Source organism: Nyctereutes procyonoides, unplaced genomic scaffold (genome assembly GCF_905146905.1).
Source record: "Nyctereutes procyonoides isolate TBG_1078 unplaced genomic scaffold, NYPRO_anot_genome, whole genome shotgun sequence".
NCBI lineage: Eukaryota > Metazoa > Chordata > Mammalia > Carnivora > Canidae > Nyctereutes > Nyctereutes procyonoides.
In genome coordinates, this window is record NW_026575145.1 from 11,522,166 (window position 1) to 11,594,254 (window position 72,089).

At 37.6% G+C, this 72,089-nt stretch overlaps 2 pseudogenes; both read right to left on the reverse strand.

Annotated features, from left to right (window-relative positions):
• Positions 1–21,217: 21,217 nt before the first annotated feature.
• LOC129499484 (tubulin alpha-1C chain-like) lies at positions 21,218–22,209 on the reverse strand (annotated as a pseudogene).
• Positions 22,210–67,152: 44,943 nt separating this feature from the next.
• On the reverse strand, positions 67,153–67,674 carry LOC129499380 (60S ribosomal protein L13-like; annotated as a pseudogene).
• Between the last annotated feature and the right edge of the window lie 4,415 nt (positions 67,675–72,089).

Below are 72,089 nucleotides of genomic sequence, written 5' to 3' on the forward strand. Positions count from 1 at the left end.
AACTAAATTTGCAATATAGGTGCATAGTGGAAAAGAAGGACAGACAAGTGGCACTGAGAATCTAAGTGAGACGGCATCAAAGAATGAGACATATTGAGTTTAATGATTGACCTTATCGGAGGCTTTCTGCTCTGACAATGAAGATGTGAATTATCCTATTATTATAAGCAGATGGATCATCTTATTAATGCACCCTAGCCTTTCACATTTTTATTTAACTTTAAATTAAATTGAACAATTTCAGTAACATCCCTTCAAGGAAACAGAAGCTGATTCTAGACATATTTTCTGTGGAGCTTTAATATATTTTTTTCTTTCCAGAGACACACTTTCAGCTCTGCCACACTATAATGCTTTGGCTTTCATTTGGATATAACTGAGGTGTCCTGGAAGTTTCTCTGTAAATTCCTTCAAATCCAGAGGAGCTGTAAGAGATTCTAGGAGCCTGTACTTCTTTTAATGACTCCACATGGAACAGCATCTTTGGAATTCTGATTTTGACATTGTCAGCCACTTGATAGCCCCTGCTACAAGGAGCAGCACATGAGCCATAATCAAATGTTTTCTGAATTCATCCTCAGTACAATTCTCCCCCTTAAACCAAAATTAGGCAGTAAAGTAATATTTGTTTAGAAACACTTATTAGGTACCTGCTTAATACTATAAACGCTATCCTGGCAAAACCTTCACACACAAAAGAAATATTTTACTGGAAGGTCAACATCTGCAACTGCTGAAAGGAAAGGAGCTGTTTCAAACTCACCGACAAAGGCTTCTGTCTTAGCCCCCATTCCACTTTTTTTTTCCCCTTTGGTTTTGTTTCCTTTCAGCATATTTTAAGAACTAATCAGCTTTATAAAAGGTACCACTGTTAATCTACTGTTTGTCTTGGTCTTCACTGCAGCTCCTTAAAAGATAGAGTGCAAACAAAGCAAGAATTAAGGTCATTCCATTTAAATCCTTCAGAGAGGAAGACAAGGGCTAAGTTATTGCTGAGGACTACAGAGAGGAGGGCTGGAGGAATCCAGGATGAAAAACCTCCTCATTGTTTATTATTTGCCAGCCTCAGAGCAGTCCCCATTCCCATATTTGTGAAGGGATTACCCTCCCACCTTCAGAGATTAATGGGAAGCCCAGACAAGCCCCTGGCCCACAGTCTACCCTGCTCCAAAGCACATTCTCCAGGAAGGTAGACCTTGGAGTGCACTCACTGGGGAGACCCAGAGTGAGACACCCTGCAGCCTCATGTGATTCTTCCTCTAGCTGCTAGAGGTACACAAGCAAACATAACCATCAAGGGGATTCCATGCTTGCACAGAGGCAAAACCACATCTTTGCAGGTAGTAGCTATATGTATGTGAAAATCTTAGCATGTATCAGATTTAAAAAGTGGAGGGGAGCAAAAATAATAAAAATCTACATGAAAGTATCGCAGTGGCATGTAATAGTGGGCTGGTATTTCTGCAATCCTGATTGCAACCCTAATACCAATATTTTATTTGAAACAGAAGTCAGTTGAAGTGTACTTTTATTTGTTCCTGCTATAGTTGTTCCTTAAATATCACTAAAATTTTAGTGATAAAATTTTTTTAAAGTTTTAAAAATTAAAAAATTTAATTTAATTAAAAAATTTAGGGATCCCTGGGTGGCGCAGCGGTTTAGCGCCTGCCTTTGGCCCAGGGCGCGATCCTGGAGACCCAGGATCGAATCCCACGTCAAGGCTCCCGGTGCATGGAGCCTGCTTCTCCCTCTGCCTATGTCTCTGCCTCTCTCTCTCTCTCTCTCTGTGACTATCATAAATAAATAAAAATTTAAAAAAACTTAAAAAATTTTAATGTAGTAATGGGTTGATCTGTTTAAGTGAATGATTCACTGTAAGGTTTTGTCTTTAAAGAATTAAGGTCAGGTGGCAGAAAGCACTGTCTGTAACCAACAGAGATGCAGATTCTTAATTTCCAGTATTTAGTAAGGCTTGACACATAGTAAATGCACAATAAGAATTTGTTACATGAGGAAAAGCTGGAGTATTTTTGACTGCTTTAATAATAACAGCAATAAAATTAATACTAATTATTGTTTACTGAATATTTACAATATAAATATGTGCTAAGTACTTCACTTTTGATTACCTTACTTAATTTAACAACAACATCATGTGGTTATTATTCCCATTTTACAGATGAGAAAAATCAAAGCTCAGTCGAGTTAAGTCACTTGCCCAAGGCCACATAAGTAATCAGTAGCAAAGCCAGCATACAGGGCCATACTGTCTTACTCAGGACTCTCTGTTCTTAATGCTATACTGCTGCCCTTTTGGTATTTCTTACCTTGAGTTTAGAAAACACTTAGTGACTGCTGCTGATTCAATGACATTCTATTAGATGAACAAACTACCTTTAGAGAGAATATGGGTTCCATCTTGAACCAAGGTACGAGATGAAAAAAGATTGCTTTCATAGTGACTTCAAATTTTGTCCTCATCTCCCAGAAGAATTTAACTTCTCACAAAATGCAGTGACAATTTTGGTGCTTTGTTAAAAGTCATATGAACAAATTTCCTGAAAGGGGTAATGCTCCTTAAGAGGTATCTTACATCCCCCAGTTACCACACACACACACACACACACACACACACACACACACACACAGTGTGTCAAGTTTTCCCAGACAGGATATCTGTTTGCAAAACCCTTGGCATATGGTGGATCTGCCTGGCTTCCTACAATGTTTGATTATGACTGGCCTAGCTAATTCATTTCATTGTATGTTCACCCCTCTTTGGAAACTGAACAGGATTAAATTGCATTTTTGAAGCTTTAGCAAATCACCATGTGATTTAAATTAGAATAAAGACAAACACTGAGATAATTTTTCCTTCAGAAAATTATGACAGCATATCTGGCCCAGCAGGAATGTTTGTCCAGAGACTCTTACAGTCTCTCTTGGCCATTTGGATGCCCAGTTCTACATATATTAACCATTCAGTAATGCAGAATCTATAAACAAAGACTAAGCAGAATGAAAAGCCATAACACAAAATTAATGTTTCCTCCTGAAAAATCCTAAAACCTCATTTTTAATAACAGTCCAATTTATTCTCCCTCCAAATTTTATTAGCTTACAAACTAGGCCAAAGAGGACTGAGTTATAGCCATGTATTTAATTACTTCTCCCCTTCTGAGGAAAGTGCTAAAAATACGGTTATTTTTTTTTAAAGATTTTATTTATTTATTCATGACACAGACAGAGGCAGAGACATAGGCAGAGGGAGAAGCAAGCTCCCTGCAAGGAGCCTGGGACTGGATCCCAGGACCCCAGGATCACGACCTGAGCCAAAGGTGCTCAACCCCTGAGGCAGCAAGTTGCTGCAAGATATGGTATTTTTAAGTCACTAATAATAAAGTAATAGTTCCTGGAAGTAAAAACTAAGGGATACTTGTTATTGTCTTTGTTTTATTAATTGTATTTATTTATGTAACATTATTTATTGTCTATTTTATTGAGCTATCCAATAATTAATTTCTAGCATGATTATTTACTCAATCTCATCTGCACCACTGGTTGTAATACTACTGGCCCTTCCAAATAAAATGAGTCAATAAAATAAAAAGCAAGAATTAAGACAGCATTCTCATTTGTGGAATCATCTCCAGCAGTTCTGTAACAGAAAGGCTTTAAATTATAGGGGCCACTTAATTTTCCTAATTTAAGGACATGGTGTTTTGCTTAGAATCTTTAGATGTTTGTTTCATGTGACACAATTTTTGTAGCATTTTATTATGATGAGCATCAAGCTTTTGAGGATGAGAAACCAGAGCCCACCATTAAAACAAGCAAGTTTCAATTCCTTTTCATTTTCCAATATAAGTCTACAGATTCTGCCATGAGTTTATGGTGATGCTGACTTGGTCCTATATTCCATAGGCAGCATGGAAGACAGGCTTCATTGTGCAGTGAAATTCATCAGGCTAGTCATTAGATGAGCTTCCAAGGTTTTCCTGCTGGACAGGAAGTCACCCCTAAAGGTGAGCTGAATATAAAATATGTTGCTATGGTAATGTAACAAATTAATGGACATTTCATTTTAAAGAAAACAAGAAAAGATTTTTCTACCCTTTTTCCCTGTCCAAAATAAAGGAAAAGAATAAAAAATACAGCAAATTGAACTTCCGTTCATAATTCCTAGGCATTAGTATTAAATATCACATTTAGGAAATTTTGTATTATCCAAAAATGACTAATTAAAAAAGAAAATTTGTTTCCAAAGAAATTGTCTCCAAGGTAAGAAAAGCACACAGAGTGCCGAAAAACACCAATTTTGGGGGAAAACTGTTTGAGAGATACTAAATTAGTACTTCAGGATATCAATATTCATTTCTTTAAAATAAGGCCTACAAATGAATAGTATTTTTACTACTGAAAAATTTTAAAGGGTGCCTGGGTGGCTTAGTCGGTTAAGTGTCTGCCTTCGGCTCAGGTCATGATTCCAGGGTCCTGAGATCCCATCCTGTGTCAGGCTCTCTGCTCAGTGGGGAGTCAGCTTCTTCCTCTCACCTTCTGTATTCTCCCTCCCTCTCTCAAATGAATAAATAAAATCTTAATTTAAAAAAAAAGATTTCCAGAGGACAGAATGACAATTCATCAATCCACAGCCGTATTTTGTTTGCTTCATGAAGGACAACTAATTGGCCATATGTAAATAATTTTTCAAGTATCCCTCTAAGGGAAATGTGGATCAAGAAGGCAGACCAAACACATGCATGTGCATGTACTCCTACCCACACCCCCCTGAAAACACAGATATTTTAAAAGAATAGATTCATGAGTATACTAAAAAATAAAGGAAATTTTCATCAGCAGAGAAAAAATTCTAAAGAACCTAGAAGACAAACAAAGGGGATGGCACTGACTGAGAACAAAACCAGAGAGAAACACAGCCCAAACCAAGAGGAACAGAGAAGTACAGATTCAAAGAAGTCTTACTCTTAAGAGTAGGTCCTAAAGGGGTCTTGAAGGTTCACTAAAGAGCTGCTGTGGGAACAACAAAGGCTAGTAGGTGTCCCCTTTCCCCTTGTTTATACAGAGCTACTGGCAGGAGCTGCTTTTAACCCCTGGCTAAACCCTCAGAACACTTTCTCAAGAAATATCTTGCCTATGGGCTCCCCATGTGGATGTAAGGCTCTGAAACAAGAGGAAGGTAGAATGTAAGTAACTCTTGACCTTTACAACAGAGAAGGAGGTGTGATAAGGAAGCACCTCTGCCCAGAAAGAAAATGCACTACCTGCCTCAGCATCAGAATTAAGCCTTCCTTTTTTTGGCATTGGGGAGGGGTTGAAGGGACTAGTCTATAACCTGTGGCTCCATGCATGCCCAGGCACCACAAAAAAAGGTTGCCAGTTTCAGTCAGCCCTCCTGGTCAAAACACAGGTTTATTTGTATGACAAATCAATAAACACCGCTTCAGAGGACACCTGTATTGGCTGTCTGCATTAATGAACCTAGTCTTTCATCACTAATTATGTTAAATGAACAAATGAAGTTTACCAGATATTGAAGGAAAACAGCATTTAACAACAACAGGGATAATGATGAAAAGCTTCCTTGAAGATTAAGGATAATTAAAGGAATAAAAGAAAATGGAAAAAAATAAATTCTAGTATCTTCAAAAAGACATAAGAGGCTATTGCCTCCATTAGACAAAAATAGAATGCTACTAGTGCAATAAGACCACAAAAGAAAACTGTTTAAAAAAAGAGAGAGAGAAAGAAATGAAGTGCATCTACCTGAAAGGAAGAGACAGGCTATTATTACTTGTAGACATACAATCTTCTACTTAGATAATACAATGGAGTCAACTGAAACACTACTAAATTAATAAGAGCAAAGTAAGCCAGCTGATACAAGATCAATAAACACAAATCGATATTTTACTATAAGCCAAGTGGGGAGGCACCGTGGTGTGGCTAACCTAACTTTCATTCTCCTTCTTTTCCCTTGCTGCCTCCTTTGCCACTTGAAGGTAGTGACAGTGACACAGTTCTGGTTAGTGAGGAGTGGGCCAACTCTCCTGAGGAACTGCATTCCTGATATAGGAATCACAACTTTCCCATCTCCTTCTCCTTGTTCAAATGCAACCATAAGGCCAGATCTGCACTGAGCATCTTTTGAAGATAAGGCCACAAGAGACAAAAGAAGAGACACATCCCCACTTTAACCAAGTTCCTAAACCAACACGGGCAGCTGCTTACCTTTGGAGTTTTTGTTATGTGAGTAAAATAAGCTCCTGTTTCTTTAAGCCATTTTTGGGTTTTCTGTCGTTTGCTGCCACATTCCTAATACATATGTAATAACCAGCGCAATGGAAAAAGTGTTTCATGCACAAAGAAAGTAAAAACTGCAACACCGGGCAGCCCCCGTGGTGCAGCAGTTTAGCGCCGCCTGCAGCCTGGGGTGTGATCCTGGAGACACTGGATCGAGTCCCACGTCAGGCTCCCTGCGTGGAGCCTGCTTTTCTCTCTGCCTGTGTCTCTGCCTCTCTCTCTCTCTCTATGGATAAATAAATAAAATCTTAAAAAAAAAAAAAAACCTGTAACATTAGAACAAAATACAACAAGAAATATGCAAGACCAGAAGAAGAAAATGAAAACCAAAAAAGGCTTCAGGAAAATGGTTGGACCAGTTTCTGAATGGGAAGACTTCCTATGAGAAAGATTTTAATTTAAAAGCTAATGCAGTATCAATAAAAATGCTAATGGTATCTTTAATGGAGCTTGACCAGCTGATACTAAAATTTACCTGAAAAGGAAAATGAGCAAAAATAAACAAAGTTTTAGAAAAAAAGGAAAAATGACTATTTATTCTATCAGCTATTAAACATACTATGGAATTCCATTATTTAAAACAGTGTAATCTTAGTGCAGAAATATGCAAATATACTAATGGAACAAATAGAAAATCTGAAAACAGACTCTTGAAAATATGGAATTTTGTATATAATAAAGGTGGCATCTCAAACCATCAGGAAAGAATGAATATATAATATGGTGCTGGGAAAGTAAAGTGTCCATTTTATATGGATAAAATTTGTTCACTCTGTCACACACATAAATTCTAGATACAATAAAGACTCATATATAATAAAATTTAAAGTACTGGAATAAAATAAATGAGATTTTTTTATTTTATAAAGGTAAAGCTTGACAAATATGATTCCCCTTATGGCACCACAGACAAAGTTAAAACACAAACTATAGCTTGAAAGAAGTGCTTTCAAATACTTTCAATATGTACAGCAGAAAAAAATATCAGTATCAGTAATTACAAAGAGTTCATACACATCAACAGACTGACAAACTTAATAGGAAAATGGACAAAGATTTTAAACAAGAGTGAATAAATACAGAAAGCTAAAAAGATACAAAATACAAAAAATACATTTAATCTCATTAATAAACATAAAATTGCAAATTAAACAGAGTTTTTGCCATCAGACTAGCAGAAATTAGAAAGCATATTAATATACAGTTTTCAATGGGTAGAAAATTGTATACTCTCATACACAACTGTAGAAGTGAATGGATATAACCATTTTGGGGGAAGGCAATCAAATATTTCTTCCCATGTTGAAAATGCACATGCATTTTGACCCAGCAACACCATGATTCTCTTTTAGCTCTATCACTCACCTTACTATCACTGTCAAGTTCCTGGAGGAATATTCTGTAGGCACTTTGAATAGTATAGCTTTCATCTTTACCCACCTCCAATTCCATTGGAACACTTTTTTTTTTTTTAAGATTTTATTTATTCATGAGAGACACACAGAGAGAGGCAGAGATATAGGCAGAGGGAGAAGCAGTCTCACTGAGGGGAGCCTGATGCGGGAATCAATACCAGGATCCTGGGATCACAACTTGAGCCAAAAGCAGACACTCAACCACTGAGCCACCCAACTGCCCCAAAGAGAAATAGGCTCCCCACTGAGCCTGACGGCAGGGGGGGGGGGTCTCAATCCCAGGACTCTGGGATTATGACCTGAGCCAAAGGCAGATGCCGAGCCCATGCTGGGTGTGGAGCCCAACTGAGACGCGCAGGTGCCCCCTATTGGAACACTTCTGGTGGAAGTCATAAATAACTACATAATTGTCATACACAATGACATTTTTAAGTACTTGTCCTATTCATCCTTGAAATATTTGATGTTGTGGATCATTCTTTCCTTGATATTATTTCTTCCTTAACTTCTAATACTCTTTACTCTTGTTTTTTCCTTCTAACTCTCAATCTCTTTTCCTCACTCCTCTTTCTTTGATCCTTCAAAGTTACTGTTCCCCAAGGACTGTTGCCTGGCTTTCTCTTTCTTATTCTACCTCCTTGGTTGAGCTCAACCTCTGGGTTTAATTTATATTTACAGGTTTGAGATTCTAAAATAACCAATATCTTTAGTCCAAACCCCCTGCTGAACTCTAGATCCTTATTTACACTTCCCTTCCAACATTTCCACCAGGCTATTCCACAGGTATTCCAACAATCTCAATAAGATGTTTCTTTTTATATGTTCTTAGTTTTGGTTGAAGCTCTATTGTCCACCCATTTACAATAGCTAGAATCCTGGGAGTCATCTGAGACACTTTACCATCCCACACTCTCACATTCAGTCTGTCAAACAAGTCCTACAGCATCTTAGTTATACCTCTCATATCCACCTGTTTCTCTCTATCCTCATAGCTACTGCATTAGTTTGTACCCACATCATCTATTCACATTCTTAACATGGAATTTATGGGCTCACATGAACCCATGGATGGACTTCGAGAGATCTGTGAGCCACCTATATTATATGTGAGCCACTTAAGTATTTTTTTAAAAGATTTTATTTATTTATTCATGAAAGACACACACAGAGAGAAGCAGAGACATAGGCAGAGAGGGAGAGGCAGGCTCCATGCAGGAAGCCCAATGTGGGACTCGATCCCAGATCACGTCCTGAGCCACAGGCAGATGCTCAACCACTGAGCCACCCAGGCGTCCCGTCACTTAAGTATTATATGTAAGTCTGTATATTATATGTTTCTAAGAAGGGATCTGAGGTCCCCAACAGGGTAAGAACAATTAGTTTGGTCTAATCATTGTTATAATCTACTAATTATTCCTCCTGCTTCTAGTCTCATCTTTCTGACCTATTCTCCATCCTACAGTCATGAAGTCTTTCCAAAATATAAATCCAACCATGGCCCTCCTATTCAAAACTGACACAATATCTTACCATTTTGGGATCCCTGGGTGGCGCAGCGGTTTAGCGCCTGCCTTTGGCCCAGGGCGCGATCCTGGAGACCCAGGATTGAATCCCACGTCGGGCTCCCGGTGCATAGAGCCTGCTTCTCCCTCTGCCTGTGTCTCTGCCTCTCTCTCTCTCTCTCTCTCTCTCTCTCTGTGTGTGACTATCATAAATAAATAAAAAAAATATATCTTACCATTTTAAGAACCAAACTTATTTGTAAGGCTGTCTGTGATCTGGCTTCTGTTAACTTCTGGAGCTTTGTGTATCTCAAGGTTCTTTCTTCCTTACATCCCAATTCCAACCCAATTTATTAAATTAAAATTTTAATACTTAAACTGTCCCTAATAACCTGGTTGTCCCATACCCCTTTACTTTTGCTCATACTGCTCTCTTTGCCTGGATGCCTATCTTCACAAAGCCCTTCCTATGTTCCCTTTGCATCTAATTCCATCAGACCTTCCATCCCAGGTAGAACCGTCCACTTCTTCCTCTATACCCAGAGTATATTATTACATAGGGTATTATACAAAGTTCTATAATCCCTATATTCCTTCATGCCACCTACTTGAGGTTACAGGTCAACTGAACTGTATACGCTCTGAAGTCAGGGACAATGTCTTGTTTTTGTTCTCTACAGCAAACAACACGGTGTGCCCTGTAAGGCCTACTCTATAAATGTTAATGACTTGAAAGGAGATATCAGATTGGTTGTGTTATTACCATCAATTCCCTTTCATATAAAGAGAAGAAGTAGAAAAGGGATGAAGAGGAAAAAGCATCTTAGATAATAGAATGTGACTGAAAAACTTTGCTAGGTATAAACAGTATCTTATGACTATCATAAGTTCATTGCAAAGACCAAGAATTCTTGAATATGAAAAAAGGAAGGTAGTGGAGAAGTTTTCAACCTTTTTTTCAAGTAGGGTCCATGCTGGGGGTAGAGCCCAATGCAGAGCTTGAACTCACAACCCTCAGATCAAGACCTGAGCTGAGATCAAGAGCCACACAGTTAACTGACTGAGCTCCCCAGGCACCCCAAGACATTTTTAACTTTTACTAGGAGCTCAACATAGCTTTCTATTTCCTTCACTGAAATATTAATTTTTTATTAGATTCATTTCTCATAACTCTTCAGTAACATTAAAAGATGCATAGTCCAAGGTCTATAGTAGAAAGTAGAATTAAGACATCAGTGTTTTGAGTTTACAAATCAACTAGTAAAGTTTAGAGAATAGAAAATACGACCACAACAGGCAGCTTTTCATTTAAGGTATAAAAATAAAACAGCTCATTCTGATTCTAGGATTTTGACATGCTGCATGCAAGATTACAAATATATCAAAATTCCTTTGCATATAAATCTTGAAAAATAATGCAGACTCCTGAAGAATATGTATCATACTGCATTTATGGGTGATCAAATGATAAAGGCAGGAAGGGAAATGGAAAGAGATGAAAGAAAATATGCTACCTCAGGGTGGAGAGGAAGAATTTCTAAAAAAAATTCCAAGTTCTTGAAAAGGAAGTTTCCTACTTGCTTCAGTGAAATAATGATCTAATATAAAGAAGCCATTATCATTGCATCATGCAAATATTGACTGACTTGGCTAATCAGGGCTATATATCCACAGCCTTTTTTCCCTTGGAGTCTGCAGCGACAGCTTTGTGTACTCTGCAGTCTCTTGTGCCTGAGCCAACAACTGATAGAGTATTAGATCAAAGCCTTGATACACAGATGCCAGGCAATTTGGTATTAAACAAGCGATAAGAATACAAAAGAAGTCTCAATGTACTTTCACCACAATTTGAACAGCAAATAGTTAATTAGGTTGATAATAGATGTCAACATTTCATATGATGTCATAGTTCTAGAAGGTATAAACTTTTCCCATCTCAGATGAAAAAACTCATATTTTTTTAAAAGAATCAAAGATGAATGCTATTTCATTATTTATGATTTTTCTCATCTGAAGCATTTAGTTCAACACAGTTTTAATTTTCTTCAAGGTTTTTTTCTATAAAGGGACAGTTACATGCATAATTTAAGTGAGGTATTTAAAAGGTGACATGATGAGCCAGTAAAGTTTGCATTCAATGCAAATAATCAAGGTTTGAATTCATTAAGAATTATGGAGATGCTGCTATTCCCAGGGTTTTTTTGAGATTTCTTTTGTGTGTGATTTATAAAATATCTTACCCACTTGTTCCAAAAAAAAAAACACACAAAAATGATGTCATGTAATAAGAAACACTTCTATCCTCCTGATATTTTTTCTAAATGAAAATAATCAACTATCTAGTTATTTTAAACAACTAAATTAAACATCAGAAAATTGAATGCCTTAAAAAATTTTCTATGCAAGCATAGAATTATATTAAGAGGTCAAAAGTAAGAAATACTCTCAAGTATATTTTTCAGCTAAAAAATATATAAAGGTTATTAGAGAGATCATACATCTTCCCAAATATCCAGTATCAAGCATGGGTAAATAAATGCTTTCCGATACTAAATGAATTACCAAACTCTTGGAGTAAAGTTTACAAACTGTATCAACTGTATATGCCAAAAAAAAAAAAAAACCCAAAACACAAAAACAACCCAAAACTTCCATAGCCAGATCATGTTAGGGGAAATGAAAATAAACATCACAGAGATCAAAGAGTTGATAGGACTTTACCAAGTAAGTGAAGTGTCACTAACTTCAGTTGGAACAACCACATAGTAAATCTTTGGAATACTACTTCCCTTTTCCAGATTTTATGATAAAATCAATGTATATGAACAGTGCCATCTACTGCTTACTAGTAACACTACACTGCCCCAAAGTGGCCCACTGACTCCAAGATGGTTATTTTTATTTTCATGAGGGGCATCATCATGAGAACTAGTCCACAGTGCTATTCTGAGGACCGTATAAAATATGATAAATGTATACAGTCATTGACTAATTGCTTTATTTTTTTTAAAACCAGTTTTGCTTTCAAATCGTGATTCACAGGAACGACAATGTAGGGGAAAAGTACTAGAGTACAAGTCGGATGGGGGCTAGGTTCTTGGTCTTTTTCTGATTCCACCATTGTTTGATCTCATTTTCTGGTTAGCCATTATAATCCTTCCCAGTTAATGCGGTAGTCTTTAGAATTTATTTCTTTCAGGAAAAAAATACATCATGTGGGCTGCAGAAAGAAGGCAATCTAAATCTTCTTCAAAATTCTTTCCAAATACTTTTCAAACTTAACTGAGATTTCTTTAGTTGAGAGAAGGAATAGTTACTTTAAGACTCCCTAACATGCAAATAAAATTACTTAGATCAAAACTAAAATATACAGGCAATCAGTTCATTTAATATAGAGAATTCCAGTATCTGGGTAATTTAGTAAATATTTTTATTTGTTTATAGTCTTGTAGATAAAGCCCAAATCCAGTGAGAATGGAGAAACTTCCTCCTATGAAATTCACATCTTAAAAATGTTCTAACTTTATGGTATCCTGTACCTCTTGCTGTGATGCACTGAGAGGAACACAGTATTACTGAATGTAATATTCCTGCCAAAACTACAGAATCTGAATCGAATCATGAGGAAACATCAGGCCAAATTAAAAAAACTGGCCTATAATCTTTTAAAATGTCAAAGTTATACAGAACATAAGACTGTTCCAGATTCTAGAAGGCTAAAGAGTAATGACAACTACATGCAGTATTTGATCCTGGATCGTGTCCTAGAACAGGGGAAAAAAAACATAGAAAATATTATTGGGACAACTGACAAAATTTAAATATGGACTATTTATTAGATAATAGTATTGAATCAAAGATAATTTTCTGAATTTGATAAATGAATCATGGTTATGTAAGAAAACATCATTAAACTTAGGAAATACATTTTGAACTATATGGAGGTAAAGGGGCAATGTCTATAACTCTCAAATGTTTCAAAGCAATAATTGTATATATATATAAATGATAAAGCAAATGGTAAAGCACATGAGGCAAAATGTTAATAATTGGTGAATCTAAGTGAGGGGTAATCAGGAGTCGTTTTGTACCATTCTTAAAACTTTTCTGTAAGTTTAAAATTATTTCAAAATAAAAAAAGTAAAACAAAATAATGGTAGATACCTTGCCTTCCATTTTAAGACATAAATTTTAAAGCTGGAAGAGACTGAAAAAAAAAAATGTAGCTCAAGCGTTTTATTTTATCCAAGAGGAAATTGTAGCCTAAAGCACTAAAGAAAGGCTTCCTAGGGTTGCAGAAGCAACGAAAAAACTCCTATCTCCTGAGTCCCCACCAAGTATCCTGACAAACCACACTGACTTATAAAAAGATAATACATCACAGATGCCAACATAACATTTCACTGGCTAAGTCATTCCTTCCAAAACCTCCCAAGTTCCCCATAGTACAAGCAATTCATCTGCAAATAGTCTGTGCCAGCAGCTTGCTGGGCATGAGGATAGATAATGGAAGGACCTGGGAACTCAGGGACAGTGGAGGAGGGGCTGTCCCAGTGCACACATAACCCCAGCTGTGGCCTTTGATCTTATTTTAAACCTGAAATTACATGTAAAGGGATCAATTCTTGGGTTAAAAAGGCATTTTCTATAGATAGTACATTTTGTTGGTTTTTATGCCTTTTGTTACATGATAAAAGATGATAGAATCAAAAGTACAAATGCTGGGATTCTTAGAATCCAAAATTAACATGCTTTTCCATACTATAGGTTTTCTTACACTGTACAATCAAAGCTCATTAGAAGGTAGGATGAATGAGCCTATTTTCTACATTAAAGAAACTGTCACCAGTTACAGAGACAGTAAAGAGAGGGGAGAAAGAGGAAAAAGCACATCAAAAAATAAGGGAGGAAGAAGCATTCCTTTAAGTAATCCACATACTTGAATTTTTTTAATTTACTGATTAGTGAATTGTAAAGAAATTAATAAAATATCTCTTTATGTGTAAATCAGCCTTTCTTTTTGTCTGCATCATATGTATTTATGTTAGCTATCACAGCCTCTAGTAAAGTATCAATAATTACTTTTATATTAGTTTATCCACTTAAAAGGCAATAAATTGAGCATTAAAGGAAAATACTGTTTTCATAATGCTCAAATGTCTGACTAGTCAAAATTCTGTCAATCAACCAAAGTTTCATCTGTATTTGCTTCAGCAGTACTGATGTTTGGAGCCACCTAATACCAAAAAATTCTAATAAAACCTCCCTCCCCAAGTAATTTTCTTCCTCCCGAATTGGCTAAATTTTAATCAATATATAAATCAAAGAATGTAAAGTTTGGGACTAGATAAGATCCTCCATTTCAGCCTGCTGGCAGTGAACCTACAACTAAGAAGTAGGTAATGTGTTGTGGACATGTCTGTTGGTGCCTTGCAGGGCCCCCACACCCCAACTTTGTTTCCCATTCATTGAAGACATTCTGTCTTAACTGTATTTAAACCTCTGTAATAACAGAAATAACAGTGCTGGACAGAGTTCCCAGAAGCATCAAGTTCTCACCCTGGAGTACCTACTGAAAGTAGAGTAGTAATGGGAGAGGCACAATAACATGTGGTCAAGAGAATGGACTATGGGTCAAGCCACCCAGTGTTGAGTTCTGGGAGTGCTATCTACTATTCTCTTTACACCTCAGTTTCCTCATCTAGAAAATGGGGTAAAAAGATAACCTAGACCATAAGTCTGGGACACAAAATCTGCTAAATGACTGTTATAACTATGCAGTTTACTAACAATTTAGAACTTTCTTTTGCACATATTTTAGAAGACCTTTTTCATGAACACCAATGCTTTTTATTAAAAAAAAAAAAAAGATTTTATTTTTAAGTAATCTCTACCCCCAACATAGGGCTCAAGTTCACAACCCCAAGATCAAGAGCTGCATGCTTCACTAAGTGAGCCAGCCAGGTGTGCCACCTATCCCCTTCACCCTCTCCCATGCCCCCGCAAATGCTTCTTAAAGTAAGATCTGATGGACCTTCCACATCTGGACCTGAATTTATTAAAATGCAGATTCCAGCCTTAATGGAATTCTACAGGGCTGGAGGGAAGGAATAGGGCCCTAGATACTGCATTTAACATTTCACCTAGGAGTTTGAGAACCCAGATGTTATTCACTTACAGACATCCATTTACTTTGCTCATTTCTAATTTAAATTCACTGTCTCTCAAACCATAATGCATTATGATAAGAAGACAAAATGTAAATAAATCATCCTTGCCAAGAAATAAAAATATTTCTAAAAATACTGCCCTGGCTAGCAAACATCTAGATGGTTGACTGATTAAAAGAACTTCAGTTAAATCTGTTCCCTAGGTTTCTGAGAAGCTCTACATTTGCCTATATTAATAGCTGGTGTTTATTGTCATAAATGGCATGACTCCTCAATTAAGTTATGTTCTGTCCACAAAGTAGCAGAGCTAGTATAAGAAATGCAGGGTTGCCAGTTCCCACCAGAAAGTAACACAGTAACATACGCTACAAAAGTCCAGAAGTCTAGTCTCTGGCTCCTCTAGGGCACTTCTCAACTATCTTGCATTTTAGGGTTCATGCATTCATGCATGCATTCACTCACTCAAAAAGTGTTTAAGCACCCCCTATATGTGAGGCACTAGTATTATGGATGGTGGATGCTCTAAATTTGTTGATCCAGCTCTTTTGCCACCACATTTGTATACTGAACTTCAGTTTTATATGAGAAGTTTACGGGGGGGGGGGGCAGTGGTGAGTAGAAAAGTAGAATATTTAAAAAGAAAGCATTTGCAGAACTAAAATAAACTGACATTAAGATGTGTTGTATCTTCAACAGCATGCAAAAGAATGAAACTGCACCACTTCCTTATATCACACACAAAAAATAATTCAAAATGGACTAAAGAACTAAATGTGAGATAGGAAACCATCAAAATCCTAGAGAACACAAGCAGCAACCTCTGACCTTGGCCACAGCAACTTCTTACTAGACACGTCACCAGAGGCAAGGGAAACAAAAGCAAAAATGAACCACTGGGACTTCAACAAGTTTAAAACCTTCTGCACAGTGAAGGAAACAATCAGCAAAACTAAAAGGCAATCTACAGAATGGGAGAAGATATTTGCAAATGACAAAGTTGATCCAAGGGTTAGTTAGTACCCAAAATCAATAAACAACTTACCAAACTCAACATCCAAAAAACAAACTATCCAGTTAAGAAATGGGCAGAAGATATGAATATACATTTTTCCAAAGACAACATCCAGATGGCTAATAGACACATGAAAAAATGCTCAAAATCACTCATTATCAGGGGACTACAAATCAAAATCACAATATGTCACCTCACACTGGTCAGAATGGCTAAAATTAACAAGCCAGGAAATGACAGATGTTGATGACCATGTGAAGAAAGGGGAACTCTCTTACACTATTGGTGAGGATGCAAAATGGTGGAGCAACTCTGGAAAACAGTATGGAGGTTACTCAACAAGTTAAAATTAGAACTACCCTATGTTCCAGCAACACTACTGGTGTTTACCCAAACACTACTGGGTGTTTACCCAAAGGATACAAAAATACAGATTCAAAGGAGTACATGCACCCCAATGTTTATAGCCGCATTGTCAACAATAGCCAAACTCCAGAAAGAGCCCAAGTGTCCATCAACTGATGAATGGATAAAGAAGATGGGGTATATACATACAATGGAACATTACTCAGCCATCAAAAAGAATGAAACCCTGCCCTTTGCAACAATGTAGATGGAGCTAGAGTGTATTATGCTAAGTCAGTCAGAGAAAGACAAATACCATATGATTTCACTCGTGTAGAATTTAGGAAACAAAATAAATAAACATATGGGAAGGGGGAAAAAGATGGAAACAAACAATAAGAGACTCTTAGAACAAATGGAGGGTTGATGTAAGGAGGTGGATGAGGGGATGTGCTCGATGGGTGATGGGTATTAAGGAGGGCATTTGTTATGATGAACACTGGGCATTATACATAAGTGATGAATCACTAATCTATTCCTGAAACCAATGATACACTGTATGGTAATTAACTACAATTTAAATAAAAATTTAGAAGGAAAAAAAAGATGTGTTGTAATAATATGTACTCTGGTAGATTCTCATCCTTTCTCTCTAATCATAAAACAAACAAAACAGATACCCAGTGCTGTATGGAGGAGTACACACTTATGACTTCAGAGGTCATGGTGGAATTCTGCTAATAGCATGCTTGGGCAGGAAAGAAGAGAGAACTCCAAAGGAAATATGCCATTATGTCTGCCCCTCCCAACTTTCGACCATATTCTGCTTGATTTCCCTCATTCAGAGCAAGAACTCATGAGATCATCCTTATTAGTAAAATCAATCATCTATCCAACCCCAAATTCTGACCCTGACAGTGGCTCCAAGGGATATTTGGAGGGACACCTGATGTTGACCTCAAATGTGAGGAATAGACCTCAATCTAAATATTTTTAAGGGAAGTTTAAGTTGTTTTTAGAGGACAGTTTGCTCAGTCTACAAGAAATAAACATATCAAGCTTTTACTGTTTGGCTGGATTTTCCCTAGGTAAATTCATTTATCTGAGCTTAGAGTGCATTGTGTTTGTTCCTTCAAAAACATGAAATTGTGCTAGTTTTATTGAAAGGACAATTTAGATTCCATTTACCACAAACATTAAGTACTTTTCCTATTTATTTTTTTCAGCTGTATTTTTAGCTGTTACTGCAAACCCCCAGTATCACCAGATAGACTGACCATGCATCGCAATAAAAAACAGAAACCACAGTTCAAATAACATAAGGTCCAATGAATTTCAGAAAACACACTGGAGAGGCCCCATTTCCCTTCTATCTCAATTTCTGAAATCTTTTGACAAATTTATTTTAGAATAGCAAAATCCAGAAGGGTATGTGGGAATTAAAATTACTAACTCTTGTTGGAAATAAAATTATGTAAGAAAAGCCAGTTTCAGGATTTAGTTACCAAATAATGTCAGGTGGTATTTATAATTCAGACCACCCTTGTTCTCTGAATAAGTTTCTTTTAGCCCTTCCAAATTCATAGTCAATTTTTATCTAACATCAATTTCATGCTTTCTTCTATAAAACTTGGCAGTCAGTTCTTACTCTCAGCACCACATGGTGTATCACAAAATCATTCCTCAACATACAAAAGCTTCTGCTGTGTTTGTTTTCCCTGGTTTCTTTATTTTTTTAGGGGCTATATTCCACCTCCATATCATCTCAGTTTGCTCATTTCTTTATTAAGGATACCAAGGTACTTAGCAGCATTTTCATTTGTACATAATAAGTGTACTATCTGGTTTCACGAAAAAAGTAAAGGAAAAAAGTAGAATTTTTATTACATAAAGCCAATAAAATTATGGAATTGTGTAGCCACATTTGAAAAGTTTTTCTCTTCATATTAACAAAATGAGATTTTCTAAAAATTGTATTTGAAAAATAAAAAAAATTGACAATTTAACGTATTAAAGATGACTGGGATCCACTTCACCAACAAACCTAGTGGAGTCTTCTCCTACATAACTGAGAAGACATGAACTGGAGACTGCTTATTTGCTGATCATTGCCACTATAGAGCATATGGTTCTTCTCCAGTAATCACCAGTCAAATCATACCCATTTGCTTACAGCTCAATTCAATCCTTCTTTTCCACGAAACCTTGCTTGATTATCCCAAGCATCCATTCTTTGCACTCAGTTATACTAGCACCTACTTATGAAGGGTTCATATACTTAGGCCGGCCTAAAAAAGACCAACATCAAAGAATGTCTGAGAAATCATGCTAAAAAGAAAGATGGCTATATACAGGTCCTCACTGTCAGCAAAACTGCTTCAAAACTGCCATCACTTTTAGTCTTAGGAGTTAGGTCTCCATTGCGGAAAACAGAAAACTTTGGTAATGTAATGGTAATGGACATGTTTACAATTTCTGAACCCAAAATAATCATCATAGTCTGGCTATGGGTCTACATAGCTTACTTGATGTATTTTCCTCTCCTCTATCCTGTCAAACATAGCTCTTTTGCTGGTTGATCTGGAAATCTTACTTCCTCTCTTATAATATCCTTCATCAGTATTTCATCCCCAAGGAAGAAGACAAAGAAGGGACTACTAGCACCTGTTCTTTCTCTCCTCATCCACAGAGAGTTCAGGATTATTTTGTCATGTCCTCATAGAGCACTGACTGATAGAAAGAACCTGGTCTTTCATAACTTCATGTATTTCTCTGTTAAGGACAAAGTACAACAGAGGTATGCCTCAGAGACTATGAAAGAAATGGGAGGAAAATGTGAAAAGACTTCAAATGGAAACTGATATTTCTTAATCTGGAATATGGAATATCAAAAGGTAATTCAATAATACATTTTAAATATTAAGATTAGGCCCAAAAGAAATAAGTTGAAACAGCAGAATAAGAAATGAAAGTGAAAGAAGTAATTTTCATAGATGGAAGAGAAATAAATTACCCAAGAGGGCAGACTATTCTTCATTGCTGTGTTCAATGAGGGGGGGGGGGTCCATCTGCTAGAAATAGCTTAAACAGAGCAGAATATTGTGCAAGACAAAATTTTAAGATTAAAATCTATGATTCTCTAATGACAGATTAATCAGAACTTTTAGTATCTAGTTTAACACCTCATAATCACAACATGAATTCTAAAGCTAAAATTAGGAATAAAAGCATAATTATTTTCTTCCAAATGGAGTTAGTCTGTATCCCAAGACTACAGCTTTGATGTAACTGGGAGTGTAACTGATTCTGTCTTTAATAAGTTGAACCCTATTACTTTTTATTACCTATTACCTCTATTTTTTTATTCTTTATATAAGATATTAAGCAAAAGAGAATGATTTGAATATATTGATGTGAAATTCTTTTGGACATCAACCAAATACCTATTTTCAAGTAACAATGAAATAAATATATTGTGGCATGGTCTTAGTAATTAGCACATTTTGTGAAATGCAACATGTAAATCAGTACAGAAAATAAATGATGTTTGCTATAAGACTAGTGAACAAAAAGCTCCAAGTGATGGCTTTTGAATAATATTAGCTAGCAATTTGATCTTTTTTTTTTTTCTTTCTTAAAGCCTTTACTTTGAGACATGATGGAATAAGTGACAGGTACACATGGAGAAGACATGATCACAGTTAAAACTGAAGACAATCGGGGATCCCTGGGTGGCGCAGTGGTTTGGCGCCTGCCTTTGGCCCAGGGCGCAATCCTGGAGACCCGGGATCAAATCCCACGTCGGGCTTCCGGTGCATGGAGCCTGCTTCTCCCTCTGCCTGTGTCTCTGCCTCTCTCTCTCTGTGACTATCATAAATAAATAAAAATTAAAAAAAAAAACTGAAGACAATCTAATCAGAAAGCTTTAATGCCTGTCAGCTAACATTGAAAGCTAAAGGTCTGAGTGTGACATGCTGCAGGGCTGAAAGGAATGGTATTTAGTATTCCTCTCCTTCTCTCCTTCTTCTTCACCCTCTCCTTCAACAGAATCCACACCAACCTCTTCATAATCCTTCTCCAGGGCAGCCATGTCCTCACGGGCCTCAGAAAACTCTCCTTCCTCCATGCCCTCACCCACATACCAGTGAACAAAGGCACGCTTGGCATACATCAGGTCAAACTTGTGGTCCAGGCGAGCCCAGGCCTCAGCAATAGCTGTGGTGTTGCTCAGCATGCACACAGCTCGCTGTACTTTGGCCAGGTCTCCACCGGGTACCACAGTGGGAGGCTGGTAGTTAATGCCCACTTTGAAGCCAGTGGGGCACCAGTCCACAAACTGGATGCTGTGCTTGGTCTTGATGGTGGCAATGGCAGCATTGACATCTTTGGGAACCACATCACCACGGTACAACAGGCAGCAAGCCATGTATTTACCATGGCGAGGGTCACATTTCACCATCTGGTTGGCTGGCTCAAGGCATGCATTGGTGATCTCTGCTACAGAAAGCTGTTCATGGTAGGCTTTCTCAGCAGAGATGACAGGGGCATATGTGGCCAGAGGGAAGTGGATGCGGGGATAGGGCACCAGGTTGGTCTGGAACTCCGTCAGATCCACATTCAGGGCTCCATCAAATCTGAGAGAAGCTGTGATGGAGGACACAATCTGGCTAATAAGGCGGTTAAGGTTAGTGTAGGTTGGGCGCTCAATATCGAGGTTTCTACGACAGATGTCATAGATGGCCTCGTTGTCTACCATGAAGGCACAATCAGAGTGCTCCAGGGTGGTGTGGGTGGTGAGGATGGAGTTGTAGGGCTCTACTACAGCTGTGGACACCTGGGGGGCAGGGTAGATGGAGAACTCTAGCTTGGACTTCTTGCCATAATCGACAGAGAGACGTTCCATCAGCAGGGAGGTGAACCCAGAACCGGTTCCCCCTCCAAAGCTGTGGAAAACCAAGAAGCCCTGAAGACCCGTGCACTGGTCGGTCAGCCAGTTTCCGAATTCGGTCCAAGACAAGGTCAATGATCTCCTTGCCAATGGTGTAGTGCCCTCGGGCATAGTTATTGGCAGCATCTTCCTTGCCTGTGATGAGCTGCTCAGGGTGGAAGAGCTGGCGGTAGGTGCCAGTGCGAACTTCATCAATGACTGTGCTCCAGGTCTACAAACACTGCCCTGGGCACATGCTTGCCAGCGCCCGTCTCACTGAAGAAGGTGTTGAAGGAGTCATCTCCTCCCCCAATGGTCTTGTCACTTGGCATCTGGCCATCGGGCTGAATGCCGTGTTCCAGGCAATAGAGCTCCCAGCAGGCATTGCCGATCTGGACACCTGCCTGGCCAATGTGGATCGAGATACACTCACGCATGGTGGCTGCGGGGTAGCAGGCGCAGGCGACAGGAGCAGACACCGGGTGCCGGTTACCGTCCCCGACAAGCTAAGAGTCGAGGTAAGTAACGCACTCTGATCAACTTTTTTAAAGATTTTATTTATTTATTCATGAGAGACAGAGAGAGAGAGAGAGAGGCAGAGACACAGGCAGAGGGAGAAGCAGGCTCCACGCAGGGAGCCCAATGCGGGACTCGATCCTGGGACTCCGGGATCATGTCCTGGGCTGAAGGCAGTGCTAAACTGCTGAGCCACCCAGGGACCCCCAAATTTGATCAACATTTTTAAAAATTTACATTATTATGAGTTAGCAAATAGTTTGTCTAAAAAATCCCTGGCATTTGTTATTTTTATTTCCTTCTGGTCACACAAGTAATAATGTTTACTTTTTAAACATGGAGATTGGGATGCCTGAGTGGCTCAGTGGCTGAGCGTCTCCCTTCGGCTCAGGGTGTGATCCCGGGGTCCTGGGATCGAGTTCTGCATTGCACTCCCTGCATGGAGCCTGCTTCTCCCTCTGCCTATGTCTCTGCCTCTCTCTCTCTTTGTCTGTGTCTCTCGTGAATAAATAAATAAAATCTTTTTAAAAAATTAAAAATAAACATGGAGATTAAAATAAAGTATAGCAAATAAAATAAAAATCATTCATACTCCTACTACCCAAAGGTAATTACAGTTAACATTTTGGACTCCGTATCTTCCCAATCTTTGAGACATGTTTTTTGTTTGTTTTATTAGGTTTTTTTTTCTTTTAAAATTTCTCTCCTCTCTTTTTTCTCCCATGAGATAAACATCTATATCATTACATCTTCCTTCCTTCAGAACATTATTTATGTCTGCAAGATAACCCATCAAGGGGACACACTACAAGTTATTTAACCTTTCATTATTACAGGAGATTTTAGCCAATCCTAATGAAGAGTCAGGAGACAGAAACCTCTCTACCTATCTTAGGCAGAAGTGCATTTAATCCAGAGAATTAGAACCATAGGCTGTGTCCTGGGAATGATCCCTAGAACACCATGACAGAACTGAGGCATCTGGAGACCCCTCTTGGGTTGCTGACTTCAGGAACATACTGCCATAGCTCTGGTCTAAGAAGCTGTGATCTAAGGACCACTGCCACAGCCTATCTTGATATTTCCCAAATGAGTGATGGACACTGGAATGCTTCTTCAGGAAAACTGAGTGTGCCCACCATGTTTGCCAACATAAAAGAAAAAAAATAAGCATCTAAGTTAACAGGAAGATGTCACCTGCTTCATTTACACTCTATGCATCATATGGGTGCATCTACTTAGGGGAACCTAATTTGCATATCAATCCTGTTGGTAAGGGATATTGGGCTGTATAGGTTTTAGCTTTCCAGTCTCTGCAGAGCAGAGGGGTTGACAAGAACAAGATTGGAAAGATGTTAAGCCTTAATCCATGTCTACTACAACTATTGTCAATAAGGCTATAGGAAAACTCTTTAACATGAATCTTTATCGCATTGCTGTTTACTTCCTGAGGGCCAACTCCTAGAAGTGAAGTTACTAAACCAAAGAATAGAAACTGTTTAGACTCTTGATGTATAATTATTGCCAAACTGCTTTCCAGAAAAGCTGTATCACTATATACATATAAAGCAAGACATGAAAGTGCCCATCTCACCATACATTTGCCAGTATTGACTACTGAATCTTTTTTTAAAAATTCTTCAAGATCACCATCAATGGTGGAAATCTGATTCTAATAGTCTGATTATCCTTATATTAATAAAATAAATAAAGAATTTCTCTCGGATATCCAAGGGACTTCTTATATTATATATAATCCTAAAGATCCATTACAAATGAACTCCCCAGGGATCCCTGGGTGGCGTAGTGGTTTAGCGCCTGCCTTTGACCCAGGGTGCGATCCTGGAGACCCGAGATCGAATCCCACGTCAGGCTCCCGGTGTATGGAGCCTGCTTCTCCCTCTGCCTGTGTCTCTGCCTCTCTCTCTCTGTGTGACTATCATAAATAAATAATAATAATAAAAAAATTAAAAAAAAAACAAATGAACTCCCCAACAACATAGCCAACCATATTATTTGCCTTCAGAAAAGGCATTTCACAGAGAGCTGGTGCAGGACCTCTGACAGAAAAGAACTCTGGTACAGGATGCAAGTAGAGACTGCAATAATAGTCATCACTGAGGTAAAAGGCAAGGGATGGGACAGGATATTTGAAGCTGTTTTTCTTACTAGAAACCAAGAGCAGTGTTGAGGTGTTAACTGGGGCTTCTTTATCCACCCATGTGTAATTTTCATCAACATTTCAAGTCACACCTATTAGACAAACAATCTAAGTCAAAACAGTCTCTTGGTAGGCAAATACAACTTCACATCAAGTCCTTCTGGTTGTCTCAGCTCTATTCAGACTAAAGCCCTTCAGTCCTTCCTATATACAAATCCGGTAAATGCATTCCTGGCATCTATATTACCACTTCTACCCCTCTCACAGGAAGAGGAGAGTGTAAAAAATGCTTTGAAGAACCTTTATCTCCACCCTTTGAGTAGGTTCTAATAGCTCCAACGATATACAACACATAGAACTAGTACCACTGTCCTAAAAAATGACCATAATCATCATTGCTCTGTATAGTAGGTTCATTTGTTCCATGAAAGCCCCTCAGGCGTGGTCGCTTCCTCTCACGCCCTGTCTTCTTCTTTCTCAATCTTACTGTATGTTTCTAAACACATCCTCCTCTTGCTAATCACTAGCTAACCTCCTCAGATGTCCTCTGGACCAAGGAGTGACCACTCCTTCCCAAAGAAAGGTCTACCACTGCTTCTGATCTGAGGGCTAGCAGGCTGTTTTGGTAGAACAGTTGTTCTCAAAATGTAGCACTGGACAAGCAGCAGCAGTATCTGGGAACTTTTTAGAAAAGTAAATTTTCAGGCTCTGCAAAACCCTACTGGATCAAAACTAGTTGAGGCCCAGCCATCTGTGTTTAATAAGCCATCTAAGTGGTTCTTATGCACATTAAATTTGAGAACTACTGGGCTAAAGGATATAGGTATAGATGGCAGTATGACAGGTGCACATGGTATGGTATCCTAAGGGAAATAATTTGGCTTGGATTATATGATCAGGGGAGTGGATCCAGGGCAAAGTCATTTTATAAGAGAAGAACAACAGGCAGCAATTTATGTGACTCCGAGTACTTTGGTTAACACATCCTTCTCACAATAGAGAAAAAAGATTTGATGTTCAGTGACAATGCCTGTAGCAGTGCAAAACAGGAAACAGAATTCAGGATAAAATGTTAATGTGGAGTTCCATCTTTAAAATTTGTAAAAGAAAGGATACCTGGGTGGCTCAGCGGTTTCAGCGCCTTCCTTCGGCCCAGGGCAAGATCCTGGGGTCCCGGGATGGAGTCCAACATCAGGTTCCCTGCATGGAGGCTGCCTCTCCCTCTGCCTGTGTCTCTGCCTCTCTGTGTCTCTCTCATAAATAGATAAGTAAAATCTTTAAAAAAAATAAAATAAAATTTGTAAAAGAAGATGGTAGTGGGATTTTTCAAGGGAAGATAGCAGTGGTCTTTAACATTTTAACTACCGTCTGACATGGTACAACCAACCCTAAACTGGAAGTCACAGGGCCTGGGCTCCAGTCTTAGCTCTTCTGTTCATTTTATCATCTTGAGCAAATCAGGACCTCAGTTTCTTCACTTGTAAAATGAGTGTTGACTAAGGTCACATTTAGCTATAGGATTACTTTATGTTCCTGTGGGTCTCTTTTTTTTTTTTTTTAAAGATTTTATTCATCCACTCATGAAAGACACACATACACACACAGAGAGAGACAGAGAGAGAGAGAGAGAGAGAGAGAGGCAGAGACACAGGCAAAGGGAAAGCAGTCTCCATGCAGGGAGCCTGACATGGGACTTGATCCCAGGGGTCCAGGATCATGCCCCGGGCTGAAAGCAGCGCTAAACCACTGAGCTACCTAGGCTGCCCCTCCTATGGGGTCTTTGAGACAGATCTAAAACTTAGCCTGACAGTTGTCTTTACCCTGGAGATTTTGTGGTTCTAGGTAGAGGATGGAGTTCTCCAAGTGTACATCAGGGAGGGCATGGATTGTCAAGAGTTCCTTATGTGTGACGTCATGACTATAAGGAAGGATGCTGAAAGAAGGCAGAACACAGTGGTATCAGGAAAGGAAAGACTGGGTGTAATCTGAGTTATCAGGGAAGTCCAGGCAGGGCCCAGAGAAAAGAGAAAAAAAAGAAATTACAGGCATAAGGAATTCAAGTCTAGGCTTCACAGCTAGAGCTTCAACTCACTAGTAAGTAAGCCTGGTTGAAGATTGCCATGGGCAAAGTCTGAAGGCACCAACAGAAGATGGAAGGAGCAGGAGAGAAGCAACATAATTAAAAGAAAAATACAGAAATAGTCAAGTATTGGTTTTCTACTAAGGAACTCTGAATAATTCATAAGTTCTGTGAGCCTGTGTTTCCTCCTCTCAAAAAACAGAAAGTCAAGTCAAAAAGAAGTAACACAAGTGAAGTTTTTAGCATGTTCTTGGCACAAAGTATCTCTTTTCTCTGCTTCCCATCCAACCCCACAAAAAAATGACTTCTCCAAGGCTACATGGAAGAACCAGAACCCAATGCCAGCTTCACGACTCATAAAACTCCTTTCCAACAGCACCAGTCTACACCCATCTCACATTCCACCCTATTATCTACTTGGCTCAAAACATCAACCTTATTTGATCTCTGTTTTGGTTTAGAAACAAAATGTACACACATAAATTCAACCTTATGGGTACCATACAAAGCTGTAATGCATACACTGATTTCTCCCAGCACCAACCTGATTTCCTAAGGAAAAAAAAAATCATATGTCTATCCCATTTTCACCATTGCCCATTGTAGGAGAAAGTAAATTTTATTAGTGTTTATTATTTGTGTCAAGGTTTGAGATGACTTTTTCAAAGGCTAAATTTTCTCAGAGAAGTTTGCCTGGATTAGCAATTCTAAAAAGTTGTTATACATTATTTTAATCTCTTGCCTGACAGAATAATTTCTGCACAGATAAAAGCATAAGTGAAAGGCAGCTATTGTGTATGCACAGTAGCATATTTTTAAACCCTATCCTATTAAGAAAGACAGAATAACAACAAAATGTGCTCTAAGAATCAAGGTCCATACTTTACATTCCTGGGAGTTATGCCGTTAAATCAATGCATGCTGGGTGGAAACTTTTCCCCTAATGTGTGTACAATTTTATAGGTTCTTCAACTACAGAAAAAAATGCACAGGTACTGTGAGCCTTCTTAAGTCTATAATTCTTTAATAGCTTTTGCTTTTAGAGTTTCCCTCCCCATCTGTTCAGCAAATGGTTCGTTTTATATTGAAAGTCAAAGATAATTGAGCACGGAAGTGTTGATTTGGTATTCTTCCTTAATAGGCAACAAGTTGAAATTAAAGTAGGTGAGAGGAGGAGGTGCTGGGCTGTACCTTAAAAACTGCTTAATTTGGGGGGAGATTGACTGTATCTGGTGATCTCTGAACCAAAATCAATGCTGATATATGACATCAGAAACCAGACTCTGACAAAGGTGGTATTATTATAATCTCTTTAGTCTCTATCTTATGGTAGACAGAGGGAACTGGGAAAGGTTCAACAGTGAGCAACAGAGACGATTACAGAATACTGAAAAAGGAAGGGCCCCAAAAGGCTTTATAAAGAAGATAAAGACCCAATATTCATATTTCTACTTAAGAAGAGGAAATAGCATGGTCCAGAGCTAACATATTTCCTAAACTTAGTTGGAAAAACTGGCTAAATCGAAAGACTAGGTATGGGACGCCTGAGTGGCTCAGTGGTTGAGCATCTGCCTTTGGTTCAGAGTGTGATTCTGGGGTCCTGGGATCGAGTCTCACATCAGGCTCCCTGCATGGAGCCTGCCTATATCTCTGCCTCCTTCTCTCTCTCTCTCTCTCTCTCTCTCTCTCTCTCTCTGTCTCTCATGAATAAATAAAATCTTAAAAAATAAATAAAAGACTAGGTAGGTATAAATTTGATATATAAGGAAGAGTAGTCAAGGCAGCAAAAATTATAGAGGTGAGGAAAGAAAAACAAGAGCTAGAGTATCCTAGTGGATGAAAAGGATATATCAAGGTTTTCAAGTGGGAGAGAACACATTCATCTTAACCTCCACACGCTTCCCTACTTGCCAAACAGAATTTGCAGAATGATGGCAAACATTTCTACAGATGCCAGCAAATACCACAAAGCTGGAAAGTGACATCCTGTCCAAACTAAACACCTAAAGGGGGGGGTTCTCTTCTCAGAGATCTAGAAATAATTCTTCTCCACGGAATGTCTAGTTACAACCAGTCCGGAGCTGCAGATGTCTGAGCGCTGAAGAGGCTCCAAAGAGCAAGCGGAGTGCCTTACAAAGGCAGCTGTGATGACTTTCAGCCTCAGCAGTCAGGTTACCCGCGAGGCCAGACAAATCCTTAAAGAGACACACACGTTCACTGCAGGAGGAAAGGAAGAAATCACTTAAGCAGAAATGGGGATTTTGAGCTTTGTGCTTAAATTTTTTTTAAATTTTTATTTATTTATGATAGTCACACACACACAGAGAGAGAGAGGCAGAGACATAGGCAGAGGGAGAAGCAGGCTCCATGCACCGGGAGCCCGACGTGGGATTCGATCCCGGGTCTCCAGGATCGCGCCCTGGGCCAAAGGCAGGCGCCAAACTGCTGCGCCACCCAGGGATCCCTGTGCTTAATTAAGACACTTACCTATAATGCTCTGAGAACCGAAATGAGGTTGCTTTTGCTTTACTCCCCCTTAAACAGTAGTTTTTACTCTTTAGTCACAGTTTACTTAAAGAAAAAAGAAATATGAACTAGGTAATTCAAAAGGAATTCTGTCTGTCAACATCCTTCAAATGCAGACCAGCGCTACTGTTCACCTATACGAGCCGACTCTAAGAATCTCATCTGCTTGCTCAACATGGTACATATTTTACAACCCAAAATGTGCTCTGGGAATGAGTGAATTTACCAAGCAGCAGTCGGGAACTGGAACACAAAAAAGGAAGTTACAAATTCTGGGGTCATCTTGTCTTTGGTTCTTTCTTTTATATCTCTTTTTATTACAGGTTCTAGCGCTTAATTTCTCTGCTAGAAAAAACATGGTGTAATTCCCTTCCCTGCCTAACTTCAAGAGATGCTGTGAGATTTAATGAGCCATCATTCATGAAAGCCTTTGAGCTCTTGATAAAAAAGTACTGGATAAATTCAAGATTACTGTTCTTATTATTTTCAACATGCACACCCTTCCTTTGGCCTCGGCCAAAGGAAACATGTATAACATGTTATTATTGTCCCTTTAGGTTAATAGCAGCTTTGTCCTTTTTTCTCCCTCACAGCACCCAATGATCATAATAAAATACTCGTGCATTTCCAACACTTTTCCTAGGCTATTTAATGCCTCATTCAATATAGCACACACAACAATATTAGTATAACAAAGAACTAGCAAATACAGGGAAAATTGGACATCCACATGCAGAAGAATGAAACTAGACCACTCTCTTGCACCATACACAAAGATAAACTCAAAATGCATGAAAGATCTAAATGTGAGACAAGATTCCATCAAAATCCTAGAGAACACAGGCAACACCCTTTTTGAACTTGGCCACAGTAACTTCTTGCAAGATATATCCACGAAAGCAAAAGAAACAAAAGCAAAAATGAAGTATTGGGACTTCATCAAGATAAGAAGCTTTTGCACAGCAAAGGATACAGTCAACAAAACTCAAAGACAACCTACAGAATGGGAGAAGATATTTGCAAATAACCTATCAGACAAAGTGCTAGTTTCCAAAATCTATAAAGAACTTATTAAACTCAACACCAAAGAAACAAACAATCCAATCATGAAATGGGCAAAAGACATGAAGAGAAATCTCACAGAGGAAGACATAGACATGGCCAACATGCACATGAGAAAATGCTCTGCATCACTTGCCATCAGGAAAATACAAATCAAAACCACAATGAGATACCACCTCACACCAGTGAGAATGGGGAAAATTAACAAGGCAGGAAACTACAAATGTTGGAGAGGATGCGGAGAAAAGGGAACCCTCTTACACTGTTGGTGGGAATGTGAACTGGTGCAGCCACTCTGGAAAACTGTGTGGAGGTTCCTCAAAGAGTTAAAAATAGACCTGCCCTATGACCCAGCAATTGCACTGTTAGGGATTTGCCCCAAAGATTCAGATGCAATGAAACGCCGGGACACCTGCACCCCGATGTTTCTAGCAGCCATGTCCACAATAGCCGAACTGTGGAAGGAGCCTCGGTGTCCATCGAAAGATGAATGGATAAAGAAGATGTGGTTTATGTCTACAATGGAATATTACTCAGCCATTAGAAACGACAAATACCCACCATTTGCTTCAACGTGGATGGAACTGGAGGGTATTATGCTGAGTGAAGTAAGTCAATCGGAGAAGGACAAACAGTGTATGTTCTCATTCATTTGGGGAATATGAATAATAGTGAAAGGGAATATAAGGGAAGGGAGAGGAAATGTGTGGGAAATATCAGAAAGGGAGACAGAACATAAAGACTCCTAACTCTGGGAAATGAACTAGGGGTGGTGGAAGGGGAGGAGGGCGGGGAGTGGGGGTGAATGGGTGACGGGCACTGAGGGGGACACTTGACAGGATGAGCACTGGGTGTTATTCTGTATGTTGGTAAATTGAACACCAATAAAAATTAATTTATTAAAAAAAAGAACTAGCAAATACATTTATCTACTAATGAACATAAAACCTATCCATTTTCTCCATCTCTGATCCATAAGGTAATTTTTGAGAATACTATGATGATATATACCTGAAAGTATGAGTTTATTTTTCTTTTTGAGCTTAGTTTTTAAAAGCATCTTTGTTTTAAAATTTGGTTCAGATAATCTAGATCTCTCATTCTACATAAGACACATAATGTGTTCATTACTGAGCTCTCAATTCTTTAAGATGAAAACTTCAGTAATAAGAATAAATGTTTTGTTAAGGACAAACACTTTCACTGGAAGGAATTAAACCAATTCTAGTTGCCAGGGAGAAGTGAACACATAATGATATCAGATATCAAATATCAGTTTTGCAAATACCAGAGGGCCAGTTTCTCTGAGCTGGTCTATGAACCACACTCACCAGAATCTCCAGAGAATTTGTTAAGAGGTAGATACCTGGGCCCCACGCCAGACCTACTAAATTCAAAACCATGTGGGGCTTCAGTTGCCAGATTTAACTGAACAAAACAAACACAAAACAAAAATACACATAAAACATGCTCTAGGTGGGGCCCAGGAGTCTATAGTTTAATAAGCACTCCAGATGTATCTTAAGCACATTTAAGCTTGGAAACCACTGGCCTAGGCAATGTGGATTAAAAATCACAATGAAATAACATTAAAAACCCTCCAGGGGCCCCCTGGGTGGCTCAGTGGTTGAGCATCTGCCTTTGGCTTAGGGTATGACCCCGAGGTCTTGGGATAGAGTCCCACACTGGATTCCATGAGGGGAACCTGCTTCTCCCTCTGCCTATGTCTCTGCCTCTCTCTGTCTGTGTGTCTTTAATGAATAAATAAAATCATAAAAAAAAAAAAAAAACCAAACCTCCGTAATGGCTAAAATCAAAAAGACTCACAGCACTAAAATTTGCCTGGGGATGTAGAGCAACTGGAATTCTCATACACTGGTTGTGAGAGTATAAAATGGTATAAGCACTTTGTAAAAAGGTCTGACAGTTGCTCATAAAACTAAACACATCCCTACTCAACCACTTAGCAATTCCATTCTTAAGTAATCACTCAATAGAAATGAATACATTATGTTTACACAAAGACTTGGTCAGGAATGTTTGCAGCAACTTTGTTCACAATAACCAACACTGAAAACAGCCCAGGTATTTGTCAATAGCAGAATGGACCAACAAAATGTCACATATTTATCAATGGCAATAAGACTTAGCAATAAAAGTGAACCAAGTATTGATATATGCTACAATAGGGATGAATCTCAAAAATATGCTAAAACAAAGAAACCTTATACAAGTATATATACTGTATGATTTCATTTATTTGATGTTCTAGAACAAGTAGAACTGTTCTATGAAAGAAAAAAAAGGTGGTTTTTTTCTGGTGGAGAGGAGGTGGGGGTTAACTGGAAAGGGGTATAAGAGAACTTTCTGAAGTGATGGTAATGTTCTGTATCTTGCTAATAAGCATTTGAATTAAAAAGATGTATGCAGTTGTCAAAATTAACTGAATAGTACACTTAAGAGCCCTGCATTTCATTTTTGGTAAATGTTACCTCAAAAGCAAAACTGAAAACCAAAATCCAATTCTAGTTTATGATGTATATGCTGAAGTATATAAGGAGAAGTATACTGATGTCTGAAACTTACTTTGAAATGCATCAAAAAATTTAAGATGAATAGAAGGTGGGGTACACATACACGCACAAACACTATAAAAAATCAGACTAAAATGTTAATAATAGGGCCTAGGTGGTGAAAATATGAGTGTTACTATAAAATTATTTTACCTTCTCTGTTTGGAATTTTTCAAAATTAAATACTGGAGAAAAAAATTCACTGACCTAGAAGAACAAGTTTTCTGACTGAGGACACCAATTTTAAAGAGACGTCTTCTATTTCCATCTTTAGGCACCTCTCCCCTCAGCACCTCAGGAAAGCCCACTGGGAAGAACCTGTCCTTGCTGTCACAGTCCTTCCTTCACCCCCTCTCAACACAATTTGATTATCTTTTTCCTTATTGACTTGAATTTTGCACTTGTCTTTGTTTTCTGAGGAAATTTTTTTTTTAAACTTGTCTAAGTTCGGGATCCCTGGGTGGCGCAGCGGTTTAGCGCCTGCCTTTGGCCCAGGGCGCGATCCTGGTGACCCGGGATCGAATCCCACGTCGGGCTCCCGGTGCATGGAGCCTGCTTCTCCCTCTGCCTCTCTCTCTCTCATTCTACGTGACTATCATAAATAAAAAAAAATAAAAAAATAAAGCATTAAAAAAAAATAAAATAAACTTGTCTAAGTTCTGACCTAGAAAGTTGTTCTTCAAACACTTGAACCTTCACCTTTAGCATGGTGACCAACTTGCACTTAACACACATGAATGGTGCTCGCTTCAAGAGAGAGAGCAAATAGCCAACAGTGTAGCTTTTGGCTCCCATGGCTCTTAGCTCTGGGTTTTCAAGTAGCATCAGCGTCTTGGAGGTAGTTCCATAACCCTCTCAGTTAATCACTCAAGGAAGGGCTTTGGTGAACAATCCTTTGTACTGGCCATACTCTGATGAACACAGGAGATGAGTTTGCTTTTTAAGTTCTATTTGTAATTTGTCTTACCTGGTTTCTCTCTTTCAGATCAGGCATAATTAGCTTGCAATTGACAGTAAAGTGCTGGCAATTATCAGTCTGCTATCTGCCACTCTTTAGGAGCCACACTATGGTGATCCATTAAGCAAAAAGGGTTCCTGAATTCTTAAAAGAATCATTTCTTCCTGAATCAAGACCCAGCTAGATTTTATTTAGTTGAGATTCTGGTCTATCATTTTGGACTAAAAGATCATTTTAGTGGATGGGAGCCAAAAAAAGTATAACTGTACAACAAGGACTGCTGAAGGTCAAGTTAATGCTTTTATATCTTTGGAGGACGCATTCTTGGTTTAAGAGAGATCAGCACAGAGAGAAACGCAGTCTTATTTGAAAGCTTTCTCATTTTCTGATTACATTTGCAACATTGACACTTTAGTTTTCTACTTAATTACAAAAGTATTATATGCTTAAAGCAGAACATATGGAAAACACTGAAAAGCACAAAGTAAAAATTACAAAATTTATCTATCATTTCACCACTCAAGATTAGCACTATTATCCTTTTGATAAATGTCATGTTTTGTTTTGTTTCAATTACTGCCCTCCAGTAATTACTGACTTCTACACGTAAGAATTATTAACAATTTGTTTTAATTATTTCCTATTCCAGGAAGTATTCAAGGCAATCTAAGTCACTAAACTATGTGCACAATTCTTAAATTGAGTATTATTTTTTATTGATTATAAAAGTAATTAAGAAATTCTGAGAAACATTCAAATTTTTGAAAAATATACTTAGCAGGAAAAGTACATCTCCCACTGCCCCATACTCTATATAGCAATAACATTAGCAAATGGGCATCTTTTCAACTACCTCTGCTGATGAAACTATACATATATAATTTACACAAAAAATAAGATTATGCTTGGGGCAACTGGGTGGTTCAGTTGGTTAAGTGTCTGACTCTTGATTTTGGTTAAGGTCATGATCTCAGGGTCATGAGATTGAGCACCAAGTCAGGCTCCACAATGGGCACTGAGTCTGCTTATGATTTTCTCTCTGCCTCTCCCTCTGCCCCCTCTACCCTGTCCAACTCTCAAAAAAAGTGATATTATCTTCTACACGTCATTCTATAATTAACTTATTAGTGGACATTTAGATAATTTTTAATTCCTATTACAAATAATGCTGTAACAGCTATTTTTCAACAGAATTAAATTGTATATGTCAGTCTGAGTAGGGTTTTATACTATGATAATCAACCTCAACATCTCAGCTTCTTAAGACAAAATAACTTATTCCCTGTGTGCATCACAGCTTAATATAGGTTGGTGAACAATAGTGGTAATGGGCTCTGGTCCACATAGTCATTCAGGAACTCAGCCTCCTTCATCTTACAACTCCACTCTTCTTTTGGTCCTTCCCTCCTCTGCATGCTGCCTATGGTTGAAGTAATCAGGCAAGAATAGAGAATATGCTCCACCTCAGCCTGGAGGTGACCTATATCACTTCATTCATATCCCACTGGAATAAGCAGCCACATGGCTCTATCTATATGGAACTTCAGGTACATGCTAGCAAAGAAGGAGTATAAATAGTGAATAATACTAACAGCTCTCATGACATGTTTACTGGACTTTTCCCACAGGAAAAATTCATAAAATGAGTCAAAGGTCATGAACACTTTAATTTTGATAATATCAAACTATGCTCTATGAAAATTGAACCAATTTATATTCTGCCAATAATGTGTTAAGAGTACCTCTTGGGCAGCCCGGGTGGCTCAGCGGTTTAGCGCCGCCTTCAGCCCAGGGTGTGATCCTGGAGACCTGAGATCGAGTTCCATGTCAGGCTCCCTGTATGGAGCCTGCTTCTCCTTCTACTTATGTCTGTGCACCCCCCCTCTCTGTTTCTCATGAATAAATAAATAAAATCTTAAAAAAAAAAAAGAGTACATCTTACCCCACATTTTGTCAGCACATTTTCATTGTTTTAAGTATCTGTGAATTTGAAAGATAAAAAGTACTATCCTTGGAGTTTCATTTTCCATTTATTTATTTATAAGTGAGAGTATATATATCTTTTCATACATTTTAGTAATTTACATGAGTCTATTGGCATTTTCTTTTGGGATGTTCATATTATTTGTTGATTTATAGTAGATATTTATGAATTACATTAACTTCTATTATATATTTTACAAATATTCTCACAGCAGTTATTATGTTAAATTATAAGATCATTTATCATACTGAATTTTAACAGCATAGATGTGTTTTACACATGAGTTTTTCCATTCATGTTTTCCAACTTTAGTGTCATACTTAGACCTTCCCAAACAACAAATTATAAAAGTACTCACTAATGTTTTCTTATAGTACTTTTATAGCTTTATTTTCTACACTTGAACCAATGTTATAAACTTGGAAAGCAAGTAAGGACAATGGGAAAAAAAATCACTGCCAGGGGCATCTGGGTGGCTCAGTCAGTTATGCAACTGCCTTCAACTCAGTTCATGATCCCGAGTCCTGGGATCGAGCCCTACATTGGGCTCCCTACTCATGGAGAAGCCTCCTTCTCTCCCTCTGCTGCTCCCCTTGCTTGTGCTCTCTTTCTCTCTGTCAAATAAATAAACTCTTTTTTTTAAAAAGGAAAAGAAAAGAAAAGAGAAAAGAAAAAAATATCACTGCCCATCCACTACCTAAAGATAAATACTATAAACATTTAAGGTATGTCTCTTCACCTGGCTTTACAATGATGCAAGATCACCCAACTGAAAAGACAATAACCATATACCATTTTATACCGTGATATATTCCAGAAAAGGCAACTAGGTTAAGCATATGCTATAAACAGACCTTTAAAAATGTTTTAAGAGTTTTGCTTGGCTTTTATAAAACATTAAAAAAATTTATCACATTTAAGAGATATATTAGAAAAATAATTCAGCTGATGATGTATATGAAAGTGAAGTTGTAAACAGAAAGTTTTGTTACCAGTGAGGTAAAAGGTGACAAAATAAATTCAAAACAAGAACCACGCATCTGACTTTACTGTTTTTGAATAGCTAGCCTCACTAGGAAGAAAGTCTTCCTATTCTGACTCCAAAAATTTTTTGCAAACCTTTGTTATGTATTCTCTTTCATATCATTTTTAAATGAGGCAATGAATGCAAAATATAAATTACTAAGACAACGCTGGCATGCATGGAGAGATTATAACTAAAAGTAATCATACATTCTTTTTTTTAAAAAAAGATTTTATTTATTTATTTCACAGAGAGAGAGAGAGAGCACAAGCAGGTGGAGCAGGAGTGGGAGTAGGAGGGGGAGAAGCAGATTCCCAGTTAAGCAGTGAGCCTGATGTCAAAGTTGATGTCAGCTCAACCTCAGGACCCTGGGATCATGGTCTAAGCATAAGGCAGATGCTTAACTGACTGAGCCACTCAGGCACCCAAGGTCATACATTCTTTACATATATGTAATAATTATATGCCTTGTATAAGCTTCCTTGAAAATCTTTATAATTTTATATCTCCAGCTAATTTATCTAATGGAATATTGCCATAAAATAAACTTTGCTTTCCCAACATTCCCAGAAATCCCAGAAATACACAAGTACTCCAGACAAAGTTATTTTAATTGAAGTAATAAATAGAATTATCATCTTCTAGAATAACGATGAGGATGTAGATGACATGCAGGCAAACCCCAGTCCACAAAACCTACTCCCCTGCACCCCTAGGGCCATGTGAGTCCTAAGGTGACAAGGGAGTGAAACTGCTTCTGAGAGCATCTTTTCAGCTCTCTAGGCCTCAACCACATTATTGCAATATGAAAAGTTACCAGGAATTCCTGCTCGCGCTCCCCAGCCTCAAATGAACTTTCATCTCTTCTTTGTGGACACTGGTTCCACAGTGATTTAACTTTAGATTGCTTTGTTTTTCAGGTTGTGAGAACCTGTACACAGTTTGGACAACTATTGCTGCCAGTCTACTATCCTCTTCTACACATGGCTGAGGTCATTGGAAGAAAGAGAGTAATCACAAACTCTTCCCCTTTTTCTACATAGGACTTTTCCTGCCACAGCCAGAAACATGTTCCTTGACAACTGGGCCCTCCATCCTTATTTATCACTTTATTAAATCTTCTGTCAAATCACTCTATTTAAAATATTATATAAATTTGTTTTTAGAAAAATGATGGCAATAATTTTTAAAAAGTGGGGTTTTCGTTCTTCTTTTAAAAGCTGATAGCCATTTTTGTTGGTTGCTCTAAGAAAGCAGCAGAATTCTTGAAGAAAAAACTGCTCTTTTGTTTAGGAGGGAATCCAATGGGTTTTTTTAACGGAGTGAAGATGGACCCCAGGAGAGTCTGGACAGGAGAGGGTGAGCCTAAGAGAAAGCCAAATTTCTCTGCATCATAAAGTTACAGGAATTTTGGAGTGGGTTCCTCTCACCATTGCAAGGCTGAGGAGGATCAGACCACAAAAGAGGGACTGAAAACAAAATGCCTTCTTAGAGTCCAAAGAGCAGAGAGCAGGCCCCAGAAACGCATAGTGAAAGGGCTGCCAAGAAGGAGTCCTTGAGGTACAGATTTCAGATAACTTTAGCAGTAGTGTTGCCCGGTATTCGTGTTAAGTGGTTCTCTGTTTTGTACTGTAATTCCTCTGCATTGCACATATAACACAAAAAATGTTAATAAAACACTGCTACTCCCAAGAGCATTATCATGAAGGGGAGAGTAGTGAGTCTGTATCTTGAAGCAAAGCAGACTTGAAAGACTTAGAGCATGGATGCCTGGGTGGCTCAGCAGTTGAGCATCTGCACTGGGCTAAGAGTGTGATTCCGGGATCCCCGGATCATCCTGCGTTGGGCTACCCTTCGAGGAGCCTCCTTCTCCCTCTGCCTATGTCTCTGCCTCTGTGTGTTTCTCATGAATAAATAAAATCTTAAAAAAAAAAAAGACCTGGGGCAGACTGTAGAAGCCATGGACAGATGGAGAGAAGAAATCACAAAAAATCAGAAGCAAGAATTTGAAGAAAAACTAGGTAGACTAAATTTCAACTGCAGAATCAGCAGAGGAATTATAAAACACATTGGACTTCCAACAACATATAGTATGATTATTAAAAGATTTAGGATTGAGGAGTAAGGACTTTGAATATATGAATAATGTTTATATGGAATTTTATGTTTTCCCACACCTTATAAAACAATAGGTTTGAGCAGCTACTGGCAGTGACCTACACCATGGGCACAAAAAAACTGAGGAAGGGCTGTGTCCCTGTAATTATCCAATTAAACTAAAGTAGTAAAGGCAGGAAGCCTCACATATGATCACATATAATAATGATGAGGAAAAGCTCAACAGAAAGTATTCATACAATATTCTGAATTTATGCAACTTAACTGCTGAGCCACCCAGGCGTCCCTCAGCATCAATCTAAAACAGCCTTGCAAGTAGTACTAGGCTTAGTTCCAGAAATTACTCTGCAAAATCTATAAAATACATTTACCTTCAAGCATGAAGGAATAATTTTTTTTTTCAGCATAAATATCAGAGGCCAGGGAGCTTATACAAACTCCCTCTTCAAGTATCTCAGTACCTAAGACATCTTACATTTTTGAGAACTGAAGTATAAAATACCAAGGGGCAGAGTGAATTAGTGATAGCCCAGGAAAAAAACACGGGGGGTACATTTTTTCTCTAAAGCAAAATAGGATTCGTAACTTAAAGAGGAATGGAAAAAAAGTGATCTGAGACCTAAGGTATTTTTCATCTTACTACTACTCCATGTGTGGGAGAAGACTTTCTAGAAAAGTCAACTAGAGGCACCAGGTAAAAGGCTGAATGGAACAAGTGTCAAGCCTAAGACTTTGCACTGAGAGGGAACACTCAATCATGTTGATAAGCACTCTTCCTATAATCTACTGGTGTTTCTTTAAAAAATGACACTTCCGCTTGTATTGTGACCTCCTGGTTATCAGCCCATGGTTATTGCATCTTTGATGTTTCAACCAAAGGTATAATTATACCATATCAGTATACCATTTTGGTCCACTGAAACCTTAATACTGTCCTCTAGAAAAAAATGAGAAGCTAATCACTCATGACATTATGTATAAGTATTTATATCATTTTCTTAACTGAAAAGCCTCCTCCCACCTCTTTGATTCTATCAAACTACTATTCGCTGAGCAGATTTTCCTTCTGTCGTTGTTTTTTTTTTTCTTTTCTTTCTAGACAAATTCAATATAATTATGGGAGTAAAGTTCTTTTGGAAATTAGGAAACCTCTCCAAAGTTATCATTCCAGTTGTCAAACTGGAAACCTGTTTAATTTTGTAACAGAACTGTAATGTTTAATTTCAGAAAGTATCTTTCAGAATATACAGTCAAGGCAGGTTATAAATATAAATTTAGAACTAGATTTCGTGAGTTTTCAATGTGGTTTCTCTAGTGATCCCAAAGACATGTTAAAAATAGCTGTAGGCCAAAGATCTTAGTAAATTGGTAGAGAAGTCATAACTCTAAAGATTAGGTTCTTCTTCCCACTTTCTTTCTGATCTATACAGAAAACATATAATAAATCATAAAAGAACATATTTGTGCCAGGCACTTTGCTGGGGTTGGCTATGTGATTTTGAGTTTGAAATAATTTAACAGGAATTTTTACTTGAGTTTTTATAACTGGAGTGCAAATTATTTAATGACAAATAAATAGAAAATGCCATGGTGTCTGTTTCTGCCCAGAGTAGAATATGATTTCAGGTAGGACTGAACAAAAGAAATCACGCTCAAATTTCTACTTCCAACCATGATGGGGGGTGACTGATGCTGGATGAAACTGAACAATTCCCAAACTGGATAAAATATATGAGTCAGCTGATTTCAGGCACTGCCTAACAAGCAATGTAATATTGTGATTCTTGAGAGAGGGGATATGCATGTGGTAAGCAGCACAACTGCCCCAGCTCTCTGCCTAGAGACAATATCCTGCCCATGGTGTAGATATCTGAGTGGAACATGGTGGTCCTGTTGAGCTGAGGAGGCAGTTATCAGAGTTCACAGTAGCTAAAGCAGTTAAAACCTATGGAGGAGTGAGCAATACAGAGAAAGGATCCCAGAAGCCTATTAGGGATCTCTGAAAATCTATGGCTGAGAGCTGGATTGTACATGTGCAGGGTAAGGCAACCTGAGACCTTAGTATCTGCTGCTACAGCTAGTTGAAAGTAAAACCAAGATACTAGAGGTTAAGTACTGCCTGGGGAAGAACCGTAGCAGGGGATACAAGAGTCCTTGCTCTGCCAGAGAAAAGAGATTATTGACACCTCATTAAAACTGCTGACATTCAGCTAATACACTGCAAAGTCTACATTTTAGGAATAAGGGATATGCCCCAGAGAGACCTACTCTAGACCCACTCTAATAAACTCTAAAACCAAACCTCAAAAAGATTTGTGGAGAAGACCCAGTTTGAAGAGTGAGTACTACCAAGTTAGAGAAATTTGGGAAATGCCTGGGGCTTCCCACAGATCAACACTAATAATGCAAAACACCAAGGTCATAGAAGTTAAAGTGATCAGCCAGTAAATGAACTGCCTGCTTAAACTCAAATCAGCTTTTTTCAGAGGAAGATTACAGAATCTAGAACCACTGGAATCTAGATTCCACAAAGTCCATCATGTAATAAAAAAAAAATCACTAGACATACAAATAATTAAAGGAGAATGGGGTTAAAAGACTCAAAGGAAAAGTCTATCTTAATTGAGAAATCAAACCAGAAATCTCAACAGGAAATGGAGATTATAAATACAATCAATCAAGCAAAAATTCTAGAACTAAAAAATATAGTAACTGAAATAAAAAATTGATAGGCTTAACAGCAAGTCAAGATTAGTAGAACAAAGAGTGAACTCAGATACAAGCCAACAGAAATATAAAGAAAAAAGACGAGCAGCCCGGGTAGCTCAGTGGTTTAACTCCGCCTTCAGCCCTGTGCACGATCCTGGAGACACAGGATCAAGTCCCACGTCAGGCTCCCTGAGCCTGCTTCTCTCTCTGCCTATGTCTTTGCCTCTTTCTTTCTTTCTCTGTGTCTCTCATGAATAAATAGATGCTATCTTTAAAAAAAAAAAGACTAGAAAAATAAACATTAAACAATAATGAGATACCACTACATACCTATTATTAGAATGGCCAAAATCCAGAACACTCTCAACACCAAATGCTGACAAGGATGTAGAGCAACAGGAATTCTTATTCACTGATGGAAGGAATGCAAAATGGTATAACAATTTTGGAAGACACTTTGGCAGTTTCTTAAAAATGAAACATATTCTTGAGATGCCTGGGTGACTCAGTCAGTTAAGCGTCCGACTCCTGATTTCAGCTCAGGTCATGATCACAGGGTCATGATCATGAGACAACCTTGCCCTGGGGTCTGCACTGGGCATGGAACCTGGTTAAGATTCTCTCCCTCTGGGACGCCTGTGTGGCTCAGCGGTTAAACATCTGCCTTCGACTCAGCCATGATCCTGGAGTCCCGGGATTGAGTCCCACATTGGGCTCTCTGCATGGAGCCTGCTTCTCCCTCTGCCTATGTCTCTGCTGCTCTCTCTGTGTCTCTCATGAATAAATAAATAAAATCTTAAAAAAAAAAAAAAGACTATCCCTCTGCCCCTCACCTGCTTGCATATGGGCACATGTGCATGCTCACTCACTCTCTCTGGAAGGAAGGAAGGAACGAACGAATGAATGAAAGAAAAAGAAAGAAAGATTAATTCTTATCATATGATCCAGCATTTGTACTCCTTGGTAATTATCCAAAGGAGTTGAAAACATGTTTTCAACAAAGCTGCACATGGATGTTTACATCACCTTTATTCATAATTACCATAACTTGGAAGGAACCAAGATGTCTTTCAGTAGGTGAATGAATATAAATATACTGTGATATATCCAGACAATAGAAAATAATAAAATGCTAAAAGGATATGAGCTATCAAGCCATGAAAAGACATGGAGAAAACTTAAATGTATATTACTAAGTGAAAGAAACTAATCTGAAAAGGCTACATTTAAGTATGATTCTAACTAAATGACATTCTGGATAAGGCATAACTATACAGACTATAAGAAGATCAGTGCTTGGGATCCCTGGGTGGCGTAGCGGTTTAACGCCTGCCTTTTGCCCAGGGCACGATCCTGGAGACCCGGGATCGAATCCCACGTCGGGCTCCCGGTGCATGGAGCCTGCTTCTCCCTCTGCCTGTGTCTCTGCCTCTCTCTCTCTCTCTGTGTGACTATCATAAATAAATAAAAAATTAAAAAAAAAAAGATCAGTGCTTACCAGGGAGGGCCTGGGATAGAAACAGGGATGACGAAGCAGAGCACAGCGAATCTGGGGGACATGATATGGCTCTATATGATACTATAACCATGGATATGTGTCAGTATAAATTTTTTCAAATCTACAAAAGGTATAACACAAGAGTGAATCATATGTAAACTATGGACCTTGGGGATAATGATGTGTCAATATGGGTTCATCAATTGTAACAAATGTACTACTCCAGTGGGGAGATGTTGATAATGTGAGAGCAGAGAGCATAAGAGAAGTCTTTGCACTTACTGGTCAATTTTGCTGTGAACCTAAAACTGCTCTAAAAAATAAAGTCTATTTAGAAAATTGACATAATGGGACACCTGGGTGGCTCAGGAGTTGAGCATTTTCCTTCAGCTCAGGTCGTGATCCTGGAGTCCCGGGATTGAGTCCCACATCAGGCTCCCTGCATGGAATCTGCTTCTCCCTCTGCCTATGTCTCTGCCTTTCTCCCTCTGTTTCTCATGAATAAATAAATAAAATCTTTAAAAGAAAAGAACATTAACATAAATTTTTAAAGGCTAGGGGGAAAAATAAAAAAAAAAAAAATAAATAAATAAATAAAGGCTGGGGGGGTTGCGCTGGGAGGCTCAGTCCGTTGGATGTCTGCCTTCTGCTAGGGTCATGATCTTCAGGGTCCTGGGATGAAGCCTTGTGTCAGGCTCCCTGCTCTGTGGGAAGTCTGCTTCTCCTTCTTTCTCTGCCCCTCCCCCCTGCTCATGTTCTCTCTCTCTCAAATAAATAAAATCTTAAAAAAAATAAATAAATAGCCTCAGGGACCTGTGAGAGTATCAGTCAGCCCAGCAAGAAAGTAACTGAGTACCAGAAGAAGAGAGTAATATAGGGACAAAAATAATTGAAAAAATAATGACCCCAAACTCCCAGGAGTCAGAAAAACACTGACTTATAAATACAAGAATTTTAATGAATCCACTCAGGACAAACAGAAGGAAAACAGATAAAGGCTCATCATAGTTAAACTGCTGAACACCAAAAATGAAGATAAAATCTTGAAAGCACACAGAGAGAAAAGAAGGCACTTTTTATACAGGAGAACAAGAATAACAATTATGACTGACTTCTCATCACAACGGAGGCCAAAGGCAATGAAATAACTTCTTTAAAGTGCTGTAAGAAAAAAAAAATTCCATCAACCCAGAATTTTATATCCAACAAAAATAGCTTTAAGCAAGAATTTAAGCAAGAATTAAATAAAAACATTTGCTGAAGAATGGAAGCTGAGAAGATTTGTTTCCAGCCTCTCTGCACTATCTGAAGGATATCTTTTAGGTCAAAGAGAAACTTGGATCTATAAGAGAAAGGAAGAACAAAAGAAATAGTAAATGAAATGATGGGTAGCTGAAATATGAGGAACTGGCCAAAGTTCCTCAGGATCATGGTAAAGACAGAGCTCCTGACACAACTGAAGTTCCCACAGGCTTAATTTCAAGTTACCTCTACCTAAAATTAACTGTCTTAATATCTAGCCCCTGTAATCAGGATGATACTGAACAGTAGCTGGGAAGTTTTTAAAATTAAGGAATTCTTTTCCAATCTTGTCTGGGAATTTACCACTTAATTTAATTTAACATTGAATATGGAGTTCAGAGTCTAGTTTCATAGTACTCATCTACTTCCTTTGGCTGATAGAACAGGACTATAATTCCACAAATACTTAATAAAAGAGTGACTTGTCAAATGTGTGTGGAGTTTCACACTTTTCATTTCAGTACATTTTTAAAAATTCTTCTATAACCCTGAAATAGGAGTTATTTTAACTCATAAAAAGAAACGTAGGAACTAGTACAGAAACAAATTTTCCTCTCATGTATAGTTATCCCTTTTAAATATCTAAATTTGCTTTAAAGAGAAAGCACACAATTCATCAAAGTTTATCTGCAGAATCTAATAAAAGGGCCCACACCACAAGAGTTTAATACTTCTATTCCATTTTTTTAAAGCACCCACTATTTTCTGTTTCCTTTACTCCTCCTGGTAACTCCAGAATATTTCTTCTGTTCTGGCAAAAAGATACACAGAATCCTAAGAACTACTTTCATACTCATTTAATACTCTAGCAGTCATACTCAAGGCAAATCTTAAGCTTTGTTTACATTAATGAGAGTCAATTATTTTCTGATGAACATAGAAGTATTTTGCTGCTCAGACATGACAAGGAGGCTCTTTGGGATGGGAGAGCATAAGAACTGACTGGACTCCTAAGTTATTAGGTTATTGTGCTATTGGGGATAGGGAGGAGACTGCATTAGACTAATCAGATACTGAGGTATATAAAACTAAGCACCAGAAAAGAACGGACTACAGATGTCATAAATAAAGAAATCAAAATACATACTTTATGAGACACTATAAATGCAGTTCTTAAAATGTAGTACTTAAAAACATAGTTAGAAGGCTATGGGGGAGATCATCTGAAAACAAGGAACATTAAGCAAATGTTCAGAATTGGTGGGGGGAGTGAGAAACCTCTTCAGATATTACCATAATTTTCTATAAATTTCTAGTGGCTCTGGTAGTTACAGAGTTATTTACATATTTTTATGCCTGGAAATTAAATGATACCGTTTTTTTTATTTTTCTGTTAATTTAAGAAAAGAATTAATCAAAGATCATTAGAAATTTTTGAGCTAGACTCTGATACAAATTTTTAAAATTCTAATTACTAAAGATCAAAATCAAAATCCTCTATATTTTTAGTTGTCAGAGTAGATGAGCACAATAAATAGCTTATACATTTTCATGGGTTAGTACATTAACTAAAAATACTGAAAAAAAAATCTAACCAATATAGTTTTAAATATATTTACATGTCCAATCCAACCCTGGAAACCCACTAAAACACAAATTCAGATTGCAATCCAGTTACAATGCAAGCCAGGCACAAAAGCCTTCTAATGATCTTTGATTAGTTCTTTATTAAATTCATCAAGGGAGCAAAGAAAATTTAATAATCTTCACCAGTTGTCATCTTTCTGATTAGAGTTTTGATTAGAACTTTCAGCTTTTATTTTTCTCCTTGCTAGCCTCTGCCAGAGCTTTACTATTGCTTCTAGTTGGAAAGGAAGAACAAGGCAGATGGAACATGTTAAACACCTCACATTTGTTAATATTCCCTAGGTATGCATGTCAGGAGTTTACTGACAGAGAAAGTACTCTTGTAGCATTCTCTGTATATCCTCTCCCCACCACCTACCCACTTTGAATAGTGAACTTTCTGCTTTCACCAGCTTTTTGTCTGGGAATGCATTTTGCTTGCTGCTGACAGTTATTTCCCCCAGGATTTGAAACTGATTTTTTTCATCCTGTTAAGTTTACAAATAAAAATCATATTGTGAGTTGGTTAGTGATACTATACACATTTCATGAGTGAAAGCAGTGGCATTATAGGAGCAACCTTCCATAGGTATTTGAGAAATGCCCATTAGATTGTTCAGAATAAAGGACTCTGAAAGGTCACTCGGGCTGGCATAAAAGGAGTAAGATGAACAATAATGATGTTTACATTTTTCTTCTTCATACAGCATGTGGGAGAATAATGACATTCAGATTTCTATATAGCACATTTCTTCCTAGTATTCACAAATATTGCCTCAATTATTTTTCTATCATTGCTGAAAAGTAGGAAATGTGTAGCTATTATCATCTCTGTTTCCTATTATAGTCTATCATGCTATTTTAGTACCTGCTACCTGAAGAGAAGGGCAGCTAGGCAGTGTGTTTATAATCACACTCTATCACCATTAGACCTCACCATTGGAAAGAGATAACAGGAAGAGAGTAAAAAAGAAATAATGAAAATGCAAACATAGGAAATCCTTAACCTACAACAAGGTTGTATTCCAAAAGTTCATTTATTAAGCTATTTTGTGTGGAACTCAAAAATCTGTATTTCCATAGAAACAATATTATACCCAGTGGTTAGGTTCCTAAGCTAGCCTGTCACAGCCCATTTATTTATGTAGTTGAAAATACAATTATTACAAAGATTATAGTAGCAGAAAATTGTTCAGTTGGAAATATACGGTATTTTAACTACACAGAAGGTTAAACAAACTTTTAGAGAATAACATAATTAATCCAAATGTCTCTTCGTACCCAACTCAGTGCTTTGGACATTGGCAACAGTCAAGGATGCTGTGATAACCTAAAGATCTAGTAAACTCACAACCACAAACAACCACAGGACCTGCAGAAAAAACAGCCTGACAACCCATCAAACAGGTAATCTTGCCCTTTCTTTATTTCCCAAAGCCACAACAAACAGTGGGCAACCCAGGAAAAGGTACCTGGTGTCAAAATTTCAATCTACGATCCCAAGGGAAGTTCTCCTCCTCACTTCAAATATGGTACAGGTTTCTGATTCCAATGGATTTCTTTCTAGTTGATCAAACGAAGTTATTATCAAAATAAACTAGTTGCATACAACATGCCAGGCACCACAGTGTGACTAGAACACTAAAAATATTAATTTTGAGATCTAGTAACTTATCATTTAAATCCAAAAGAATGTTTGAAAATATAATACATAATATTTTAGGATTAGGGTGTATTTAAAAGGTGTTAAAATTAATGTCCAGTTCATCAACTCCAATGAGCAAATGAAAATCTAACTAAAAAGAACTGGTTGAATCAATTATTACACTAATTGGTGTTTTGGTTCAGAATACTAAACTGAGGCTATTTTTTCCTTGTTGCTACTGAGAAATTGGTTTGAACACATACTGTTAGTCATTCAATATGTATTACATATCTCTGTTTGCAAACAACAAAGATACACATTTCCAAAATGAAATAAGCATAAATAATACCCTCTCCAGCATCATAAAGCTCTAACATTTGAAGACATAAAGCTGAACATCTCAAAAGACATGTCCATATTCCCCAGCATACACAGTATCATTTCCAAACACAGTTCAACATTCTAGACCTTACGGTTCCAGATTTCTGGTGTATCTCTATGACAGCAGTTAATATATTACACCATAAGTGTCTGTTATAAATGTAATTCATTCACTTGTCTAGGAGCTCTTAAAGGGCAAGGACTAATGCTTTACTTACCGTTGTATATTCCGTGCCTTGCACAATGCTTGGACCATAGTAGGAGGTCACTACTTGGAGAAGAAGTGGGAAAACTTCCCAATGCTTTATGTTGCCTTTATGGGCTTAGAGCTCTGCCAGATATAATGGTCCTGCCCAATTTTTCTTTCCTATCTGGCTCTTCTGTTTTATTTATTTTGTATGGAACCTACAAGGGCAAAGAGGTGCTATTTATTACTCCCCTAACCCCAACCAGATCTATAGGTGGAAAGATGATAGGACAAATAAATTAACCTGTCTTCCATTCTTACCTCACTTTAAATTGTCATTGAATATATAATCACCAACTAGAAAAAGAGAGCAAACGCTTCTAAACTTCAAAAAGCTATTCTGGTCAAAGCAGATGCCAGAAAAAGAAAAAAGAGTTTAAGAGATTCTTCTGATTGTACCTGAATCCATTTGCTCCTTTTTCTCACAAAGGAATTTGTGTACACACACACACACACACACACACACACAAACAGTACTCATTAGAGATCTAAGACACCATTAATAATGGTAATACATATTCATAAATGTTTTTTAAAGTGTAACATTGATGCAATCGACATAAATAGATCTTTGTGTGCTATTTTAATCTTATATTACAATTATATATTTAGGACACATTACCCATAGATTTAAAAATTAAATAAAAAATTTTTAAGGTACTATGTTTGCCTCACAGCTGATTTTAAAATGGTGCATTCCAGATTCTACATGTAAAATTGGAAGATCTCTGACTGAATGACAGATTCAGTCCCCTCTACTACTGATCCAGTTATATAATTTGGGGCAGACTTCTTATTTCTCTGTGCCTCATGTTTCTTAATGTATAAAATTAGGGGTCAACTAGATAGTCTCATAGATCCCTGTTTTAGCTCTCAAGTTTTATCATTCTAATATAATTATGATACTTGGATTTTTTTTTTACTACAGTCCTAAGCTATTCTTAAAGTCTTTCTTTCTTTCTTTCTTTCTTTCTTTCTTTCTTTCTTTCTTTCTTCTTTTTTTTCGAAATCTCTGAGTTTCTAACATTATTTCACTCCAGTGAACAGTACTCTAGTTATCTATAGAGTTTTGGGAAGATCTAATTCCAACATATAAGTAGGATAATAACAAAGAATTTCTGCAGCCATGTAAAAAGTAGAAATTAATTAAATATTAGAATCAGTAGCTTAATTAAACTACTACTAGTAGGTTACAATGGAAGGACTGTAAGAACATGATGGTTTATTAAAGAGCGGCCATCCTTTTGTACAGATAAGGATAATAGAAATGGAACCAACAGGCATTTAATTCTTTCCAGAACACAGACAATGTACATGAAACTGGCCTGACAAAAATGTGGTCTATTCAGCTTAAGTCATACAGAGAAAAATATCATGATAGAAAATAAGCCATTCAGCAGTAACAGTTCTGAGCATCATGTACAACAATATTATTGGCATGAGCTTTACCTTCAAGCTACCAGCCTTACTGGAACTTCAAAATTATACAATTCACATGCATGGGAACATGCCAGCCATCAGCAGGGGAGGGAGGCGGTGTCATTTTGTAAGAAAGCTTGAAATTTTTTTAAGGTACATTTTGAAATGGCTTGCCAGAAGCTTGGCATGTAAATAACTAAGGTTAGCATATTCTTTGTTGTAGCTCTACAGAATGTTAAGCACTGTATTTTAAAAATCTTAACATTTTAGAGTGCTTAAAATGAGTACTCTTCCCATTTAATTGGAGCCTTTTTTCCCCTCTGATGGGCAGACTATGAGTTTTCTAAGTGCTTTCCCTAAGTCTTAGAATCAAAGAGGTTTGATTGGTTCTTTCCTTCACCAGCTTATTCTATTGTGTAGGATGATGACTTGGCTTTTCAGGTAACCCTGAGAGAAAGGGATTTGTTTACACTCCCCTGAGCTTTGGGAGGAGACTCAGGCCCCTGGGGAAGAAGGCAGGTCTGGCTAACATTGAGAAGCTAGGATTTGGCAGTGCAGTTGCAGAATGAGACCACATTCCACCCAGGACTGAACACAAAACTGGCAGAGTTAACCAACTCCAAGCACTCGATGCAGAAGTCAAAGTTGGTTTAGTCTTCTTTGTGAATGAAATTGTATTCTCTTCCCTGTGATTCTGGATGTCCAGCTAGAATAAATCATCTATAACCACATAATTGATCATGGCATGTATAGAGAAGTTATACATCAACATCTTTTCACCAGAGTGCAAAGAAGGCAAGAGAACTAATACAACTGATGGGGGAACACAGGGCTAGCTGAGGACAAGGCATGAGCCTGGGGCAGCACATTGACAAGTCCTTGAAACAGGCATGTTGCTCTACAGACTCAACTGCCTCAATGTTCATACATTGCTAAGGGCAAAAGGCAATCTTAGCCCAACCCCCAGGAGCCTGTAAGTTTACTTTAACATATAACAATTCCTTTGGAAATTTCCCTTTATCTCTAAACCCCCAGGATACGTGTTGGCAGTCATCCTCCAAACACATGGCCCACCAATATACATCTGAAGGGTCTCATGACTCAGGTTTTACTAGAGGGTAATAAGTGACCTTTTCCCAATAATAGCTAGCCCTCTCAAGGTCCTGGAAACCTTGCTTCCAAAATTCCTTAGAGAGTTTGCTATCCTCAACCCCAACCCCCTCCAACTCCTACATATATAATCAGCCACCCCTCACAGGCCCAGGGCAGCAGCTCTTCTGCCCATGGGTCCTGTTCCTGTGCTTTAATAAAACCATCATTTTGCACCAAAGACATCTCAAGAATTCTTTCTTGGTCGTCAGCTCTGGACCTCACCTATATTCCAGAACTTCATCACAACAAAAGGAAATAAACCAGCCAGCTTTTTGCATTCTTAGTAATTTATTAGAAAATGATTAAGCTTTCAATATAAAATATATTGGTAAAATCATAATAGGATTAACCATCCTGCAAAGAGAAGAAAACTATTTAAATGCCTTTGCATTCAGCATTGCTGGATTTCAAATGGTTTCACTGAGGCACCTGTTCTAACATGTAAGAGTTTAACCTCTCAGCCACAAAGTTAATCAACCATGAAACTCATATCCCACAGAAAGAGAGAATACGATATATGCCTTATCAATCACTTTAAAATTTATAGCCAGAAGATATGAATTGCCTGTCCCAAGCCAATTTGTCAGTCACTATAAAGTTCAGATGGTGTTTTCCCCAATGACAACTCTATCAGGAGAACTGTAATTTTAACTTTCTTGTGAGGCAACGTTTACACTTCTATATTAATTCTTCAACTCTTCAGGTGAAGGGCAGAAATTTAGAATGAAAACCACAATATTCACTATTAATCAAGATAAATATTATAGTTTATTTTTCTGCCTAATGCATGAATATGACTATTATACCAACAATAAAAGTACATTCCCTAGTGACCACAGAGACTGCAATGATGAAGCAATTATCTCCTAGATGCATTAAATGCAAAAAGCTGGAAGCAGAACAATACATACACTATCAGTCTTTTGACACAGCAACTACAGAAATATATATTTTTCTTTCTATCTATAAGAATACACACCAAACACTTGGGCTGGGAGACAGTATTTTTGCTTTGTTAGGGGTATGTGATTTTTTTTTTAAGATTTTATTTATTTATCCATGAGAGACACAGAGAGAGAGGCAGACACATAGGCAGAGGGAGAAGCAGGCTCCTCACAGGGAACCTGATGTGGAACTTGATCCCCAGACCCCCAGATCACATCCTGAGCCAAAGGCAGACACTCAACCACTAAGCCACCCAGGTGTCTCAGGAGTATGTGATTTTTTTAACAATATATTACTTGTGTAAAAACAAAAATGATTTAGAACATTTAAAACTTCAGACATAGGTAATTCACAAATATTCTGCTCTGCTTTGGAAGAATTATGTTTAATCATTACATCCTTTGTGGCATATTTTATTGTAAAAGCATCAGGAACTTAGTCTAGGGGCTCAGTTGGTTAGGCGACTGACTTCAGCTAGAGTGGTGATCCCAGGATCCTGGGATTGAACCACACCCTGGGCTCCCTGCTCAGCAGGGAGTCTGCTTCCCCCTCTCCTTCTACCCCTCTTCTCTATTCCTGCATACACAGTCTCTTGCAAATAAATAAATAAATAAATAAATAAATAAATAAATAAAATCCTTTTAAAAAAACTTAGTCTAACATCAAAGGAAATCTGTGAACATGCTGCTGTGCTACAGTACCTAGAATATTCTAGTATACCACCTAGTATTACATCATGCATACCATAGACACTGGTATGTCTGTGAACAACAGATGGAGGAACAGATGGATGGACAAAGCAATAATAATAACACTTTCTGGATTTACTATTCATCTTGGTTGACTGATAAGACAAACATATAAACACTTTGTGATAGTAGTTCTTTTGAGCAATTTTGGTAGTAGGTTTAGAATTACTAGTTTTTACAGTACCTCTAACTGCATTTGAGAGAATTTCTCATCCTATTCACTGATAGCTTTTCAATGTTTGATATGCTCCAGGAGTCACAAAACCACTAAGCAAATTTTCAAGAGCTTTCAAAAGCAGTAAGCCTTGTAAAAATTGTATTTGCCTCACCAAATGTGAAACTTCCTCCCATGGGTTCTTCTACCGCCCCAAATCACTAGTTTCATTATCTTCCTGTAGCAGATGTTTAAAGACTCCAACAATGTTACAAAAACCAAAAAGGAAAAATAAATAGATCAAGTCACATTTGTCTAATTATTTCATTACAGTTAAGGGACAGGTAATCAGTAAAATATGTACATTTCAAGTCTTCTTTAAATAATTGTGGTAATTGTCTTTCCTTCTGACTCATTCTTAAATTTAAATGCTTTTTGAGATTAGAAGCTAGGTATTTATTTATTTATTTATTTATTTATTTATTTATTTATTTATAATTTTACTCTGATAGGTACACTTAACATAAGACCTATCCTCTCAAACAGATTTTTAAGTGTATAACACAGTATTGTAAATTATAAGCACAGAACTCTAATACCTTAATACCTGTTGAGTGACTAAAACTTAATACCTGTTGATTCAAAGTTCCCCATCTTCTCCTCGCCCCAGTTCCTGGAAACCACCATTCAATTTCCTGCTTCTATGAATTTGACTATTTTAGATGCCTTTACATAAACAGAATCATGCTTACATGATTCAATCAAATCAAAGAATATTTGTCTGCTGTGACTGGCTTATTTCACTTAGCATAATGTCCTCAAGGTTCATCCAAGTTGTCATATATTGCAGGGTTGTTTTTTTTTTTCTTTTCTCTTCCTTTTTCTTTTTTTTTTTTCCTCTTTCTTTCTTTCTTTTTTTCTTTTGTTAACTCTCAATCTGTTGCCATTATATTGGGGGTAAATAAATGAGGGTAAAAGTCAAAATGTAAATAATCACACACAATGCCACTGAGTTACTAGAGAAGTAGTAGAGACAGAAAGATCAGAGGACTTCAGACAAACATGCAGCCAGGTTCTAACATTCAGTCAGACAGCTGTGGATGGTGTGGTGGGGGCATGTACACAAAAAAGATACCACCTTATGATTACCTTCTCTAAGTATCACATATTCTTGCTTTTTCATTGCTTTCTCCAATGTATTTTCATCATAGTCTTAACAAGTCTTTTTTTTTATTTTTTTTTATTTATTTATGATAGTCACACACACAGAGAGAGAGAGAGAGGCAGAGACACAGGCAGAGGGAGAAGCAGGCTCCATGCACCGGGAGCCCGACGTGGGATTCGATCCCGGGTCTCCAGGATGGCGCCCTGGGCCAAAGGCAGGCGCCAAACTGCTGCGCCACCCAGGGATCCCCTTAACAAGTCTTATGAACTGTTCCATCTATTTCTCACTCTCTCCACTTTCACCTATGCTGCTTTTAACGTGGGATCCCAGAAAATATTCCCTTTCTAGCTATGTGATCTTGCAGTAGTCAAATGAACCACTGTGTCTCCTTACTTATAAAATAAGAGTATCAGTCTGGACAGACCAACGTCACTTCCAAGAATAACATTTGATATTTTCATACCTTTTATAGAACTATTTCAGGTGTAAACATCAAGGCTTATCACCATTTTTTAAAAAGAGTTTATTTGAGATAGACCACACACACACACACACACACACACACACACACTTTAGATGTGTGTGATGGGGAAGGGCAGAGAGAGAGAGAGACAGAGAGAGAAGCAGATTCCCTGCTAAGCAGGGAGCCCAATATGGAGCTTGATCCCAGGACCCTGGGATCAGGAACCGAGCCCAAGGCGGACCCTTAAGCCACTCAGACGCCCCAAGGCTTAGCACCATTTAATGCCCTATAGCTTGTCTTGCTGCTGATCTCTCTTATTAATAACTACTGGCAGACCTCAGACTGTCCTCATAAACCCTGTCTCAACAATTCAGATGTTCTGGAGTGTCTAATGATGATTGAACCCAATCAGGAAAACATGGGGAAAAAATGCTCATGGTCATGAGGATTAAAGACAACATATCTGGGCATGTTGTAACACAGATTGATGTTCTGATAAATGTTTACATTAGTAATATCACCACTGAAATGATAATAGTGGCAAACGGTTGGTCAACATTTATGTAGATGAGGAGGACGGGGTAAGTTCATCTTTGAGACAGCTTTAATTAATAAACCTTGAAGCATTATGAATCTATAACTACCAATACATTGCTCTAGTAATGGAGCAAGATAAGTGGGACTAGCTCCACATTCTGGTCAAAATAAGATGTGATGTTACCTGATGAAATAACTTGTCCTATGACATCAACTTTATCAATAGTAAATTACCAAAACTATGAAAATATCATATTTCCAGTTATTTATATTATGAAAATACTGTGATGACTACTGGCAGAAATGCAGAACTACTGAGCAATTTAGCTAAAGGGGTGGGGACATAGGGAACAGTGAAGAAATGTATGTAGAGACTGAGATAACCAGTGTTTTTTAATTATCTGCCTAGATCTGAAAATTGAGAATCAATAAATCTATAAATATCAAAGCATGGGTAGTTGTTTTTAAAAATATTTATAATTTAACCCATTTAAAACCTTTTACTGACATTTTCTAATTTAGCATGATGAAAAGAATGACTAGCTTTTAAAGTACACTTGAATAACAAATTTCCCTTATAAGAAAATAACACATGAATGCAAGCCTAGTTCAAGACTGCAACTTATAAACTCTCTAAATCTTTTCCACTAATGAACACGGAAATTCATTCATAACTTTTTATATTCCTCTTTACAAACAAATGCTTTTTTAAAAAAATTTTATTTATTTATTCATGAGACACAGAGTGGGGGGGTGGGCAGAGACACAGGCAGAGGGAGAAGCAGGCTCCATGCAGGAGCCCGACGTGGGACTCCATCCCAGGTCTCCAGGATCACACCCTGGGCTGAAGGCGGGGCTAGATGAGTCACCCGGGCTGCCCTAAACAAATGCTTTAACTTTAGTAGTGTTAGGAGTGCCTGGGTGGCAGAGTGGTTTGGTGCCTGCCTTTGGCCCAGAGCATGATTCTGAAGTCCCAGGATCAGGTCCCACATCAAGCTCGCTGCATGGAGCCTGCTTCTCCCTCTGCCTGTGTCTCTGCCTCTCTCTGTCTCTCATGAATAAATAAATAAAATCTTAAAAAAAAAAAAAAACAACCTTTAGTATTGTTATAGCTCATTCCTTTACATTCTCACAAATGAAATCTCTTACTTCCAGACAGACATTTAGTAAAAATATAATTCATTTCATCTATCTAATTCTATCTCTATGGCCTCTAAATCTTATAAGTACAGGTGGAAATTGTCCACTGAAAATTGTTCCTGTCTATAGTTTTCCGAATATTTCAGTGTTCAATTAACCACAGTTTAAATTAATCAGAACATCCAAGAAATGAACACTGGTGAGACAGAATGAGGCAGAAAATTTGATTGTGTTATACATGAAATTCAGCTATTCAGTGAAATTCTCCAATTGTGGTAATTCCACTGTCCTGATTACAATTATTTCATCTATGTGGTGCATATATATTTTAATCTTCTCCTGACACTGTCTGTTGTTATAAATGAATTTGTCTTCCCAGCGATTCACAAATACATTTGCATTATTGAGGTCATGTCTGACTATAGGGCTTGGTTCCATGATTTAAACAATACTTAATCTTAGCTCCTGGGATTATTTTTGCATTAGATAATAATTGATTGGAACCCACTGACAAATAAAGAAGATATCATTTTCTGTTAATGAGTTTGACAAAGGAGGATTCACATCCTTGTATTTTTAAAAGAAACATTTCTTGACCTTGAATACATTAATAAAACTCCTTTATATCATTAAACAGTCATAACAGAATGCTGAATTCCACAGTTTTTAGCCAAAAGTCCCTCTAGGTATGGGCAGAATGCCTCTAAAATCAGAGCCCAGTATGTTCTCAGCTTTAACCTTTGGAAGTTAGTCCATTCCTGTTACATTCTGTGTCTAGATTTTCCTTCCTTCCTTCTATCCTTTCTTCCTGCTGCCCGCCCTCCCTCCCTCCCTCCCTTCCTTCCTTCTTTCCATCCTTCCTCCTTTCTTAACATCTTTTTTTTTTTCTTTGTTCTTCCTTCCTTTCTTTCTCCACTGGGTGTCAAAAATGCTTTTTCCACTTTCCAATGCTGAGGTTGGATTTCATAGGGAAAAGGCTTTTAAAAAGCAGAAAATTGTAACCTGATCAGAAAAGCAAGAAAGAGATAGGGAGAAGTGACATATTCTTTAGTGTCCCCTTTTAATTCCTCCCCACTTACGTTTTTTATTTTATATTTCACTCAATTTATACAACAAAAACTAAGACAAGCACTCCTGCATTATGTTTTAACCTTGTTTCATTTTTCAATTCTTAAGTAACTATGTAAAGATTGATAAATTTTGCTTCAAAAAGAAAAAAATACTGCCATCATTCATATTTTACCGAAATTCTGGTAAATTTAAAAAGATTTCTGTTGGAGAACTGACATGGTCTTGAATCAAGACTTAGGTGTTCAGACCAAACTCTGATTGATGACAACATGGTCTTAGAAATCATGTAACTTCTTTATTTGATTTTTTTTTGCCTAAACCAAGGACAGTGATAACATCCTAACAACAACAACAAAAAAAAGTATAAGGCGATAAACTGTCTAGGAATACAAATTGCTTTTTTTTTTTTTTAAGATTTCATTCATTTATTCATGAGAGACACACATACAGAGAGAGAAAGGCAGAGACACAGGCAGAGGGAGAAGTAGGCTCCATGCAGGGAGCCTGATGTGGGACTCGATCCCAGGACCGCAGAATCACGGCCTGGGCTGAAGGCAGGCACTAAACTGCTGAGCCACTCGGGGATCCCACAAATTGCTTTCATTGACAATTTAGTCATACAACTTAATAACCAAACCCTAAATGATACTGCCATCACCCTGGGCATCCAAGCCTAAGGATTACTTCGTGAAGTTCTGTAGGGTATAGAGAAAGAGAAGAGATTTTCAATCAAGCAAATCTAACAGTAAGATTAGACAAATTCCGCTGTGCAGATGGGTTGAAATTTGGACTTCTTTCATTATTAATACAGTTTTTATTCCTGTGTCATCTAGGACAATCGTCTATTCAGATTGTCTCTAATGCTGCAAATTATTGTAATTTAAAGACTAATGATATATATATAAAAAGAATGTATAAGAGCCACTCATGAACAACTGGGGAGTTAAGGTAGCAACCAGCTACTTTATACCTAAATTAGTTTGTATATCATCATTTGATTAGGTTTTCTTGATAAGAAAGTTTTTACCATGTAATCTCAAATTGTTACTAAGGCTTCTTTCTTCTATCTCAATATCTTTTCTCTTGATTAGCACTGGGTATATAGATGGATAAGGAGGAAAAATATTTCTGTCATTTAATTACTGTGGAGCTCCAATAGTATAATTTTTAAACTCCAAAATCTTTAATGATAATGTAATTACAGCCCTTGGTCATTTATTTTTTTATTTTTTAAAAGATTTTATTCATTTATTCATGAGAGACAGAGAGAGAGAGAAAGAGAGAGAGGCAGAGACACAGGCAGAGGGAGACGCAGGCCCCACACCCCACACAGGGAGCCCAACGTGGGACTCGATCCCGGGACTCCAGGTCACGCTCTGGGCCAAAGGCAAGCACCCAGGGATTCCCACCCTTGGCCATTTAATTTTCATCTCTATAGTTCTATAGTTCTTGCAAGAATTTATGCCTTTTTTCTGAGGTTGAAATCTGTGCCATGAAAATTCACCTTAAGTGGGATAATGCACCAGTGGAGAGCATGAAATTTATTAAGGCACTAGTCTTACTTATATGATATAGGGAACTCTTGTGTAAAGGAGGGTATTACAGGTAAAATGATTTCATTTGCTGACTCACTTTATTGAATTAGATTGAAGAAACTATCAAATGACAAGCATAAATGTTGAAATTAGATATTTGAACTATTTATGAGACATACCTGGGTATCCCAAAGGGCACTGAATCCCAATGTTTCAATAATTTTTTTTTTGCTCTGTTATAGAGGAAAGAGTTAGGGAGGAACAGGGGGTGAGGGAGAGAGAATCATAAGCAAGTTCCATGCCCAGTGCAGAGCCCAACACAGGGCTCGATCTCACAATCTTTATATCATGACCTGAGCCAAAATCAAGAGTTGGATGCTTAACTGACTGAGCCACCCAGGGGCCCCATCAATGTGTTTCAAACTGAACCCTCCATGCCCTGCCCCCCTACCCCCACCCCGGACACACATGCTCTGTCAGCCAAAACTGCTACTCCTTTGTACTCCTGATTTTGGTTTACTGTGCCAGCCTCTTCTCTAACCATATAGTTCAGTTCTTTGCCTCTCACATGACTATTAATAATAACTTAACTTCTGATCCTTCATTCTTACCTCTTCTGAAACCAGCCTGCAGACTGCTCCCATGGCAATCTTTCTTTTTCCTTCCTTCAATCCTTCTTCCCTCCCTCCCTCCCTCCCTCTCTTCCTTTCTTTCTTTGGATGTCCTTTTGGGAAGCACCTGGTCAAGACTTCAGTCCATTTTAAAAATTGGCTGTCTTTTTCTTTTTGATTTGTAGAATTCCTTCTCATATTCTGAATATGTCTTTAGTGTAGGAGTTCTTTATATTGGATATTAATCCTTATTTGTATGCAAATACCTTTTCCTACTCTGTAGTTGTATTTTTACCATCTCAATGATGCCCCCTGATTAACAGAAGTTTTAAATTTTAATGAAGTTCAATTTTCCATATTTTCCTTTATAATTAGTGTTTTTCTTGACTGTTTAAGAATACTTATCTCAAGTCATAAAGATACAATTATATGTGATTCCTACAGAAGTTCTATTATTTTACTTTTCATATTTAGATCTAGCTTTCATATAGAATGCTTTTGGTGATTTTCACTCCAACTATAAAGATCTTACAAGTCATCACTCCTGTCCTCACACCAAGAAATCTGAACAAACTAAAAATCAATGTCTCTTCTTAGATCCTTAAAATTTTGGTCACAGAGCAAACCACTTCCTCAAAAACTGAAGACAGGCAAATAGAGAGACTCACCACTTATTAGGAGCAGAAGCTACTGTCTGGAGCCAGTACCTACAGGGACGTTTAAATTGTAATTGTCAAATTGCTGGACACTCAGTGTGAACTAGTTTGAAAGTTAAAAACATCAGAGGGCCAAGCCTTAGGGAGATACCCATACTTTCATGAGTTTTATCTTCAAGAGACCCCATTAAGTTGTCATGGTGAGGATCTGAGAAAAAAATTCCCTCTTGCTTCCAACTGGGGGAGGTGAAGTAATAATTTTGAAATATACACAGGAGGAAATTATCCATTTTGAAATATGCCTAGAGCATTCTATTTTTCTTTCTGTTCTCTGTAACAAAGACCAGCTCCCAAGGGAAATTACCTTGCAAAAGCTTTATTTGACCAGGGCAAGGACAATGAGCCAATGCCAGCCTCTGCTAGTCTTTCAGTCTCACATGAGGATGGGAATGGGGAAGCCCACGAACCTCTTCTGAAAGTCATAGCTCTTGCCATAAAATACACACATATATGTGTGTGTATGTGTATTATATGTGTGCATGTGTGAGTGTATATAATTAAGCAGAACGCTTTCCCTTCCTAATATCTTACCACTGTAACAATAAAGCTCCAGGATAATAAGAAGGATTATAACTAAGATAGCTGCAAGACACAGACTATTTAAAAAGTTTCTAGGAAAATCCAAAAATACAGAGGGAACAAAAACAAAGGTACTAGAACAACTTGAAGCCTCTGATACCTGAAGCCACAGCAAACAAAAACAGTCTAACTTCTAGCCAGGTAAACAAAATCTACTATACTAAATACTACAGACCTATTTACCACAGTTCCTCTTACCCAATCAATATATTATGTCTGCCTTTCAACAAAAAATTAAAAGGCACGGGGATGCCTGGGTGGCTCAGTCAGTTGAGCATCTGCCTTCAGCTGAGGTCATGACCCAAGAGGTCTGGGATCGAGCTCCATATTGGACTTCCTGCTCAGCAGAGAGCCTAATTCTCCCTCTGCCTCCTGCTCATGCTCTCTCTCCCTATCTATCTCTCTCAAATAAATAAATAAAATCTAAAAAAATTAAAAGGGGCATTAATAAGCAAGAAAAAACATTTGCAACAGACTCAGACTTGACATGATTTTAGAATTAACTAGGCCAGGATTTAAAATACCTATAATTAGTATGTTAAGAGCTCTAACAGAAAAAGTGAACAATATACAAGAACTTATAGATAATGTAAGTGGAGAGATAGAAACTCTAAGAAAAAAAATAAAAAAAATGCTAGAAGCCAAAAACACTATAAAATATTTCATCTAACAGCACAATAATACTCTTCTCAAGCTCACATGGAATATTCATCAAGATAGACCACATTCTAGGGCACAAATTACAGCTATACAAATTTAAAAGAACAGAAATAATACAAAGTATTCTCTCATCCTACAATTGCATTAAAGTAGAAATCAATAATCAAAAGGTACCAGAAAAAAGAAAACCATATATTAGGCAACATACTTCTAAATAAAATATGGATCAAAGAAAAAATCTCAAGAAAATTTTAAAAATATTTTTAACTAGGGGCACCTGTGGCTAAGTCATGATTTGACTCAGGTCATGATTCTGGGGTCCTAGGATGGAATCCTACATCAGGCTCCCTGCTCAGTGGGGAGTCAGTCTGCTTCTCACTCTGCCCCTCCCCTGTTCACACTTACTCTCTCTCTCAAATAAAAAAATAAAATGTTTAAAAAATATTTTTAACTAAATGAAAATATATCTATAGAAACATGTAAAACGGGGATCCCAGAGTGGCTCAGTGGGTTTAGCACCTGCCTTTGGCCCAGGGTGTGGTCCTGGAGTCCCAGGATTGAGTCCCACATCAGGCTCCCTGCATGGAGCCTGCTTCTCCCTCTGCCTGTGTCTCTGCCTCTCTCTCTGTGTCTCTCATGAATAAATAAATAAAATCTTTAAACAAAAAGCATGTAAAATGCAGTGAGAGCAATAATTAAAAGGAAACATAGCACTGAATGTATATAATTGGAAAAAAAGTTCTAAAATCATTTATCTAAACTTCTACCTTAGAAAACTATAGAAAGAGCCATACAACCCTAAAACAAGCAGAAGAAAAGAACTACTAAAAATCAGAGCAGAAATCAATGAAATTCAAAGTACAGAAATAATAGAAAACATCAAAATATCCAAAGAAGCTTCTTTGAAAAGATCAGTAAAACTGGTAAATCTTCAACCAGGCTAACCAAAGGAAAAAAATACCAGTTACTAATACCAAAAATGAAAGAAGATGGGGCAGAGGGATGGCTCAGTAGTAGTCTGCCTTTGGCTCAGGTCACGATCCCAGGGTCCTGGGATCTAGTCTCGCATCAAGCTCCTTGCAGGGAGCCTGCTTCTCCCTCTGCCTATGTCTCTGCCTCTCTCTCTCTCTGTGTCTCTCATGAATAAATAAATAAAATCTTTCTTAAAAAAAATCTCTTATGGTTTGTCTCCCTCTCTGATTTCATCTTCTTTTATCTTTTCCTCTCCTCCCCTATGATCCTCTGTTTTGTTTCTTAAATTCCACACATAAGTGAGATCATACAGTGACTGTCTTTTTCTGACTGACTTATTTCACTTAGCATAATATCCTCTAGTTCCATCTGTGTCACTGCAAATAGCAAGATTTCTTGTTTTGATGGCTGAGTAGTACTTCATTGTATATATATATACCACATTATTATAGGTTTTTGATTTGTGGTTACTAATAGGTTTCTATATAATATCCCAAGCATATAGAAGTCTAATCCCACTTACAATTGTACCAAAAAGAAAAAAATACTTAAAACTAAACTTAACCGAAGAGCTGAAAGCTCTAAACTCTGAAAACTGCAAAACACTGATGAAAGAAATTGAAGATGACACAAATGGAAAGATATTCCATGCTCATGGATTGGAAAAACCAAAACTTTTATATCCATACTACATAAAGCAATATATATGTTTAATGCAATCCCTTTCAAAACACCAACAGCATTTTTCACAGAACTAGAATACATGTATGGAACCACAAAAGATCCCAGATAGCAAAGCAGTCTTGAAAAGAACAAATGTGACAGTATCATAATCTCAGGTTTTAAGACATACTATAAAGCTGTAATAATCAAAACAACATAGTACCAATTCTACCTCTGAAACTAAAATATAGCATATGTTAATTAAATTGAATTTTTAAAAAGATTTTATCTATTTATTCATGAGAGACACAGAGAGAGAGAGAGGCAGAGCCACAGGCAGAGGGACAAGCAAGCTCCATGCAGGGAGCCTGATGCAGGACTCAATCCGAGAACCATGGGATCATGACCTGAGCCAAAGGCAGACACTTAACCACTGAGCCACCGAGGAGTCCCTAGAGAAATTTTTTTTTTTTTAAAAAACACAATATGGTACTGGCACAAAAATAAACACATAGATCAATAAAACAGAACAGAGAGCCCAGAAATAAACCCACAATTATATGGTCAGTTCATCTACGACAAAAGAGGTAAGAATATACAATGGGAAAATGACAGTCTTTTTAATAAATGGTATTGGAAAAACTGTCAGCTACATGCAAATGAATGAAACTGAACAACTTTCTTACACTACACACAAAAATAAACTTAACGTGGATTAAGGACCTAAATGTGAGACCTGAAACCATAAAATTCCTAGAAGAAAACATAGGCAGTAATCTTTTTGATGTCAGTTGTAGAAATATTTTTCTAGATAGGTCTCCTCTGGCAAAAGAAACAAAAGCAAAATTAAACTATTGGGACTATATCAAAATAAAAAGCTTTTGCACAGTGAAGAAAACCATCAACAGAGAAAAAGACAATCCCCAGAATGGGAGAAGATATCTGCAAATTATATATCCCATAAGGGGTTAATATTCAAAACATAAAGAACCTATACCAATTCAATACCAAAACTATAAATAATCCAATTTAAAAATGGACAAAAGGGGATCCCTGGGTGGCTCAGCGGTTTGGCGCCTGCGTTTGGTCCAGGGCGCGATCCTGGAGTCCTGGGATCAAGTCCCGCGTCGGGCTCCCAGCATGGAGCCTGCTTCTCCCTCTGCCTGTGTCTCTGCCTCTCTCTCTCTCTGTGTGTCTATCATGAATGAATAAATAAAATCTTTAAAAATAAAAAAATAAAAATGGACAGAAGATATGGACAGACTTTTTTCCAAAGAAAACATACAGATGGTCAACACACATAAAAAAAGATGTTCACCATAACATATCAGGGAAATACAAATAAAAACCACAATGAGCTATCACTCATTCCTCTCAGAATGGCTAAAATAAAAAACACAACAAATAAAAACTGTTTGTAAGGATGTGGAGAAGAAGAAACCCTTGTGCATTGCTGGTGGGAATACAAACTGGTGCAGCCAGTATAGAAAACAGTAGGGAGGTTCCTCAAAAAGTTACAAATAGAATGATCCAGTAATTCCACTAATGGGTATTCAAAGAAAATGAAAACGCTGATTCAAAATGATATATGCACTTCTATGTTCGTTTATTGTAGCACTACTCACAAAAATATGGAAACAACCCAAGTGTCTATTGGTAGATGAATGGATAAAGATAGGATGGGCATACACACACACACTTGAATATCATTCAAGGCATAAAAAAGAGCAGAATTTTGCCATTTGCAACAACATGGATGGATCTAGAGGATACAATGGTAAATGAAGTATGTAAGAAAAAGACAAATATCATTATTTAACTCATTGTGTGGGAATTAAGAAACAAAACAAATGAACAAAGAAAAAACAAACAAAAAATATCAATTAATCAATTTCTTCTTATATGTATTTTGTACTCTAAGAAATCTTTGGCTACCCCCAAACATGAAAACATTCTCCCATGTTTTCTTCTAGAAGCTCTATTGCTATGCTGAGGTCCATTTTTAGTTAATTTCTTATATGGAGTCAGTTAAGGGTCAAGGTACATTTTTTTCTCCACCTGTATATTCTGTTCCCATCCCCATTTAATGGAAAAAATTATCTGTCTCAAATTTAATTACCTTGCACCTCCATCAAACAGCAACAGACCAATTTCTAACTCTCTACTCTGTCCTTAATCTATATAAATTCCACTCTGTATTGATTACCAGTAGTAGCTTCACAGAAGGCCTTTTTTTTTTTTCATTTAAATTTTAGTTAGTTAACATACAGTGTAATATTGGTTTCTGGAGTAGAATTCAGTGATTCATCACAGAAAGTCTTGAAATCATATGTAAGTCCTTCAACTTTGTTCTTAGTTTTCAAAATCATTTGACTATTCCAGAACCTTTACATTTCCATATAAATTGTAGAATCAGTCTATCAATTTCCATAGAAAAGACTGCTGGAATTTTCATTAAAACTGCATTGGAAATATAAATCTATCTGAGACTTACATCTTAAAAATATTGATTCTTCCAATCCAAGAAAATGATATTTCTATTTATATAGGTCTTCTTTAATTGCTGTGTCTTTTCTGTGTACAGGTCTTTCACATATTTTGTTAAATTTATTTCTAGTCTCTCATTTGTTTGATGTTCTTGTAAATGCTATTTTAAAAAGTTTCACTTTCTACTGTGGGGTGTTTGTGCATGCACATGTATTACATATGGAAGTATTATCTATGCCTATATACTTACTTACACACATATGTATGCAATTTCTGAACAGTGACTTTGCATTCTGTACTTTGCTAGAGACAATCATTAGTTCTAGTAGCTTTTTAGTAATTCCTTAAAATTTGATCTGTACATCATCATGTCTGTTTAGAATTCTTGTCTTTAAGTTCATGAATGTTATTGGTCTGTAGTTTCCTTTCCTTATACATCTTTGTCTGGTTTTGGTATTAGGATAATGCTGGCCTCATAAAATGAGTTAGAAAGTTTTTCCTCCTATTTTCTAGAAGAGATTGTATAGAATTAGCATTACTTCCTCTATAAATGTCTAGTAGAATTATCCAAAGAGCTATCTGAGTCAGTCAGAACTTGAACATCTCCCAAACCTGTGTGAGCAACGAGAATTGCTCAGTAGTTCTTTACCATGCCCCATGAGTTTCACCTTATTCACACACCATTCAGCATTCAGCAACACACTCAAGAACCAGACATCTGGAGCTATTTATTTGCAGACTTCCCTTTCCCATGTCTCACACACTCCAGTTGCCTTATTTAATTCCCCAAACTTTTAATCTCAGTCCTCTTGATGGGATCTCTGTGCTCTGTCTTATTTGCCTATGCTGTAATCTGGGAAGCCTCTCCAGTCAAAGAGCAGGAGTGTTCATGGGACTCACCTGTTTGTATTTTTTTACTCCAGGATCATATTCCCATGTCTAAACATAGCAACTTCCACAAATTATATTCAGTTTCCTACTTGCTTATCGCAGGACAAGTCCAGCATCAGCTTATTCCCTATGGCTAAAATTTAAAATGTCTTTAGAATTTGCTAAAATATCTCTTTTTTTTTTCATTCCTCAAATTGGTAATTAATACCTTCTCTCTTTTGTTTATCATATTTTTACTAAGGATTTATCAATTTTATTAGCGTTTTCAAAGAATCAACTTCTGGTTTTATTGATTTTCTTTCTAAACTGTTCATTATTTTCTGCTCTTGTCCTTATCATTTCCTTCTTTCTCTTTTCTAGGTTTAATTTGCTATTCCTTTCCTAATTTCTTGAGATGGGTACATAGATCATGGATTTTCAGATCTTTTTTTCTTACACATGTAAGTAAGACTATAAATTTCTCTTGACATGTTATTTAAGATGTGTTGGACAAATTTTAAAATGTAGTTTTCAAACTTCTACTATGATTTATTCTTTTACCTATGGGATTTTAAACTTATCTTTGTATTTCTGATTTCTGACTTAATTTCACAATGGTAAAAGTACATACTCTATATGATTTTAATCCTTGAAATGTGTTGAAATTTTTTATGGACAATTTTTTATAACCAAGTCTTCAGTCACAAGGTTACACCTTATTCTCATCATAACAAGATAAATGAATCAGATTGAAAGAGGATTAAGGAGATACACTGAAGATAAAAGGAGAACATTTTACAAGCTTAGCATCCCAGTTACCCTACAGGTTAAGTTTCAGACAAGAGTAGCGACAGAACCATATAATTTCAGTGAAAAGCAACATAAGTTAGATATTCTTTAAAAAGGGGAAGGGGGTTTAGAAATACTAGATCAAGCAAGCATGCAAACTTCAGAGTAAAAAAAAATGCAAGGCCTGATCAATTTTGCTAAGATCTTTGGGAAGATATATTCTATAGTTGCTGAGAATACTGTTTTATAGATATCAATTATATCAGGTTTATAATTGTTATATTCAATTTTTTTTCTTTTTTTGGGGGGTCCCTTTTCCTATCAATGTATTGAAAATCTTTTTTCATTATTGTAGATTTTCCTCTTATTCTTTTTGGTTTTGTCAATGTGCGCTTTAAATATTTTGATGTTGTCCTATTAATTGCATATGCCTTTAGAAATACATATGTATTTTTATCAAAAGTTGCCAAGGGCACTTTATTTTATCCTTTTCAACATCCTGTTTTGCAGCTTCCTTGTCCCTTTTTGCCCAGACACCAAAGAGCTGGGCATTGGCACGGGCCACACAAACACTGGTGAACCCTTGAAGTTCTTCTCTGAGATGACTCTAGTTTTCTCCTTCCTATAGTCTTTCTGTAGGGGCACAATTGGTCCTGTCAACTGGGTAGCTAATTTGAGTATTTCAACAGAGCTGTCTCCCTTCTTGGGAGCTGAGGTCTTCTTGGGTAGGAAAATGAGCTTGGTGTTACTCTTTCTGGTGCCACACATTCATTTGCAGGGGACTCTGTGAACTTGTTCCACTTCTTGGATCGACTGAGATCCCAATGGTCCACTCCACCTTCTTGTGGGTGCTAGCCACACTTAATTCTTATAAACTAAAACCCCTGCCGGCTCAAAGTTTGGTGTGGTACCTCACTATGGGGCACTTCACTAAAGGCTGGGTGGGTCCAGACATGAAATGCAGGATAATGTGGCATGCCTTGGATTGCTGGCTGGATACTCAAGGATGACCTCAGTTAAATGACTGGTGGTTACTGGGCTGTCAGCCAGATCATGACTGATTATTGGCTGGGGTACGTTGGGTCTCCTCAACAAAGCTTCTCAACCTTTAGCATATAGGTTATCTAAGAGCTTCAAGTATAACAAGAGTACAAACCCCTTTGAAGTGCAGCATGAAAGCAAACACATTTGCCAGTGTCCAACTGGCCAAATAAAGTTATGCAGACAACCCAGCTTCAAGACGAGTAGATGCCAACTTTTGTTGGAGGACCTGAAGGGTAATACTGCAAAAGAGCATATATACAGGAATGGAAAGAACTTGTGGCCATTTCAGTAGTCTATCACAACTCCTAACATCAAACATGATGAACCTGTCTATACTCTGATTCTACTTCCTCTTCTCCTCTCCTCTTTCTTCTCCCTCTTCCTATATCTCTCTGTCAAACAGCAAATGTGTGAACTTTCTATTTTAGAGGTAGAAGAGGTAAGTTACTGAATTTATACATTTTGTTTTATAATTACTACTGGATACAAACAAGGAGATTGTCCTTCTATTAGAAAGATGCTTTGTGTTCAGATATAACCTAAATATTTCAAGAAGTCATATTTGTCATAGGAAACAAACTAAGAATTGCTGGAGGAGAGAGGGGTGGGGAGATAGCGTAAATGGTTATGGGCATTAAGGTGGGCAGGTGATGTAATGAACACTGGGTGTTATATACAATTGATGAATCACTGAACTCTACCTCTGAAACTAGTAATACATTATATGTTAATTAAATGAATTTAAATAAAATAAAACTAAATCAAAAAGAAAGAAGTCATATTTCTCAAAAGCCAGAATATTTCCCACTTTATATTTTGTGCTAGTTTTTTTTAAAAGAAGGAAATAAACTAGTATATTTAAGAGTGGGAAAAGTGAGTGGCTATTTTTAATTGTATCCGTCTTTATGATAATGAAATTTTTATTTAATAATGCTAAGGCTTAAAAATATTCCCAGCATCATAATATTAAGTTATCATTTTACAGAAGATACAAAACATCCACTTATTAATGAACATTATTGTGACATTCTTACTTTATATCATGAGCCTCCCTATAGATTTGGTCAGGACAGATGAGCCCTAGAAGTAAAATACTCATACACGGATTAAAAAGCCAAATATAATACCCTCTTAGGGACTAAACAGATCTAAAAGTAATAATTTTTAATAATAATTCCAGGAGTCTTAAAATATAAGGCCTTTCCCTAACTACCTTGTCAAATACTTAAAAGGTATTTGGGAAGAAAGCATCAGTTTTAGGTAATATTTCACAATAGAGTAGAACCAGACACCAACCACCCTGTGGTTAAGCAGATATTGTAGGGCAATTTACTGTCACATACAATCCCTTATCCAGAGCCCAATTATCTTCTTTCCATTAAAAAAAATGTTTCTGGGATCCCTGGGTGGCGCAGTGGTTTGGCACCTGCCTTTGGCCCAGGGCGCGATCCTAGAGACCCGGGATCGAATCCCACGTCGGGCTCCTGGTGCATGGAGCCTGCTTCTCCCTCTGCCTGTGTCTCTGCCTCTCTCTCTCTCACTGTATGCCTATCATAAATAAATAAATAAAAAATTAAAAAAAATAAAAAAAATGTTTCTAATTTTTCATCTATTAGATCTCTAAATCTGTTTTTCTTTCTTTTTTTTTTAAGATTTTATTTATTTATGAGACACACAGAGACAGAGAGAGAGGCAGAGCACAGGCAGAGGGAGAAACAGGCTCCATGCAGGGAGCCCGATGTGGGACTCAATCCCAGGACTCCAGGATCATGCCCTGAGCCAAAGGCTTAACAACTAAGCGACCCAGGCGTCCCTAAATCTGTTTTTCTAATGCCTCTTCTGCCATTAACCATCTCCTTATTCTATATACCAAATATCCTTTTGGTACATTTCTGCATAAAGCATTTCAAGATTTTCCTCAAGGGAGAATTTTATAAATTTTTCTTTAACGGAAGATGGCAGCAGAATAGGAGAACCTTGTCCCATGAATACAACTAGATAACTAATAAAATCATCCTAAATATCCAAAAAAACTGACCTGAAGACTAGCATAACAAACTCCACGACTAATGGCAGAAAAGAGGCCACATTGAAGAAGGTAGTAAGTATGGAGACATGGTTTGGTAGAGAAATGGATAGTGTCACTGCTGTGGAGAGGGAGCCTCAGTCATGGAGAAGGGTAAGACACAGACTACAATACATAGGGAAGTGCACAGGGGAAATGAATCCCCATAGTAATTGACTAGGCAAGCTGGAGAGGCCAAATTTCTGAAGTTCTTGCAATCAGCAGGGCTTAAGCCTGGAGTTCTAAAAGTCAACAGACTTGGCTTCAGGAGAGCCCAGACGCATTGAGGTTCCTCTTGAAGAGAAGGCATGGCAAATAGCCCATGGACATACAACATAGAAATAGTGATCTGAATAGCACCTAAGGCATACAGAGGGGAAGTTACCTGCTCACCTTGGAGCATGTGCCAGAGAGGCAGCATTCAAGGAGAGACCCCTGTGGGAACAAAGGACCTAGCAGATACCTTTTCCCTCCCCACCTCACCCCCAGCATAAGCACAGGGCCACCTGCAGGAACCAGTACAGGGCTTATACTTACTACCTAACTTGCTTATACTAAACCCCAAACCCTGATGCTCCAGTGGAACCTCCTCCTTCCCAGTCAGGTTTGCCTCAATCCCAATGTGGTGGGTCCCTCCCCAAGAAGTGAGGCCCAAATCCCTGCCAACATTGCATCTCCCTTCCCAGAAGTTTTGCAAAGCCTCAGTTCCCAAGCAGGGGACAGGTCTCACTTCAAAAGCACACCAGAGCACACCTAGTTAAAACGTACTACATTCAGACCAGGAACCAATCACTGTCCAAAGCAGGCAAGGAGAGACTCTGCAGATAACCAGCCTGAAGGATAAAGCAGTCAGGACATAAAAGGAAAGCCCATGCAGCACACATCAGAGATATTCCTGGAAGTTCCAGTCCCTGGGGAAGAAGAGATACTACACAGCAGGGCACCACAGGACTCTTATTCATAAAGCCATTAGCCTCAAGAACAGGATATGGGGGGCCTGGGTGGCTCTGTCAGTTAAGCATCCAACTCTGTTTTCCCTCATGTCATGATCTCAGGGTTGAGATCAAGCCCTACCTCAGGCTCTGCACTCAGCACAAAATCTGCTTAAGACTCTCTTTCTCCCTCTGCTCCTCCTACTTGTGCACTCTTTCTCTTTCTTAAATAAATAAATAAACAAACATTAAATAAAAAAAAGAATAGGAGATATAACTGACTTCCTAATGCAGAGAAACAGGCACAGAGACTTAGACAAAATGAGAATACAAAGAAATCTGTCCCAAATGAAAGAACAAGAATAGGCTACAGCTGGAGATCTAAGTAAAACATTTATAAGTAACATGTCTGATGGAATATTTAAGGCAATGATCATAAGGATACTCACTAGACTTGAGGAAAAAGTGGAAGATATCAATGAGACCCTTAATACAGAGGTAAAAAGGTCAGATACAGAATGCAATAAATGAGATTAGAAACATGTCTGATGCAAGGAACAGCATGCTGGAAGAAGCAGAGGTACAAATTAATGACCTAGAAAACAAAGTAATGGAAAGTAATCAAACTAGACAAAAGAAAGAAAGAAAAAATAATTATGCAAAATGAGAACATCCTTAATGAACTCAGTGATCCTATCATAGGGTCATATTATAGAAGTCCCAAAAGAAGAAAAGAGAAAAAAGGGGGAAGAAAATTTATTTGAAGAAACATAGCAGAAAACTTCCTTAATCTGGGGAAGGAAACAGATATTCAGATCCAGGAGGCACAGAGAATCCCCAACAAAATCAACAAAAGCAGACCCACATTAAGACATATTGTAGGGATCCCTGGGTGGTGCAGCGGTTTGGCGCCTGCCTTTGGCCCAGGGTGCGGTCCTGGAGACCCAGGATCAAGTCCCACATCGGGCTCCCGGTGCATGGAGCCTGCTTCTCCCTCTGCCTATGTCTCTGCCTCTCTCTCTCTCTCTCTCTCTCTCTGTGTGTGTGTGACTATCATAAAAAAAAAGACATATTGTAATTAAAATGGTAAAATATAGTGCTAAAAATTTTTTTTTAAGCAGCAAGACAAAAGAAGAACAGTAATATACAAGAAAAACCCCTTAAGGTTATCAGGGGATTTTTCAGCAGAAACTTTCCAACCCAGAAGAGAATGGCATGATATATTCAAAGTGCTGAATGAAAAAAATCCATAGCCAAGACTACTTTATCCAGCAAGACTATCATTCAGAATAGGAGAGATAAGGAGTTTCCCAAACAAACAAACAAAAA